This window comes from Cetorhinus maximus, chromosome 10, assembly GCF_964194155.1.
Source record: "Cetorhinus maximus chromosome 10, sCetMax3.hap1.1, whole genome shotgun sequence".
Classification (NCBI taxonomy): domain Eukaryota; kingdom Metazoa; phylum Chordata; class Chondrichthyes; order Lamniformes; family Cetorhinidae; genus Cetorhinus; species Cetorhinus maximus.
Window position 1 is genome coordinate 81,643,021 of NC_135888.1, and position 72,089 is coordinate 81,715,109.

Consider the following 72,089-nt stretch of genomic DNA (forward strand, 5'->3'; position numbering starts at 1 on the left):
GCCATGATCGTAATGAATGGCGGAACAGGCTCGAAGGGCCGAATGGCCTACTCCTGCTCCTAGCTTCTATGTTTCTATGTGTCCTGTTTGCTGATAGGTGAGTATGAGCCTTTAAGAAGCACACTGGCCTAGAAATTGGAATATGTAGCACCCATTTTATGCCTTTCTTGCAGTCAAGGGAAACCTGAGAGATGTCTGACCCAATATCGCTGACCCAACGTCAGGTCTGAAGGCCTTTCAGACATCTCTGCTGGCCTCTTACAACAGGTATTAATCCCTTTACAGGTGTAAATGAGGAACCCAATGTCAATTTTAAGCCTCGTCTGCTAAATTCAATGGGCTGCATCTTACCTATGTCGGGCAGGCTGGGCGGGAGCGGACAGGGATGGACACGGAGCCGATCGCTGCCCACGGTAGCACTCAGCATTACCTGTGCAGGCGGGGGAAGGAGGGAGAGTCGGGGCCTGCGCGAAAGAGCACAGCAATCTCCCTGGGGCATGGAGCTGCCTTAGGGAGATTAAGTTGGAAATGAGAACTCTGAATAAATGATCTAAAAAATTATTTAAATATGTCCCCTCATGTGACAGTGTCACCTGAGCTGGGACATGTTTGTGCATTTTGCAACTTTTATTTAATTATTTTATTAAACCTTCAGGAAATCTCATCCCACCCGAAAGATTGAAATGACGCGTGATGATGTCAGGATGTGCATTTTCCGTGTAAAACGTCAGGCAAGCGTCCTGAAGTCACCACGCACCATCGCGATATTTCGCTGAGCCGGTGCGCGATGAAGTCCGACGCGCGCCCGCCATTAATTAACGGGCCACTTAAGGCCCTAAAGTCTTCAAGCGACGCTGATTTTTTGGCGCCCGTGCGATCTTCAGGTTGGCACACGGGCGCAATGGGCAAGCGGGTAGGAGACATTTCTATTAACCTCATCCACAGGCGGGATAAGAGGGCTCAGTGGGGTCGGGAATCTGCTTTGTGAAGTATTTATTGGAGAAAGTTTTTCAAACTTGCCTGTTGTGATCTTCAGAACGCATTCCAGCAGCTTTTTCTGGACTTTTAACCGTCAGGTCAGCACTCTGCAGTCAGGAATCTTTTCCAGGCCTGTAGCTTTCAGGAAGCCTTCCCTTAGCCTGGGTATGGGATCTGATCTGTCCACTGGAGGCAGCTCCTCTGAGGAGGAAGGGAAGGCTAGAAGGAGGAGGTGGCCAGGAGTGCACATTCAGCCTCCAGGGGAGCGACCTTTGGGAGTACAGGCGCAGGCAAAAGGGGTGCAGGGCCAAGAAGTAATCCAAGGTGGAAGGGGCCACAGAAGATGCCACTATCCTGCTGCCAGGGTATACAGGCAGCGAAGCAGCTACCTCAATATATCTGAGGTGAAGTGCCGAAGGAGGCTCCGACTGTCAAGGGAGACAGTGAACTACATCTGTCAGATGATTGGCCCTGAGATCTCCGCTATCTGTGTGGGTGGACACCCCATGCCAGTGGCTCTGAAGGTCACAACTGCCCTCAACTTCTATGCCTCTGGCTCCTTCCAGGGGTCAGTGGGTGATCTTTGCAGTGTCTCCCAATCAGCTGTGCACACTTGTGTCAAGCAGGTTACAGACGCTCTGTTCAGCCATGCATTGACCTTCACCCACTTCCATTGGGACCAGGCAAGCCAGACACAGTGAGCCAGAGGTTTCGCGGCCATTGCTGGCTTCCCCCGCATCCAGGGCGCAATAGACTGCACACATGTGGCCATCAAGGCGCCGGCAGGTGAACACGGTGCCTTCGTCAACAGGAAGGGCTTCCACTCCATGAACGTGCAGATAGTGTGTGATCACAGGATGCTGATTCTACAAGTCTGTGCAAGATACCCAGGCAGCTCCCACAACGCCTACATCCTCAGACACTCCCAGGTGCTGGGTTTCTTCAGTGCTCTGGCCCGGCTTGATGGATGGCTGCTGGGTGACAAGGGCTAAACCCTCAGAAGGTGCCTCTCTGCCATCCAAGAGCAGAGGCTGAGCAGCACTACAATAGGAGCCACGCCTCCACAAGGGCTGTGGTAGAGAGAGCCATCGGTCTTCTCAAGATGCGCTTCCGATGCCTGGACCTTTCATGGGGTGCATTCCAGTACCCCCCAAATTGTGTCTCGGTGATAGTGGTTGCATGTTGCGCTCTTCACAATCTTGCGCTCGAAAGGGGGGACACTGTGGATGATGAAGACGTCGACACGGTGTCTGCAGCTGCACATGATGAGTCCAGCAGTGAGTCCGAGGATGAGCACGCACAGGGAAATGCTGAGGGGGTAGGAGCTGACCTGGGCATACTCCAGGGAGGCAGGGACACCCCGGATGCTTTAATCCAATGAACCTTCAGCTAGCACAATACAGATGGATCACCAGGACAAGCCTAGGCTGGCACCTTAATACTCGACACCTAAGTGCAAAATCTACCAGGTCATCAGCAGTAACTAAGGGCCTTGTACATAAAGTTGAATGTCCAAAGAAACACTCATGACACTTTTCTTAAACATACACATGCAGAAGAAACGAGCCACCCTCAGCCATGGTCACACATCTGGCATTTAATGTGTGAATCAGAAGTTCTCACAATTATTAAACAATACTGTAAACAATCTAAAAGAAATCATAAGGACCTAATCTAGGGCCAACACAAAAGCACCAGTGAGAAACCCGTGATGTGCCTAATGTGCCTTACGTTTCCGTTTTTGGGTGCTACGTCATGGTGCTGCTCCATTGCTCGGAGTGGCATCTGAGACAGCCTGCTGACTCTGCTGTCCTGTTGGCCTCGATGACCTTAGCGGTCATCCTCTTGCCCGTGAAGCCTGTGCTGGCCCCGCCTGGGAGGGTACTGCCAGTTTCACAGCTGGCATCTCCCCAGTCTTCGCAGCCTCACTGGATGATATGGTCACTGGGAGAGGGGTGGAGGAGCTGGTGCCCTCATCCGGAGCGCCCTGAGAGGAGCCTGCAGAGATGCCAGGCAGCTGCTGCACTGATGTGAGTACGCCTCAGACCTCACTGCTCACCGTGGATGGATGTGCAACGAGCTGGGAAAGTTGTTGCCCACACCATCTCCCACACTGGCACTGACCAGCTGAGGTCATTGCCGATGTGAGGGCTTGCTGGTCAGAGTGCATCCCCAGGAAGGCCTGGTGGGTTTCCTGGAGGATCTTCTCCACGAGAGTCACCAATCTCTCCATGGAGGGCGCAAGGCACTCAAACATGGGGCAATCATCTGCGTAGGCTCATCCACCACAGACACCAAGCCAAGCATAGCCTCGCATATCACACCCAGATGCTCCCGCACACCCGGCCACATTTCCTGCACCTGCTGCGTTGCAGACGACTTCAGAGGCACATCATCAGGCACCAACTGAGCATATGCATAGTCCCCTGCAGTCCTCCGGCTGCTGGCATCATGGGCAATCTGTCTCTGCCAGCTCCTCCAGTGACTGTGAAGTGCCCTTACCACTGTGCCCCGGGACATGAGCCGATGTTCGAATTCCCACTGAGGTGCTAGTATTTGCCCTGGTGCCTGCCTTGCAGAGATGGTGTGACGCTGGTGAGACTTCAGGGCGCTCAGGCATGAGTCGGGGCATCTACTGCTCCTCCTCCCAACCCTGCTCCGATGATGCTGAAAGGAAGAACAAGGACAGTGGATCAGTTAGCATGCAAACACTGACAAACTTCAACCCTGTCCCCCCGGCTCATTATGCACTCAATCTTCCAGAACCAATGGCCCAGCAATGTTGCAACAATAACTAATTTAGCAATCATCAGTGCTTTGGCTGTTGGGAGGACAATGCGGACCTCACTGTTGGCCTTAAATACCTGGCCGTGCCACTCCAGCCTCACCGACACTAGTAGACCTGGGTGCATGGTGCCTTTCCAATTCAAGGGCCTCCTGCTCGAACCGGGTTAATATGCAGAGCTGCGCCTTGCCGCCTCCAGTCCTCACATATGTTACCAGCATTGTTCTCCTGCACATGGACTCTGCTCGCGCACGTCACACCCCGACCAGAGTGGGGCATATCAGGCCTCCAGTGCCGCCTCTCCCTGCTGCTGCTGATTGCTTAGACAAAGATGCTAGGCCTGCTCCCCACCCTGCCCCCCCCACCATCCCATCACCCCCTTGGACACATGCTGCATACATCACATTAGGAACCACACAGTATTTCCTCCCATAGCAAGGAGGCACAACCACGTGCAGCGTTGAGGGCAGCAGATGGTTCTTTGCCACGACACCTTGAGGCTCCCCTTCCACCATCTCATCACCCTGAATAGGACATATCCTGGGGTTCTGAGTATACACTTAGCTGCATCTCCTCCAGGTCCCAAACTAGTCATGTGCGACTAAAAACAACACATGGTGCAGGGGAGAACTCATCTCCGAATGATCCACTCAGGCTGACCTCAGCATGGGCACTACCTGCTTGGCCACCCAGCAAAGGAAAAATGCCCTAAATGATTCAATGCAGTCATGACAGTAAAACATGAGGTGAGGGGGTCCTCAGAGGGAAAGGCTACCTGCTGGGTTAAATGCCCAATGCCAACATGGTACTCACCCTGCCAGAGTGTAACAAATCATTGAAATGCTTACGGCACTGGATCCAGGTGCGCTGCACCACATCGCGAGAGCTCACCACCTCTGCCACCTCCTCCCAGGCACATTTGGTCATGTGGGGGGGCCTCCTCCTCCCATCTGGGGGGACCAACACCTCCTGCCGTGCTGTCAGCTCCTCGAGGAGGGCAGCAAGGCATTCATCAGAAAAACGAGGGGCTCATTGGCCCCCCGCTGGCCTACCCTGCAGCCTTCCTTGCTCCTCTGGCCTTCCCTCCAGCCTGGCCTGCACACCCGAACCCCTCTGATGCACCCTGGAACTGGCCATTGTGAGCAGCCTACAAAAGGCCGCCAGGCCTTCTTTTAAACAGACCGCCGGGTCGCCATTGGACCCGGTGGTCTGTGCGCGCCCGCCGCCGCTCGCACACTCCCGCTATCCTCGGGAGTTGGCAAATATGCTGGGCAGGCCTTAATTGGCCCGCCCACATTAAATGGCGGAGCAGGCCGGATCGCAGACAGCGATGGGTCTGTGTCCGCCTGTGCCGTTCCCCTCCCCCCGCCTCCCCCAAACGGAAAACCCTGGCCATAGTCTCTCTCTCATTTTGCTATGCCTACTGTCAGAAAGAGATAAAGTGAGTAAAAGATAGCATCTTTCCAGTTTATTGACTCATTGAAAAGACAAGAGAAGAAAGGTTAATGTTGTGTAAAAGACTTCAATATTCACTTTAAAAGTTTCTGATTTGCATACCTGCATCAACCTTTTCTTTCATACTTGCCTTACTGATATGTGCCAACATCAACACTTCTCCCGTTACTGGAATTGAGCATGAAAAAGCCAGGGATCGATTTTAACTGTTCCCACCAGAATGGAAACTGATAGCTGTAGCCCATTTAACAACCCAATTTATCTTTCCATTTAAAACAAATTTGCTATTACTAAGCCATTTAATGTTCTTATTTAGGACTACATAAATAGTCACTTGGTAGCACAGAACTTGAGTGTTGCTGAAAAAAAGAAACATGCTGGCAACTTTTCATCTTGGGCTCATCAAGACAGTTGCAAGAATGCCAAATTTCAAAGGAAACAACAATTTATACTGCATGAGAAAACAGGTGCTGATTGGTCAAGTCATTGCCATGGCAAATACACTAGGGAGCTAGTGTCCCCATGCTTTGTTTATTCAAAAAAGGTGCAGTGTCTGGACATATTCTTTTTGGCATTTTGTGTCTGTCATGATGAATGCAAGACAAACACCTGCAAAAGCATGTCTCCCCTTTTTCAACAATATTCAAGGACTGTATGTGAAATGGCTGGGAAGCAACTATTGCCTTGAATCTGACTGCATTTAGCTCTTTCACCATGTTGACCTGTGCTGAAAGGACTTTTTCTGAACATAAAATTTGAATCTCTTTTGTGTAATCCAGCTATCTAAACATTGGGCGTTATGGGATAGGTTTTCCCACCAGGGCAGGTGGTGGGTAGAACAGTAACTTTTATTATATGGATTAAAGGTCCGATGATTTTGATGGTTGCACTTTATCTGCATTCCATTGGTGAGCTGTTCAAGCACTGGTATTGCTGACTGATATTGTAAGGTGGGTTTTTTGCCCAAGGTTTCCAGTATGTAACCAGGTAAATATATCTCTTAAAGAGAGGTTTTAAATCAGTGCACCTTCCTGATTTGTTGCAATTTCTGGGGTATGTGTTGTTTGTTCAGTGCCCCTTAAAAGAGTAAGTTCTGTTCTTTAGTTGTGTCATTTCTAAACATTGACTTTCAGCCAATATCCCAGACTCCTCCATCATCATCCTTCAGTATTTCCTGTCCTCTCAATAGGAGTAACCTATGGTGTGACATGGTGACATACAGTTGGAAGGGAGTGGCTCTGGGAGTCATGGACATTGACTCTGGACCTCATGTAGGCTCATGGCATCAAGTCAAACATGGGCAAGGAATCCTCCTGCTGATTACCACTTACTTCCCTCCCTCAGCTGATGATTCGGTACTCTTCTATGTTGGACACCACTTGAAAAAGTGCTGAAGGTAGAAAGTACACAGAATGTACTCTGAGTTGGGGACTTCAATCTCCATCACCAAGGGTGGCTAGATAGCACCACAGCTGACTGAGCTGGCCAAGTCCAGACTGGGCCTGTGGCAGGTGGTGGGAGAACAAACATGAAGCAGAAATCTACTTGACCTCATGCTCACCAATCTACCCATTGCTGATGCATATATCCATGACAGTATTTGTAGGAGTGACCACAGTAAAGTACTTGTGGAGACAAAGCTCCATCTTCACACCCATTGTGTTATGTGGCACTACTGCTGTGCTAAATAGAATAGACGCAGAACAGAACTAGCAACTCAAAACAGAACACTCATGAGGCGCTGTTGATTAACCACAATCTGTAACCTCATTTTCCATCGTATCCTGTATTCTACCATTACCATAAAGCCAGGGGATCAACCCTGTTCAATGAACTCCAATGCTCTTCTGACTGGCATCCTATCTTTCACGCTACATAAACTTGAGCTCATCCAAACTCTGTTCCCCATATCCTAACTTGCACCAAATCCCATTCAATCATAACCCCAATGCTCACCATCCTATGTTAGTTCCCTGGCCATTAATGCCTCAGTTTTTAAAGTTTTATCCTTGTGTTCAAATCCCTCCATGGTGTGCCTCTGTATTTCTGTAACCCCCTCCAGCCTTACATCCCTTTGAGAAATCTACATTCCTCCAAAGCTGGACTGTGGTATCCCCCCACATGCTTTGTCTTGCCATTGGTGGCTATGCCTTCAGCAATCTGCATGCCAAGTTTTGGAAATAATTCCTTAAACTTCATTTTGTCACCACCTCGCTCCTCCTTTAAGATCTGTTTAAAACCTACCTCCTGGACCAAACATTTGGTCACCTGTCCTAATGTCTCTTTCGTTGGCTAAGTGTTAATTTCTGTCTGATTTACACTCTTATAAAGCACCTTGGGATGTTTTATCTTAAAGTGCTTTAACTGCAAGTTATTGTTGGGCATAATGATGAAAATAAAACCTCTGCTCACACAGATTCCTTACTACCAATCAATTAGAAGGTTTTCAAAATTAAGATTATGCATTATACCACATTGATAAATGAGATGGACATGCCATTGAAAAATAATTGTTTGCTCTCTGTGCAATGCCGGATCAATGTTATTTTAAATTGATGTAATTCTTAGACTACCTTATTCTTAATGATTGACCAGTTCAATTACAGCCCACCCACCATCATTAACACCTAGAAATCTGTCATATGGTTTGGGGTTAAATTTTGTACCAGTGTTCTTAATTTCCATTGTCATCATGGGTTAAAGCAACAGAAGAGAATAAAACACAAACGTTTCCAAAAACAATGGATGCTGTTTTATGTATTCCTCACCTTCCACTTCCAAAGGAACCCGACAAACTGAATTTGCCAGTTTGTTGATCCAATAAAGGATACACACCTAAAAAGCCATAATCTGGGTTTGAGTTTAATTACTTCCACTAATAGAAAACTGGCAGCAGAGGCCAAAAGCTTTAAACCCATCCTGATTTTTTCTTTCATTTCATTTACTGCAATGGAAAGGAAAAGAGAGGGTGGGGGTGGGGGGAGGGGGCATGTATAAAATGGGCACCTGACCCGATGTAACCCATTCTATGCCAGCAGGAACAGTTAAAACCTGGCCCCCTGTTTTTTGTTATTTGCCTTGTGTATCATCTCTTTGTCAGTGATCTCTGGTTACATACCAATGGAAATGTATATGACTCATTTGCAGCACCTTGTACAATACCAATTCTGGAATTACCAAAGCAAGTTATTAATATGATTCTCAGCCACGCTTTTCTCATATTCCCATAAATTTATATCGTTATTGGTCATTTCTGGGTTGCCTTCTGTACTTTGTGCATGGGTATGCTTTCCAACAAACTATAGAGAATCTTAAGGATGTACAAGAAATACCCATAAACCATCAGCCACAACCCCTACTAAGGCCCAAATTTCCTTGGGGCCTGAAATACGTTTGTGTGGGGGTTGTGGGGTGTTGTAAAATGAAGCAAAAGCAGCCCAGAGATGGTAGGAAGTAGAGCAAAATTCAGAACAACTAGGCCAATGCCCTAGAGAATACATGACAATTTCCACCAGGGAATGGTGCTTCTGTCAGGCCCATAGTTGGACTGTGATGTCACAAGGAGGCAAGGCTGCTGGTATTGCCTTCCATTAACTATGACATGGCTCCCACCTGCCTAGGCACAGTGAACATCAGGCAAAGACACCTTGATTCTTCATGGGGAAGAATTTTCCCGTCGGCGAGCTGGGGCGGGACCGACTCGCAGACGCGTAAAATGACGCGCGGTGATGTCAGGCGAGCACCCCAACATCACCGCGCGTCATTTAGATTTTCAGTTCGGCGGACACACAGCTGAGTCAGCTGCACGCCCGCCGAACTGTCAAAGGCCTATTAAGGCCATTTAAAACCTAATTAGTTCAATTTAATGAGCTGCCTGTCCAAACTTAAGGTTGGTGGGCAGGCAAAGAGCCCAGGCAGCCTTCACGTTTTTCATCGGCCCACCATTGCAATTTTCCACCTTAAGCTTGCATTAAATTGCTTTGAGAAGTAACCAGTAAATATTCAAGTCCTGTCTTCATAATATATATTGTAATAAATAGACATTACTCCTGGAACTTGCATTAGTAGACCACATTAGTTTGCCCAAAGGAAACACTTCAAAATGGCAAGAAAAGGTAAGAGAAACAATTGAAACAAGGTTTTTGTGATCCTGTAGTAAACTTGCTAATGAAAAACCTCAGCAGCAAGAAAAATTGTATACTGCTGCTTACCATATACCAGTTCTCAAGGAACGAAATAAGAACATAAGAGATAAGACCAGGAGCAGGCCATTTGGCCCTTACATCCTGCTACGACATTCAGTAAGATCATGGCTCTTCTACCCCAACTCTACTTTCCCAGCTTATTCCTCATACGTCTTCACAGAATCACAGAATTGTCACAGCATAGAAGGAGGCCATTCTCTTTTTTTATTCATTTACAGGATGAGGGCTTCTCTGGCTGGGCCAGCATTTATTGCCCATCCCTATTTTCCCTTGAGAAGGTGGTGGTGAGCTGTCTTCTTGAACCGCTGCAGTCCATGTGGTGTGGGTACACACACAGTGCTGTTTGGAAGCGAGTTCCAGGATTTTTCAGCAACAGTGAAGGAACGACGATATATTTCCAAGTCAGGATGGTGGTGTTCCCATCTATCTGCTGCCCTTGTCCTTCTAGGTGGTAGTAGTCATGGGTTTGGAAGGTGCTGTCTAAGGAGCCTTGGTGAATTCCTGCAGTGCATCTTGTAGATGGTACACACTGCTGCTACTGTGTTGGTGGTGGAGGAGGTGAATGTTTGTGGATGTGGTACCAATCAAGTGGGCTGCTTTGTCCTGGACGGTGTTGAGCTTCTTGAGTGTTGTTGGAGCTACACTCATCCAGGCAAGTGGAGAGTATTCCATCACACTCCTGACTTGTGCCTTGTAGATTTTGGGGAGTCTGGAAGTGAGTTACTTGTCGCACGATTCCTAGCCTCTGACCTGCTCTCGTAGCCACAGTATTTATCCAGCCCGTCATGTCTACGTCAACTCTCTAAATGAGCAATTCACCATGTGCCATCCTTCTCCCCATAGCCCTGCACATTCCTCCTTTTCAGATTATAATCTAATTCCCCATTGAATACTTTGATTGAACCTACCTCCACCATAGTCTCAGGCAGTGTATTCCAGGTCTTAATCATTTGCTGCATGAAGAAGTTTCTCCTCATGTCTCCATTGTTCTTTTGCCAATTATCTTAAATCCGTGTCCTCTCATTCTTCATCCTTCCACCAATAAGAACAGGTTTTCCCTATCAATTCTGTCCAGTGGCTCATGATTTTGAATGACTTTATCGAATCTCCTCTCAACCTTCTCCAAGGAAAACAGACGCAACTTCTCCAATCTATGTTAACAAAGATCCTCATCCCTGGAACCATTCTTACGACCTTTCCTGCACCCTCCCTAACGCCATCACATCTTTCCAAAAAAAATGGCACCCAGAACTGGACATAATAATCCACTTGAGGCCGAAGCAGTGTTTTATAAAAGATTAACATAATCTCCTTGCTCTTGTACTCTATGCCCATATTAATAAAACTCAGGATACTGTATGCTCTATTGACCATGTTCTCAACTTTCCAGCCATGTTCAATGATTTATGCAGATACACACCCTTTGCTCTTGCAGCCCCTTTAGAACTGTACCCTTTCTTTTTTATATTGTCTTTCTGTATTCTCCGACCAAAATCAATCACTTCACACTTCTCTGCATTGAATTTCATCCATTACTTGTTCGCTCATTCCATGAACTTGCCTATGAAGTTTTGAAGTTCTACACAATCTTCCTCACATTTCACAATACTTCCAAGTTTATTATCATCTGCAAATATTGAAATTGGGCCCTTTATACCAAGGTTTAAGATATTAATATATATCAGAAACAACAGGGGTCCTAAGAACAGCCTTTGGGAACTCTCCCACAAACCTTCCTCCAGCCTGAAAAACATTCATTAACAACTATTGTATTTTCTGGCACTCTGCCAATTTCCTATCCCTGTTGCTACTGTTTCTTTTATTCCTTGAGCTGGAACTTTGCTCACAAGTCTGTTGTGCAGCACTGTATCAAATGCCTTTTGGAACTCAACGTATACCACATCAACAACATTTCCCTCATCAACCCTTTCTCTTACCTCTTCAAAAGACTCCAGCAAGTTAATTAAACACTATTTGCCCTTAGCAAATCCATGCTGGCTTTCCTTAATTAATCCATATTTACTCAAGTGACTAATAATTTTGCCCCTAATTATTGTTTCTAGAAGCTTCCCCGCCACCAAAGTTAGACTGACAGGCCTGTAATTGCTGGGCTGACCTTTATACCTTTTTTGAACAAGGGTGTAACCTTTGCAATTCTCCAGTCCTCTGGCACCACTCTGAGTTTAAGGAAGACTGGAAAATTATGGCCAGTGCCTCTGCAATTTCCATTCTCACTTCCCCTAGTATCTTTGTATGCATCTCATCCAGTCCTGGTGTGTTATAAACTTTTAAGTACAGACAGCCTATCCAATACCTCCTCCTTATCAATTATAAACCATTCAAGTGTCTGAATTAGCTCCTTTTTCATCGTGACCTGGGCAGCACCTTCTTCCTTGGTAAAAATAGTTAGCTGAGCTATGCCCTCTGCCTCCATGCATAAATCTCCTAATCAGCTCCAATCCTCCTTTTACCACCCTTTGATTATTTATATGTCTATGTCTTTGGAATCCCTTTAATGTTAGATGCCAGTCTCTCTTCATTTTCTCTGAGCTTCTCTTATTTGCTTTTCACTTCTCATCTGAACCTTTTATCTTCAGCCTGGTTCTCAATTGTATGACATTATCAGAAGCACACGTTCTGTTCTTCATCTTTATCACTTCTGTCATTCAGGGATTTGTTTGCCCTACCTTTCCACTTTGTGAGAATATACCTTGACTGTGTCTGCACTATCTCTTTTTTTAAAGGTTGCCCATTGTTCAGTTACCATTTAGCCTGCCAGCCTTTTGATTCCAATTTATCTGAACTGGATCCATTCTTCCACCACTGAAGTTGGTTTTCCCCCAGTTAATGATTCTTACTCTGCATTGTTCTTTGTCCTTTTCCATAGCCACCCTAAACCTTATGATACAAAGGTCACTGTCCCTCAAATGTTCTCCTATGGACACGATCCACTTTGCCCACCTCATTCCCAAGAACCAGATCCAGCAGTGCCTCATTTCTCATGGGACTGGACACATACTACTGTAAAGAAAGTTCCTGAACACACTGTAGGAACTCTTGCTCATCTTTGCACTTTACACTACTACTATATTCTGTTAAGCAAAATGCCCCATAACTACTCTGTAATTCTCCCACTTCTGTAATTTCCTTATAAATTTGTTCCTCTACATCTTTCCCACTAGTTGATGGCCTATAGACTACACTGAGCAAAGTACTTGGACCTTTTTTGCTCCTTAGCTTTAGCCAAATAGATTCTGTCCTTGACCCCCCGGAACATCCTTGTTCTAACACTGCAGCCTTCTTAATCAATACTGTCACCCCTCCCAGTCTTGATTCCTTTAGTATCCAAAAATCTACCAATTTCTACCATATATATCCACAGTGACTGAGCATCCACAACTCTCTGCATTAGAGAATTCTAAAGATTCACAGCCCTCAGGGTGAACGGGTTTCTCCTCATCTCAGTTCAAATTGACTGATGTCCTGTTCTGAGACTGTGACTCCTAGTTCTAGACTCCTCAACCAGGAGAAACATCCTCCCAGTATCTGCCCACTCAAACCACTTAAGCATTTTATATGCTTCAAGGGAGATCACCTCTCAAGCCTCTAAACGCTTGGGAGTGTAGACCAAGGGCAGAATCATCCGTGCCCTCTGGCATTGGATGTGTTCGGTGGTGTGAATGAACAATATGGCAAGAAGGCCAAAAATTGGTCTCACGATGTCGTGAAACCAATCTGCAATTGTCCGCTCAGCCTGTTGATGGCGGGCTGCATTCCCTGCCATTGGATATCGGGAACTTCATTGTATTACATCAGCATAATCATTATAAGGCCAGCCTGCCAGACTCATCCTCCCTGCTAGATCGTCCACCCACATCGGCGAGAAAACACGCTGGTGCAGAACACATCTTGACAACTATGACATGCAGAAGTCGGGACTTACCACCAGGAACTTCCTCACATCATGAACATCCAAGGAGCAAAAGATGCTGGAGCCCGACAGCAACGGGATCCTTTAGGAACATCCATGGCATGCTGGGTGGATCCTCATGGGCATGGCTTTGTTGCAAAGCAGCTCACGGAAGTTGGAAAGTTGATGCTCATAATGGATGATGGTCGAAGCGGTGGGAGAGAAAGGTCTAGGATCGACTGGGAGAGGAATAGTTGTCGAGGGGGTTGAAGTTGGGAGACGGGAATGAAGATGTCGGGTTTGGTGAGGTTGGGAGGGGGGAATGAAATTAGGTTGTGGGGGGAGGGGGTAACGGGGGAAAAGATGGCAACTGGGGAGGTAGATGTAAGGGATTAGAAGGTATAAGGGAAGGAGTTCAGAGGGGGGAAGGAGTGCGGAGAGGGGAGGGGGTCCGGGTGGAGGAAGGAGTGCAGAGAGGGGAGGGGGACCGGGTGGAGGAAGGAGTGCAGAGAGGGGAGGGGGTCAGGGTGAAGGAAGGAGAACAGGGAGAGGAGGGGAGGGAAGGAGGTCCGGACAGTGGAAGGAGTGCACAGAATTGAGAGAATCTGGGGGGTGGAAGGAGTCGGAATGGAGGAAGGACTAAGGGTGGGGTGGAAGTAAGGGTGTCTGAGGGAGTCAGGGAGGGGGAGGGACTAAGCAAGGGAGGAGTCCGGGGGGGATGGGAGGACTAAGGAGGGGAAGATGTTCTGGGGAGGAAGGGTTTCCGCAGAGGAAGGGCTCCAGAGGGGGGACAGGGTTCTGGGGGGGACGGGTGGGGAAGGGGACCGGAGGGGTAGGGGTCTGGGGGGAGTGGGGGGGGGGAGGGGTTCCAGGGGAGCGGTGCGGGGTGATGTTCAGGTGAACGTGCAAGAGAGGGGTCTGATGAGTTCATGACTGCCTCCTGGGGAGCAAATTGAGGGTCAGTGTGGTATGGGGGAATGGTGAGAATGACCGAGGGCAGAGTGAGGTGGTAGGGTGGGAGGGCGAGGGTTCGATAGGGACGGCAAGGGTAGTTGGTGGACACTCAGAGGCAGACACGGACCATGGGGGTGGGATATAGGAGGCCGGGGTGGTTAATGTGGATGGTGGTGGGATTTTTGGGAAGGAAGGGAATGTGTTCATTCACCTGGACAGCTCTGAAGGAAAAGGGTTGTTGCTGCTAGGTCACGGAGGGGAGGTGAAAGGTGATGCCAGGGGGTCAACTGGAATGGGGGAAAGGAAATCAGTGACTGGGGGAGGGTAAGGATGGAGGAGCGAAAATAAAACTGAGTTAGCACCATATTGTCCAAATCAAAAGTTGTGCTGGCTGAGATCAGGTGCAGCATGGGAGTGTGATCAATGGATGGGCGGAGATGCAGGTCAGCTCAGATGGACAACTGAAAGTGAACCCCAGCAGGCAGCACTGAAAATGCTCAGGACATTGAGATGAGTGTGACTCAGGAAGGATTCATGTGCATGGGAGAGATCTTACACGAGGCTCCGAAAGGCCCTGCCACACATATACTTAACCTCCAGAATCACTCCTTGGCCAGCTGCTCCCTCTGCTGTGACAGAGGATGATGTTAAAGGGGGTCACAAGCAAAGGGGACTCAGAGGGAGAGGACAGCCTCTGTGTTCCTGAGTGGATGACCCAGGGGTGTCCAGCTGCTGCTCCTCCTCCCTTCAGGTGCCCAAGGGCCCCAACCTGACTTGGTGAGGGGAAGGAGCACCTGGAGGGACATGGAGGTGTCCTTTTTCCCTCTCATGTTGCCACTGCAGGAACTCAACCTCGGCTCCCACGATGGAGTGCAGGTCTGCGTGCATCTCTGAGTTTTCCATGGCGTCCACCATCTACCCCATGAGACATCCATACGCGCACTTTATCAGAGAACAGACAAACGCACTCTTCTGACTCGCCTGCCACTTTCAACAGATCTGTGTGGTGTTCCTCCATCCTTCTGCTCACTCACAAGACTGAGTTAGAAGCCTAACTCACAGGTTCATCATTTGACTCAGACCTCACAGATGCCTCTCTCCCAGCAGTCCTCTGAGTGCCGGGGAGCTTGATTGAAGCTGACTCCTCCTGCTGCAGATGTGTGTCCATGCAGTGACCACCAGATTGTGAACCCATGCCTGTTCTAGGTCTAGGCCCCACCAAGTTGTGTCTCTCTGTGCTGGTGGAAGGTGTGGGTAAATACTGAGACAGTTCTTCCAGGTTGCTAATTTCCAGCTCTTCAATGGAGGAAGAGGAGGTGAGGACCTGGATGGAGCTGAGGGACTGACTGGCTGAGGGTATCGGTCGCTTGGCAGAGCTCCCTGTGAACCAAAGTAGAGATAATTAGTGCATGGCAGCAGAGTCAGAAGCAGGAGAGAGAGCACTCACAGTTGCATTGAAGGAAGGATAATGTGGTGCAGGACCCCCACATGGGTTTTTTCTGCCAACCTCACCAATCGCCACAAACAGGCTCCACGTCCTCACCAGCGTAATGGCACACTCCTCAAGCTGAGTGGGGGGCCTAATGTGGGCCACTCCACCCCAGGTCTGGGACCTCTCCCTGCTGATGTGAGCAGGCTTCTCTTGCATGGAAACAGATGGAGAGAGTGAGAGAAGGACGCATGGCGCTGCATGGAATGTTTGTGTGGTGAGCGAAGCCATGGACGGGATGAGGACATGATCTTGAGAGGATATGAGCCTGATGGAGATATGAGGGTGTGTGAGAATTAGTGATGTTGTTCCTTGAGGTGTGTGATCCCTGTGGGTGTGTGATGGGTTTGTGAGTGTGTGAGTTGAGAGTGAAGAGAAGAGTGACTTATCCTGGTGGAACGGATGAGTCCATTCATCCTGTAGTAGCACTGGGTGGCTGTCCTCTTTTGCAGGGCATTGGCGCTGACCACCGCTGCCACCACCTTCCTTGCTGGACTGGTGATGCAGCTGCCCATCCTGAGGCCAGAGCGGGGCTGGAGGACATCACGGGCCTCCACGGCATTCAAAAGGCACTTGAGGGATGTGTCACTAAATCTGGGGGCCGCAGTCTTCTTGACTTTCAGAGCTATGTCTTCCACGCAGCAGACGTGGGCTGGGAGCACTGAGAGGTGTGCGCACCGCTGGACTTTAAATATGGCACCCGGAATGATGAAGTGGTGAGGTGATGGCGTGGCGGGTGAATGAGAGCCTGCCCGCCATGGAAACGGCATGTTTCCCGGAAATGCATAATCAATATAGCGGGTTTGAGACAAATGGCCATTGCGGCCAGCGGATAAAATGCCCACTACCGCACTTGGTGCAAATCTGGGATAATACCGCCTCTAGTCTACTCAATCTCTCCTCATAGGATGGTTTGCCACCACCTCAAGGGCAATTTTGGATGGTCAATAAATGGCCATACTTGTAACCCATGAACGAAGAATAAAAAACACATCCCAGGAAGAAGTCTAGTGAATCTATGTTGTACACCCTCTAAGGCAACTATTATGTAGTAGAGCAGTCCTCCAAGTGTTGGTCTCAGAAGAATACATTTCTAGTTACACTTCTTTACTCAACTTTTATTGCAAAGTGATTAGAGTTTAACATACCATTTACTTTCCAAACTGCTTGCCATATGTACGTTAACTTTAGTTCTCCGCACTATAATCCATCTGCCACATTCTTGCCCACTCATTTACCCCTTGCAGCCTGCCAACCCAAAACCCACAAATAACCCTTTTATTCCTACTTTTTGTTTTCTGCGATAACCAATCCCCAAGCCAAGTTAATATATGTATACATTTCCCCAATCACATGAGCTATAATTTTGTGTTATACAAGTTACAACCTCAAAGATCTTGATAAGATTTGACAAACGCAATTTTCCTTTCATAAATTTGAGCTGACTTTGCCAAATCATATTATGATTTTCTAAGTGCCTTGTTACCACATCTCTAATAGCAGATTTTAGCATTTTCCCTATTGTTGATGTTAAGCTAACTGGTCTATAGTTCCCTGTTTTGCATCATAAAGTTTTAAAAGAGGCAGCTGCAGAAATAGTAGGTAGATGGGTTTTGATCTTTCAGAATTGTTAGATGTTAGAACACTTCCTGAGGAATACAAGGTAATAAACATAGTAAAGGTAATAAACAATTTATGGCAGAGGAAGGTGTAATTAACTTGGAATGCAGGACTAGTTTCTTGTAAGAAACAGTAAGCTTTATATACAGGCTCCAGATGAGGCTGCATGCTTGTTCCAAGATCAAGGCTAAAAAACTCCACCCCTAAGGTTCCCCGCGCTTTGGGCTGATTTGTCTGTGCAGTCACATGATCCCCATAACAGTAAGCAATGGTTTAACTTACAATTATTACAGATGGATTCCCAAGAAATGTAGATATTTTCCATTGATACGCCATGGAATATAGCACTGTACATAGTGGATACTAGGTGAGTGAGTGACTATGGAGAATACATGGGGGTGCATGGAGTGGGGAGAGCATTGGGGTGGCAAGGAGGTGTGAGAGAGTGGAGGGGGATTGAGGGTTTGAGGGTGAGATTTAGGGACCTTTCAGCAATGTTAGCAGCCCTGATACTGTCGCTAAGAACCAAGACAGGCCTTCTCACCAGCCTGCCTCCGCACCTGCACTCCTCCCATACTGGTTTGCAGCTCACAACCTGCACTATGAACCCAAATCCTGCGGGCAAAGACAAAATTCCAGGCAAAGTTACATATCATTTGGGGATACAGTTTGCAAGCCACAAAGTGGCCCGAATCGCAAAACACACTCCCAAGAGGAAAATCTAGTCCAATGTCTCTATTTAAAAAAACAGATACAAATGCATTGTGTGTTTTGTACAATAACATCACTCATGGTAATGCATAATTTTAAAATTGGTTAGAATTCAGTAGGCGGAGATCAAACAAATTAAACAGAAAGGCAGATGATATTACAGATCTCAGCTACACTAGTGGTAATTAGACAGATGAGGTTTAATTTAAATAATTCTGAGCATCTGCACCCATTTTAATGAATCCTGTAATTAGTGCAAGGCTATATCCATTATGCGAACCAATTGGTTAAAACATTTCAAAAACGCCCACTTCTTGCATTGCAAAGATAAAAATAAACATTTCAGGAGGCACCCCACCACCACCTCTCTCGACCATTCCAATGACTCTAAACTGTCAGGCGACTGGAGAAAGGGCAAATTAAAATTCTTATCCAGTGCTATGTAGGTAATAATTTCCTCTAATTATGGGAAGACCAAAGCCATTTTCTTCAGTCTCCTCTACAAACTTGGTTCCCTAGCCACTCACTCCATCTCTCTCCCTGGCAACTGCCCTTGAGGACAAACAGGCCATTTGCAACGTTGTTATCAGATCTGACCCTGAGATGAGCTTCCGAACATTTTTTTTCTTTATTCCTCATGGGATGTGGGCGTCGCTGACAAAGTCAGCATTTGTTGCCCATCCCTAATAGTCCTTGAGCTGACCTTGCTAGGTCATTTCAGAGGACAGTTAAGAGTCAATCACATTGCTGTGGACCTGGCGTCACATGTAGGCCAGACCAGAAAAGGATGACAGAGTTCCTTCCCTAAAAGACATTAGTGAACCAGATAGGTTTTTACAACAATCGAGGACAGTTTCATGATCACCAATACTGAGACGAGCTTTATGTTCCAGGTTTATTAACTGAATTCAAATTCTAACAGCTGCAGTGCTGGGATTTGAAGCCATGTCTCCAGAGCATTGGCCTGGGTCTCTAGATTACTAGACCAGCGATATTACCACGACACCACCATCTCCCCCTGTATTTGTATATATATTACATATATTAGTGCAATTACTATTATTACCCGACTCTACCTTTGCTTCAGTTCATCTGCTGTTGAAACCCACATTCATGTTTTTTTACTTCTAGAACTAACTATTTTAAATGCACTCCTGGGTGGCCACCCACGTTCATCCTTCATAAACTTGAGTTCATCCACAACCCTGCTATCTATGTCCTAACTCATACCAAATCCTGTTCTTCCATCATCCCTGTGCTTGTTAACCTACTTTGGCTCCCAGTTAAGCAACATCTTGATTTTAAAATACTCATCCTGGTTTTGAAATCCCTCATTAGCCTCAAACCTGCCCTTTCCTATAATCTCCTCCAACCCATAAACATCCAAGACATCTACACTCTACACTTCTCTAATTCTGGTCTTTTAAGGATCACCAATTTTAATTGCTCCACCAATGGTAAACATGCCTTCAGTTGCCTAGGCTCTAGGTTTTGGAATACCCCCCCTACACCTCTCTATCTTGTTCTCCTTCTTTAAGACACTCCTTAAAACCTATTTCTCGGACAAAGCTTTTGATCAGCTGCTGTAATATTACCTTATATAGCTAGGTGTCATTTTATTTAATAATGTCCTTGTAAGGCATCTTAGGACTTTTTAATAGGCTAAATGCAGTGTACTATAGGTTCTTCAGATATCTCGATAATAAAATCTTGAAACTTGTATATTTAAACATGAACCGTTTATTGTTAACCTTTAACTACTTACAGATCCCAGGTTGCTGCCTTGCATGTGCTGTTACCTCCATGCAGGTTGGTTCCAGAGTGTTCTTTCTAGACTGTTCTCTCAGTCTACTACCATGTGACTCCAAACTATACATCATACCATGGGTGGCGCTATTCTTCAGTCCCACATTAACCCTTGCTCTGCTGAGCACCTTTACATTACATTGGTATGCAGGCACATCATACAACATCCCCCTTTCTTCACCAAAGAAAAATTTCCCTTCCAATGGAGTACAACTATTTGTAATGCAGTCTTTACTAGCTATCCCTTTTCCCCCAAATCAAGTCTCTGACTTTATAAATTCAGACTGTCTTAAGGCTTGACAGTTCTTCTCTCACATTTGAAGGAATGGTAGTAGGACTCCATGTTTCTGATACTTGGCAAACTCCTTTTGATTCGCTTTTGCACTCCTTCGAGTTGCGTTTCTCTTTATTAACAACTCATCTGTGTTTTTTTGAACACTATGGCCAGAATTTTTCTGTCGGTGATTTGGGGGCGAAAATGACACGGGATGACGATGGGAGGAACCCCCGACGTCATCTCGCCCCATTTAAATATTCAGGAAGGCAGGCGGACAGCGAAATCAGCTGTCCGCCCGCCGACCTGTCACTGGCCAATTGAAGCCACTGACAGGATAATCAAACCAATTAAAGACCCTGCCTGTCCAACCTTAAGGCTGGCGGAAAGCCAAGAGCTCCAGCGGGCTTCTAATAGTACATAAAACCTCATCCACTGGCGGGATGAGGTTTCATGTCTGTTCTAAAAAACTTTAATAAACTTTATGTGATATTTATTAACATGTCCCATCTCGTGTGACATTGTCACATAAGGGAGACATGTTAATAATTTTTTATTTTTCTATTTTTTAAGTTTATAAAACTTTCAGCGCTTTCCCTGAGACAGCACTTAGTCTCAGGGAGCTGCTCGCTCTTTTGCGCACATGCGCAAAAGAGCGGACTTTGACAGTTGGGGAATCCCTCCCCCCCGCTATGCGCTTCCTGTCGAGCAGGGTGCTGGATGGGCCTTACTTGGCCCGCCCATTTAAAATGGCGGCGGGGCCCATTTCGGCAGCGGCAATCGGCTGCCCACCCGCTGCCGAGCCGGTGGGGCCCGCCAGCCCATGAAGGGCAAAATTCTGCCCTATGGGTTTGTCCCATTCCTTCCGAGGGAAATGTGCACTCCGTTCATTCCTAGAGTGGATTCGAATTTTCTTTTTCCATGGTGTCCGCCATGTTCTTGATGGATGTATATGTTTCACAAATGGAACCTTCGTTTCCACTTGTTTCACAATTTCAGCCAACCACTTGTTTTCTGTTTTATTTTCAAATCCTTTTGCAAGCTTCTGAATCTTTTCATTCAGCTCCATGGTTCTCAGTACGTCTGAGACATCCTGTGCTTCCTCTTCTCATTCCTTACATTTCAGTGTCAGATTTACATTTTCTGATATTATTGCTGCCTTTTTTATCTCTGTCTGCAACAGAATATTGTCCTTGTCCTTCATGTTGGTTTCACTGTTGGCCAAGTCTGTCTCCAGTAAAGTCTTAGCCTATTTCAGTTCTGTAATTGTGCAATCCATGGCTTTATTACCTGCTCGCAGCTTGGAAAGTTCGACAGCTATTCCCTCCAATGCCTCCTCTTTTCTATTCAACTGCTTCTTCAGCTCTTCAGTCTGTTTCTTGTAGCTTTCGACTTCCTCCTGGAATTTTGAACATTACTGAGTCTTCTGTGTCTACTGGCTCTTCAACTTGTTCAGAGTGATGTTACATTCATTCTGCTTCTCTTTGTAATTTTCCAGAAGAATAAACTTTGTCCTGAGGGATTCTTGTAACATGTGAAGGTCTTTCAACAAGCTTTCCTTTTCTTTGCGAAGCTTGCTTGTTTCATCTTGAGCTTTCCTGTAATTTAAGAGACCCTTTTCAAGTTTCTTCTGCTGTGCTTCCATTCTGCTGTTTAAGACAGTCTTCATTGTTTCATGTTGCTGAATGGTTACACTTTTCATTTGCATGTGATCTTGAAGGACAAACAACTGTTCTTTCAACTGCTAATTTTCTTGTTGACCTTTTCCAAAATTAGTCTGGGCTTCAGTGCATCATTTCATTGGTACTAATACTTCCAATGCAGCTTTTCCTGAAGTAATATTCAACACCCTCTGTAGTTCCTCATGTCTTTCCATGGCTACATACTGATTCATCAGAGTCTTTCAGGGTCACAACTCCTTTGCGTCACTTTTCTGCCAGCTGTTTTGTTTTAAGTCTTTCAGTTCAGCTCTGATGCGAACATTTTCCTCTAGAACAGCTTAATTTACTTTTTGCACATTTTGTTTCTTTTGAGTTACCTCATGCTCTGGGGTCTTCTGTTGCCCACCCTCTGGGGTTTTTTTGTTGCCTTCACCCTGGGGTTTTTTGTTGCCCTTGACACTTCATTGGGAGTTGCCCTCTCTCTCTGGGGTCTCGTTACCCTCGGCAGAGTTGCTCTCTCTCTGGGGTCTCTTGTTGCCCCCAGTGCAGTTGCCATATCTCTGGGGCCTCTTCCAATTTTCAGTCCATAGCTGTTTTCCTTTCCTGTAGTTTAAATTGCATTGCCTCTTTAAGATTGTGAGTGCAGTAACCATTTTTCTAAACCCAGACTGCAGTTGCTAGGATACAGTTGACTTCTTTCTGCGTTTTTTTGAGTCTTGTTGCTGGGGAGGTTTTCAACTCCAATTTTTTAAAACACTTTGCAGGTGTTGTATTTTGCAACAAATGTATCAAACCAGGTACAGAGTGTTCCAGCTGTTTGTATTGCACTGACCGACTGCAAAACTTTACTTTTCCCACCTGAAAATGCTTCCTTTTCTCTTAATCACTACAGGTTTTGTTTTCTTTTTTTAATCTGCAGTGCTGTTTGTTTTAAACTCTGCAGGTTTTCTATTTTTTAAAAACGCTACAGGTTCCGCTTAAACTTTTGACTCTGCCAGCCAACTTTTACATGTTTGTTTTTTTTTTAAACTTTTGTTTTTTTTACTTGCAGCTCTCTTTCAGCTGCCTTCTGGATGCTGAGCCCTTGGGACCACCACCTATTCTAAAATGTAAGTACAGCTACCTTTTTTGTATTTTTGCTCACCATCACTCAGGTTCTTGCAACTTTTGTAATGGACTTCCACTCACACTGGTGGATTCCTTAATTCCAAGTCTGGAGTGAAGCTTCTTCAACTTTTTCTTCAAGTTTTCTTCTTGGGTTGTGCATCTCTCTAGTTAAGCTTCAGTGGCTTGCAGTTTTCATACCTTGGAATGCTGTTCTGGGTTCATGCATTTAGATGCCACCTTTCATATCGCTGTGGATCACCATGTCGGATTATTGGACTATCTCTGATGTGTTTTATTGTGATATCCTGTAGAAGCTCCCATCGCTGCCAGCCATGTTGTACTATGGGTTCTTTAGATATCTCAATGATGAGATCTTGAGACCTGTATATTTAAGCATGAACCATTTATTGGGAGTCTTTAACTGGTTACTGTCCTGCATGGCGCTCTTACCTCCATGCAGGCTGGTTCCAGTGTGTTCTCTCTAGATTGTTCTCTCAGTCTACTACCATGTAACTACACATCATTCCGTGGGTGGTGCTATTCTCCAGTCCCACATTAACCCTCGCTCTGCCAAGCACTTTTACATTACAGTTGAATGCAGGCACATCATACAACCAAAAGTATTGTGTCAACTGTGACTCAGTTGGAAGCATTCTCATCTCTGAGTCAGAAAGTTGTGAATTCAGGATCTCCTCAAGAGACTTGAACATAAAAATCCAGGATAACATCCAGGCAGAAAATATCATACTCAAGCTCGTCCTAAGTTAAAATATTTGAAAGTGTTCTATCTTTATTAGTTGTCACTTGCCTCAGGCTGGAAATAAGTGCCTGAGGATACATAATGACCATAATTTTCCTCAAAACTGGTGCACAAATAAAACAATTATACATGGGCAAGTTATTTAGTCCTAAAAGTGATGCATAATTTCAGTGATGATAATGGCTATTCAGTTAATTAAGCTCCTGGTTTGGAAAAGATTGTTCAACTAATCACATAACATAATTGTGCATCTATCGAGGTCACCAGTAATTCCTTATGTTTTTGATGTCAGTGACAGGTATTTATCTGCCTTGTCCAGAGGCTTCAGTTCTATTATAATTATGGCCATTTTCCACCATGTATTACTAAATTATAATGATGCTTCATAGAATCTTGTTATGAAACAGTGACTCTGTAACTCTCGGTAGAAAGTCAAATGTCCAAATAATTGCAGCTATCACATTCTCCTATAGGTGCAAACCCTTCCTCACACTTGCACGCACACACAGGTGGCCATGGAAATGCTATGGCTCAGATAACCTGCAACATAACGATGATAAATTTGATATATTTCAAAAGATTGTGGGTTCAAAGTTGTTAAGGAACTTCAGAATGAGTTGTTAAATTCTATCTGATGTAATTATTAAGTGGGGAAAAGGTCCAAATCCTCATTTATCTGGACACCACGCATGTCCTGGAAATGATTTGCTTCTCCTCCTGTGAGTAACCATAGTGATGAGCCTTCACCAAGTTAGCAATGCCAGAAGTGCAAACTATTGCTCTTGCTTACTCTAGGAAAAAGGTAGTAAACTAAGTGAGAATTTCAAAACATGTTTGATAAAGTGCCACGTAATAAACTTGTTAGAAAAATTGAAAGCCATGGGATTAAAGGGGCAGTGGCAGTATGCGACATAAAATTGGCAAAGAGACAGAAATCTGAGAGTAATAGTGAACTGATGTTTTCATGTTGGAGGGAAATATACTTCCCTGGTAGGTTGTTATTCAGTCTATTGCTCTTTTTGATGCATATTAATAATTTGGACTTGAGTATAATGGACACAATTTCAAAAGTTACAGATGATACAAAATTCAGAAATGTAGCAAGTTGTCCAAAACACATTAGCTATTTCCTTCATATTGGATTTCATCTTGCCAAGTGTTTGCTCAGTCTATCTTTTGGGAAAGTAAAGAAATGAAAGACACAAATATCAAAGACATTCATGAAAGTTCCTTGCTCCCATTGCAAATAGGTAAGTTAAAAAATGCAAATAAGCCTCATACAAATAAAATAGAACTGCGCAGGATTTAAGGTTAATCTAAGGCATTTTTGCATGAAATCTAGAGCTTTTATGAGGCCGATTTTAAAAAAAGGGGTAGGAGTACTTCAACTCAATAAACGTTCAAGATCACAAAATTGTCAGCCAGTATGAAATTGGTGCAAAACCCAACTCTGTTGTTTCTCTCCACTGGTGGTATACTTGAAGTACAGCACTGCTGAAACTGCCCTCTTGATTGTGTGCTTATTCTTTGCAGTAGCTTTATTTTCCATCAAAACTATTCAGTACTATGGAAACAAGAATGTTTCTTCACATGTACAGAGAAAAGTAATTTCTGAACCAGATGCATCCTTCCCTTGAAGAACAATTTCCATTACTTTGTCAATTCTTATTCTTCTTCGTTTTTATTAGCGCAGGATCCTTGAACCATAAACAAAAATGGTTGCTGTTAAAAAAAAGCTCTGCCTGAATATTTTTTTCTGTAGAGCTAGTATTTTTGTTTATTTCCAGAGTACCATCTAATGTTTGATCTTTCTGCTACCCTTATTTAGCTGACATTACCAAGCTGTTTTCTTTCCACTGATTCTTTTCAAGCGTTGTTGAAAGTAGACACTGCTCAGAGTTGGGATTAAATATTTATTAAAATAGAGAATTTGTGAATGTAATTTTTATTTGCATAATGTTATTGTCTGATTGCAAGCAAAAGTTACCAGCTGTAGTCTGAGAAAGGAGAATCCTTGTGAAAACGAGTTGAAAGTTAAAATTGTTCATGCAAAAATGAGATGGAAGCTAAACAGAATATCAATGTTGTACCTCATACATTCTGTTCTTCATGGTTATGAGAAAGCCCCCATGATTAACTTTTACCACGTTAAATGTTTTTGTATAAAAGTGCAGCTTCTATACTGTTTAATAGCTGATTATAAATGGGCGGAAGAATGTTGGTTATTTCTGTTGCGTGATTGTAAGAAATTGGGGTCTTTAATAAGCGGGTATTTTCTGCATTTGATGGGATTAGCTAAACAGCCTTGAATTTCTAAACACTTTGGCCTTTAAACAGTCTTAGTTCAGGCAGCCATGTTGACATTCCTAAGCTGGTAGAATGGCATCTTGTGCACCCTCTTGTCTATGCAAGTGTTTAGAAAGGGCCAGGATATGACCCTCAGCAAGATGTAAACTAAAAAGCTGACTTCAATCAGGGTGACACACAGGTTGGTAACCACCCTGATGTTTTGAGTACCTGACCTGTACCTATTAGTCAGAATAGTTAGGTAGATGATCGACACTGGGTAAGCTACCAGCACCCCCAAGAAAGGGGTATACATATATATATTTTGGTGTATACTGGTGGTAGGGGCTGAGGTGCTGGTGAAGTGGCAGTGCTCACTGGGCAGCTGCCTCCTTCAGTTGGGAGATGGACCAAAGGAGGAGGAGGAAGATCAAGAGATTGAGGGAAGAATTTCCTACCACTAGAGAGCGGAATGCGGTTTTCACAAGCTGTTATGGGTCGTATACTTTTTCTGTCTAATTAGTTCATGTATCATATCTAAACTGTTGTTTCTTAATAAATCATCTTAAAATTTCTTATGACTAGTTAACTGCCAATTTAGGTTTTTGTGGCCCCCGAACCTGGGAAATCTTACGTGGGCCAGGATTTTCCCATCGGCGAGGGGGGGTGGGGCCCGCTCACCGATGTGTAAAATGACATACGGTGACGTTGGGCCATTTGAGGCCATTGACAGAGTCATTGAAGTAATTATTGGACCTGCCTGTCCAACCTTAAGGTTGGCAGTCAGGCCAGGAGCCCTGGCGTGCATTAGAAAAAGCATGAAACCTCATCCACGGGCGGGATGAGGTTTCATGTAGGTTTTAAAGCATTTAATTAAATTGTTTTTAAAAGTTATGGACATGTCCCAACTCATGTGACAGTGTCAGTTGAGAGGACATGTTAGGGAATTTTTTTTTCTCTATTTTTAATATTTTTTAATGTACAGCCGATCTCCCTGAGGCAGCACTTTGCCTCAGGGAGATGAGTGCACTCTTTCATGCGCATGCACGAAAGAGCACACTCTCAGGTTTAGGGATTCTCCCCCGCCCGCACAAGGAGCACATAGTGCTTCCGTGCAGACGTCACACTGGGCGAGCCTTAATTGGCCCGCCCACGTAAAATGGCGGAGCGCCCTGATCAGGGGTGCTGATCGGTGGCGCGTCTCCATGCACCCGCTCTTCAACTTCCCCCCCAACGGGGGGAAAATTCTGCCCATGATTTTCCTTGTATAACCTGTTTCTAACAATCTGGCTTTGTGCATTATTATTGAAACATGCCATTTCTCCATGTCAATTTTAATGAGGTACCAACCAGCTGCTGAGCTCATTAGCTTCAGAGTAGACTTGCTCCTGCATAGACACTGTAACAGAGCAAAAAGGATTGATTGCTGGAGAGTGTAATAAAGCTGGAATAAAGTGTAAACTGTTAGGCAATTACTTTTCCAAGAATTCAGCCTAAGCCTTATCATAAGTAAATATATATACTCCTTTCCATTGAATATTAACTTACTCCGAATGTTATTGTGTATTACTGCTACTGAGAATATTTCCAGCTGAGACTTCTCTGATGAATACTTTATTTTCATACTTTGTTACTGGTCATTCTGTTTGTTTTTTCTTCAGTTTAGGAATATGTTTTTATAATCAAATGTCTTCTGAAGTTTGTCTGGCGTAATTTGGAGGAATTTAATGTCCTCGGAGGCAAGGGAGGGGGTGGTTTGATCGGGGAGGAGGGTGCAGGACTGGCAGCCCTGCTGCCTACCCACCTCCCCCCAATCGGGCTCAGGGCTGGAAAGATGGAGAGTCACCTTCCCACCCAGAGGTCAATTGAGGCCCTTACGTAACCACTTAAGGGCTTCATTCCACCACCACTGGTTTTCAACCAGCAGTGGGGGATGCACCATGTAGGAAAACTACCCAGCAAAACCTGTCAGGTTTGCCTGCAACCTATTAGGGTGGGGTTCTCCCCCCTCCCCGCTCCCCCCCTCCCCCCCTTCACCCCCCGCTTTGTCCTATGCTGGCCAATCCTTCCCTATGAACCCCATCCCTCCCACACTCAACTCTATCTTCGGATCCAGCGGCAATCCTCAAGGTGGGCCCAAGTGTTGTGCCAGCAGCGGTCACCACTCCCAGTGGCACTGTCAGTACTAGGGAGCTACCAGCAGCTCTCAGGGATGGGATTTCTGCCCTACTGGGGACTTGATTATGTGGGAAACCCGACGCTGTCCAGATAAGTTCATGGTTGCCTGGTAATTGTGTTCAGCCTCCTGGAGCGAAGCGACATGGGATTCCCACCGGTTCTTCAAACAGTGAGGGGGGACACACATTAAATTCTGCCTTTTGTTGAGCTCCCACATCGTCTTTGGATGTCTAATTTATTAGCTTTGTCATATCTTCTTCACCAGTTCTTGATAATTGGCCAGCTTCATCTTTATAACATCTTGCATGTTGAGATTTTGGGTGTGCCACTGCGAACAAAAGGGTTTTTTTTTGTTTCGTGCACATCAGCCAGGCTTGAAACAAGACCTGGTTAGCAAACAGAAGACAAAAATGTACTAAACGCTTTGTTGCATTTGAAATTTCCAGAAAAGGAAATACGTATTTTTTTAATGGTGCTGAGGAAAATGAGACATGGTAACATTGGGGAATTAAACATTTCCCAGGCACATTAAACATTTCCCAGGCACCCAGGGCGGGAGTATCTGTTTTGGGTCAGGACCCGAAGTCAGGGTCAAATGCAAGTCCCAGCCCTGCAGCACATCGGGAGCAGTCCCAAAACATTGATTTTGGTCTGGATTTGCCCATTAGTGGCCATTTGGTCTGCATGCCATCCAATTAAGGGCAACAGACGGCTCCCGAATCTGGAGGGCCCGTAGGAGGCCAGCATGAAAAGAGCTGCAGCCTGCCATTGCAGATAAGGGAGAGTGAGGACAGTTCTATCTGGAGACATCGCTCAGTAATTTAAAAATATTTGAAGTAATAAAAATGGCTGCAGCTTCTGGACCACCATTGTAGAAGGGTGTCCCTCCACAAAGCAGCTTGCAGGAACTATATGTTTCTGCGTAAGTATACCTAAGTATCCAGAGTGCCGCATTACTCACTATGCGCTACAGTCAGAGTACCAAGCAACAACGAATCAGCCTACAACACATGGTGTGATCTGAGAAATGCACTCTAAGAAAGCTCCAGTAATTGAATATACAAGTTTGATTATTTTGAACTTCTGCGAACCACAAGACACAATATGGCTGCAGCAGGTATCTGTGAGTAAAAGCCAAACGTTTTAAATGGATTTACTGATGAATCAGATTGAGAAAAATCAACCCACATTAGTGCCAGAGAGAAAAAGCTGAGTGAATCATGTGAAAATGAAATGGCCACCATCACAGCAATGAGCACACCTGTCCAGACCAGGATGAATTGGGAGGCTAATGATGTCAGAGGCATTTGAGAAGCTTAAACAAAAGTGCAGATTGAAAATCAGTACTTTTCTAAAAGGTGCCGATGAAGAGGAAAGGGTCAGCTCCAGTTTGTGGGCAGGAGAGAAAGATTAGATTTGTTTAATAGCCGGGAGATGAGCAAAGACAACAACAAAAACACAGGCAAAATTTTGAGAAATTGAGGACACATCTCCAGACAAAATCAAATCATCAGGTCCACCAATGAGTTTCAAAGCTTGAAGCAGGAACCAGGTGAACCTGTTGACACTTTCTTAATGCGATTGAATAATATAGCCACCAAGTGTAAATTCAAGGAAATGGATGAAAGGCTGTTAGATCAGCTCATTTGGTTCTCTGCACACCCATATGTACAAAAACCTCTAATGGAAAAAGACAAGTTCAAAATATTTCAGACTGTAGACACTGCCAGAGCACACAGAGCTACCTGTGGAGAGATGAAGACTCTGATTACCTAAACAGCTAGATATCAGTTGGTAATTAACCATAGTCCATAAGGGACCATTGGCATCTCTCTCAAAAGAGAGAAACAAGTGGTTATATAGCTTAAGGGGTATCACTGTGCACCAAGTGCAGGATAAGTCAAGGAGGAAGGCCTCCATGAACTAGCACAGACAGTTGGAGGTTTGAACCCATGCCATTTGCATCATTCTGCACCACACTCTAGTCATCTACCCAACTAACAGACTGAGCTAAAACAAAAACAGAATTACCTGGAAAAACTCAGCAGGTCTGGCAGCATTGATGGAGAAGAAAAGAGTCGACATTTCGGGTCCACACGACCCTTCAACAGAACAGGTAATTCTGTTTTTGTTTTGGATTTCCAGCATCCGCAGTAGTTTTTTGTTTTTAACAGACTGAGCTAACTGACTCGCTACAGTTAGGTCAAGGGAAAGGCAGCAGGGCTGATGCAGTGAAACAGCAACAAAAGAATACAAACAAGACAGAGGGAAAGATCTGCAAGAGCTGTGAACGACCACTTGAGTTCACAAATAGAAGGAAATGTCCAGCATATGGATCAAACTACAGAACTTGTGAAAAGCCAAATCACTGGGAAAAGATGTGCAGGACAAAGGAGTTACTAGAGGCAGAGCAACAGGAGTGAGAAGGGACAAAAAACATCCATACCCTGGAAGATAATAAACAAAAACAGAATTACCTGGAAAAACTCAGCAGGTCTGGCAGCATCGGTGGAGAAGAAAACAGTTGACGTTTCGAGTCCTCATGACCCTTCGGCAGAACTGAAGTATAGTTAGGAGAGATGCTGCCAGACCTGCTGAGTTTTTCCAGGTAATTCTGTTTTTGTTTTGGATTTCCAGCATCCGCAGTAGCTTTTAGCTTTTTGTTTTTATCCCTGGAAGATAATGATCAGTTTGAAGTTACAATGTAAATAGGAATCATATACAACTGATTGAAATGTCTGTATTCAACAATTCCCAGAGAAAAAAAATTCACACAGCAATTCAGATCAGGAATAAGGTGGGAAATTAGCCCACAAAATTAAATCTAAAGCTGAAGCTTGATACTGGAGCACAAAGTAACATCACCCACTCAAAAGATCGTTCCTGAAAATCTGAAGGAAAGTGGTTACCCAAAAAAGATTTTTGAAACCAAGCAATGTCATGCTGATGGCAAATGGTGAAACTGAGATTTGACAGCTAGGATCAACCAAAATCAGAGGAATAGACAATGTAAAGGATGTTAACACGTTGTTCTATATCACTGAAACAGATGCCCCTGCTCTCCTGGGGTTGAATGGATGTGAAGAGCTGCAGATTACCTCAGTAAACCATGAGCTGAAGGTCACTGAGGGTAGAAGATAGTACTCCCATTGAAAAGTGTCCTTTGATCAGAAACACGCATGTGATTGCCAGAGTCACAGAAACAACAGATTGGGTAAATTCTATCGTCATGGGAGATAACATGCAAAGCCAAATGAATTCTCAAGGTCAAGATTGAAAGACATGAAGAGCTCTTGACAGAGAAGGAAAAAGAGCTAATTTGGAAAGTTCAGGCAGCTAAAGAAGAAGATTTCCAGAAACGTACAGCAAAGGTAGAACTAGAGAAGTCACTGATCTGGAAAGGCTGAAAGCTGAGCAGGGCATAATGTATCAAGCTGAAGAGGAACATATGGAAGAGAAACTGCATGCTGTAAAGTTAGCAGAGGAGACACCCAAGAGGGAGATCCTGGACCTCAGGTAAAAACTTCAGCAAGTGCTTCAAATTGAAGAACTGGGAGGAAAAAAGAATGACAGTGCTGAGTTTGGACAGCAAATTAGTGAACTGCAGCTGCAGCTTAACACAATGGGCAGAATTTTCCCAGATTTGCACTAAGTGCGGTAGTGGGCGGGTAAAATGGAGTCCTACCCGCCGACGCAAATGGTGAGTTTTCACGCTGAATCCTTCCCAGCCCACCTCATTATTTACTCACTCATTTCCATGGTGGGCGGGTTCTCGTTCGGCCGCCTGCCATTATCCCGCTGTTGCATCACGCCAGCCGCCATGTTTAAAAGGCAGCCGCCAGCAAAGCGCTCATCACCACCAGATCACCACTGCTGGCTGGGAGACATGGCCAGCAAAGGCAAAAAGACTGCAGCCCTCAGTTTCAACAGCGGGTCACTCGAGCGACTGCTGGATGCTGTGGAGGGCTGCCAGGATGTGCTCTACCTCTGCTCTGGCCGCAGGATGGGTAGCAAAGCCACTAGCCCAGATTTGCACTGACCACCGGTGGCAGCGGTGGTCAGTGCAAACGCCCCACACAGAAAGACAGCCCACCCAGTGCTGCAAAAGGATGAATGATCTCCTCCGTTCCACCAGGGTAAGTGATTCTTTTCATCACTCCCAGCTCACACACTCACAAAGCCATCACACATCCACAGGGCAGTCACTCACTGCCAGTGCAAGGGACATCACCATTCATTCTTTCACACACACCGTCATTGTCCTCATCCCATCCATGGGACCACTCACCACCCACACAGGCCAGACATACTTATCATCTGGTCCAGCAGGTGTCCTGATACACACTCCCCATCTCTATCCATGCAGGACAAACTGGCTCACAACAGGAGGAAAAGGTCGCAGACATGTGGAGGGACGCCTGAGATCAAAGTTCTGACAAGATTCGGTGAGATCGGCGCTGCTTTACCAAGTGAGGATCCGGCAGTGCAACACCAATCAGACAACCATGCTGTGAGTGATGTGCCCTCTTTCACAGGCCACTGCCATGCACTAATTATCTCCCCTTGCTTCCGCAGGCACATCTGCCAAACGGCCGACAGAGTCCATGACCCAGAGCCTCCGATCATGCCCCAAAGAAACCTCTGAAGAGGAATCTGAGGGCACCCTCCCTGAAGTCCCGTCACAGCGTTCACCCTCTCCCTTCACCAGCTCAGAGACACAAACCTCGGTGGGACCTAGTTTTAGAGTAGCCTCATAACCACAACCTGATAAGCACATCACACTTTCTGATCCACAGCAGGCAGAGGCAGGGACTTCCTAGGTCCCCGGCACTTGGAGGACTACTGGAGGCCAGAACGTTGCCAAGTCCGAGTCAGATGACGAGCCTCTGGACTCAGTCATGTCACAGTTGCTGGAGCTGCAAAGGCTGGAGCTGCACTCCTCAGATTGCAAGGCATGATGGAGGAGTCCATCCATCTTTCAGGCTGAGGTGATAGCGTCACCATTGCAATGCACCAAGGCCAACACTGGCAGAATGGCAGCCACCATGGAGACCTTGGTCCAGGACATCACTCCTACACTGCAGCGCAGGCTGAATGTCATCGCTGATGGCAGAATTGGCCTCCAGTGTGTACACGAAAGGGGTGCTGGGCAGCTCAATCTCACTCCAGCTACCCCTTCCGCTCACGGAGTCAGCCAGGGGCCCTCGGACACCCATAGGGAGGAGGATTAGCAGGTGCACACTCCGGGGCCATCCACCCATCCACCCAGGTGAATCTGGGATTGATCAGCCCATCCGAATCCCCTCTTCCTGTGACCTCCGCAGCTCCAGCTTTACAGGCCGAGGAGGGTGCCACTGCCACACAGCAGGACCCCGAAAGCAGGCCAGGGCCCACCAAGACTCAGCCCTCCAGAGGACGCCTGCCAAAGTCATCACAGGCAGGGCGTCACAGTCAGCAGGCTGCTTCCACCTCCGCTGTGGATGTCCAGGGAGCACCAAGATGTAGTGGCAGATTTAGGAAAGTTAGGTAAAAGTAGTTGCACAGCCTGGCTATGGGTGTTGATCACTTGTACATACTGTTCACTATTGTGAATAAACTCCTAAGAATATCACCCTGCCTATGGCTCCTTGTTCTGATGAGCAATGTTCTTGTCACTCAGGTGTGAAACCTTTCTGCACAAGATAAAGAGCAGGTGTCTCAGTCCAGGGCCTCTTCCCTGTGCTCTGTGCAGCCTTCAGACCAAAGTGATGGTCCAGCCTCACACTCCCTGGAAACATTACTGATGCCTGCACCTCGGCGGTGCTGGTCATTGCTGCCAGAATGTAGTGGGCAGGTGCCACAGAGTTCTCTCACACTGTGTGTGTGCTCTCAGCACCTTTTAAGGTGGGGCTGGCCCCCATCACACCGGCATCTGCGACCAGTGATGCTGTGCGCCAGCTCCTGAATGTCTGAGGTGCTGAAGGCGGACACAGCAATCGATGTGTCTAAAGTTTCATGGCTGCGTCTCTGAGATGGCCCTGATCATGGAGTGCAAGCGAACTGCCCTCGGCCAGACAGGAGTCAGACACTATTTGAAGATCAATGGAGTGTCCTCACTGCATGTTGGCATCATCCTCCTGTGATCAAGTGACTATTAGAGCCACCACTGCATCTCCATGACAGGAGCATTCTCACAGAGGCCATTGGCGCTGCCATAAGCCAGACTGGAGTCAAACATTCACAATTGCGGTGAGGATCGCACCTCACTGCATGTCGTCAACATCTTCCACGAATCTGGCAGCTATGAGGGCCTCCCGAGCACGCCTGCCTCATCTAGCCAGTACGAGAGTCTCATCCCCGTCATCGTCGCCACCGGAGGACCCCCTCACCCTCATCCCTGTTGGCGTCCTCCTCATCCAAGAAGACTTCCAGCTCCTCCATCTCCTCTTCAGCCAGCTCGTCTCCCCGTTGCAGCACCAGGTTATAACGGGCGCAGCAGATGGCGACGATGCTTGACACCCTCTGTGGACTATATTGCAGGGCTCCACCAGACCGGTCCAGGCACTGGAACTGCATCTTCAGCATCCCGATGGTCAGCTCCACCAAGTTGCGAGCTGTAGCATGAGCCTCATTATAGCGTCACTCTGCTGCAGTCTGAGGCCGCCACATGGGTGTCATCAGCCACGGCCTCTGTGGGTAGCCTTTGTCCCCGAGGAGCCAACCCTACAGCCTCTGTGGACTCGGGAAGACTGCAGGGATCTGCAAGTGACTCAGGATGTAGGCATCATGCACACTCCTTGGAAACCATGCGCATACCTATTTGCTGAGAGCCCAAACATGCAGTAGAGTACTAAACCCCCTCTCCCTATACTATTCAGCCCCCTCCCTCGCCCTCGCGACCGCACTCACCCCCCTCCCTCGCCCTCGTGACAACGCTCACCCCTCACCCTCGCGACAACGCTCACCCCCCTCCCTCGCCCTCGTGACAACACTCACCCCTTCCCTCACCCTCGCGACAACGCTAACCCCCCTCCCTCACCCTCGCTACAACACTCACCCCCCCCGCCCTCGCGACAACGCTCACCCCCCCACCCTCGCACTCATCCTCGCGACAACGCTCACCCCCCTCCCTCGCCCTCGTGACAATGCTCACCCCCACTCCCTCACATCCGACAATGTTCACACCTCCCTCCCTCCGCAATAATGTTTACCCCCTCCCTTAGCAAACCCCACAGAGAATGTTCACCTCCTCCCTCACCCTGACATTGCTCACCCTCCCTCACCCCACCCCCGGCTCATCCACCCCAAAAATTGCTCAATTCCCCCTCCCTGCACACCCCCTGACTCTTTCGACATCAGCTGCAAATAATTCCTGATTTACTTAAAACTGCGGTCCTGAGCAAGCTTTACATGTCCTTGGAAAAGCTGTAAGTAAATCCGTATGGAAACAGCATAAACATGGTGCAAACAGCCCAAGACTCCGTGGTTCCGGCCATCTGATCCCACGCCACAGGGAATCATGCAGCAATCTGGGCAGAGCAAAATTGACAATCGGAAGTTTAAACTCACCGCATAGGTTCCATTTGTGTGCGCACATCAGAATCCTCAGGGTCCCGACACACATCAGCGACCTAACTTGAATCATTCATATCAGAAGATTTTGGCTTATACGTTCATGCATTTGTTTACATAAGTATCCAGAGTGCCACATCACTCACTGCTGCTTTTCAGTCAGAGTACCAAGCAATAATATATCAGTAAACAGCACATTGTGAATTTTGAGAAATGCACTCAAAGAAAGCTCCAGCATTTGAGTTTAAAAGTGATTATTTTGAACTCTGGGAACCACAAGACATAACAGCTCCCAATGCCATGGAGGCCCTCCAGGCCTCTGATCAATGGCCTAAATTGGTCTTTTAATTATCTTAAAAAGCTACCAGCTCCATGCAATCGGGTAGTCATTCTACCCCTGATCCAGCCTCCAGGAAAATAGTTCAGGGGCAGATAGTGCTGGCAGACCAGCAGCTGGCTAGCAAGCAGCTCGAAATTAAGCAGCCTTAGGTCCTGCCCCCACATTGGAGCCAAAATCCTGCCCTCAGTGTCAGCACCAAGCACTCCCAAATCTAGAATAACAAAGCCAGATGTAGTGTAAAACTTATTCCATTCTGTTGTAACAATGTGATTCAGTTCTGATGTTATGTCTACACCAGTGTAACACTTTTCTTGCACCAGACATCCTCTGGCCTCCATAAGTAAAATTGTCAATTAGGATCAGTTTTGAATTGCCAGATTTAGTCTTTTACCTTCAATAAGCTTATTTTTCTCATCCTACATGGTGGCTTCTGGAGACACACAAAATAAATCCTTGAGGATGCTTTATCCTCACATATAAACTGCCCCTAAGAGTCATTGTCTTAAAGGTATGGGACCTTTTTTCACACCAGTAAGCATGAAACCATTATTTGTTTAGCTGAAACTTTTCTGTCTGGTCTCCCAGCCCATTAAATTTCTACGTGCATAGTTGTTTTAACCACATGCAGTGACTCCAGTGAATTTTTTTTGAGATTTTTCTTTTTTTTTAAAACTTTGAAATAGCTGCAGGAACATAGAACAGATTGTCCACGTCTATCTGGCTGATTTTATACAGAAAGTAGAAGTGCCTTCTTGTCTTGTTATTTGCTGCAAGTATTGGCTATAAAAGCTTAATTAGGCCCCAATATTGCATGCCACAGGGTATATTTAAAACTACTATATTCATGGTTTTACATTGAATCAATACTAGCAGAGCACTGAGATTAAATGTGATCATTTCTGCTAATGCCAGACCTTAGCCCACTGTTATCAACCATTTCAGGTCCCCAGTCATTTCTTCTATCACATTTGATTTGATGATCTCTGGAGGGTAATTACTTTTAATGTGATTAATCATTTGGTTTCAGCTTATGTATTCATCCTAGCAGCACAGTAAATTTAGTTCATTCATAACCATGGAGATGGGCTTCCTCTCATTTGGCCATTGTATTTTCCAGTAGTCAAAACTCACAATGACTGTGTGTTTCAATGTTAAAGCCAATATAAATAGCTTCCATATACCCTTACATTAAGTTCCAGAAGTTCTGATAGTCTTAGTGCGGCAAGTCAGGTGGCAATGTTCAATCCACTGTTGATATGTACACTCAATACATGCTATGTTGGGTTGCCCTTAAAAGCTTTCAAGTTCATTAATGTGGCAGTCTTGACAAAGCTGACTGTTCTCCTCAGTGTGCTTCTAGGGTGCAGCACCTCTTATTTCCCTTACCAATCAATCGGTGGATAAGTATTTAGTCCTTCTGTCACCAATATGACATGCTGAGCTTGTTTGTGTTGAAGGCATATGGTTTGACTTTGATCTTCATCTTAAAGACAGAGTGATAATCCGTTTTGGACCATTTCTAGCTGAATCGTCAAATATCAAGAAAAGAAACCACCTCTGTGATGAAATGGTACAGGTATAATACTTCAGCTGATTCCATAGGTTTGATTTTCAATTGCCTATGGTACAATTGTCAGGTTCAGGTGCACATTGAAAGTAGCGCCCTCAGATGGTGTGTCAGTCATCTAGCGCCTCAGAAACTCGCTGCTATTTTCAAAGTGAGAGGAGGGCAGGGCAGGGCTGGGGTGGCGGGAGGGAAGGGGGGGATGGTGGTCAGCAACCCACTCACCGCCAATCAATTAACAGGCTGGGGAGGATCAGAAGGCAATTTCAGATCACATATTGGCAAAACCAAACAGTGTGGTGCACGTTGTGCATAGCTGTCAGGTGCAATGCATGGAGCCATCAAGTAATTTTTCTGCTGAACAAAAATTTGGGGTAAAAAAGGGTTATTCTCATAGAGTAGGTACCTTAACCAACTGGCCACTTGTCCGTGTTGTATGGTTGCCGACCCTCTTATATCCTGCCTCCTCTACTCTGCAAGGCAGCAGCTACCGTCTTGCCTTTGAAGATTGTACTCCGGAGTCCATTCCCACTTTCTGGCAATGCTCAGCGCCACTAATTGAGCAGTGAGTTTGCCTCCAGTCCAATTAGGGGATTTGCATTTTAGAATAGCGTTGCGTGAGCAATGCAGACCAGGACCCTAAAATGATCTCAGTGTCAGTTTCCTGATACCAGATTGAAAATCAAGTCCCATATTATGTTGCAAGGGGGTCTTGATGTATCATGTTTTATTTCATAAGTTACAACGCGAACAGCTATAAAAATGCCTTCAAGATCTAGGTTTACAAAAATATTTGTGCACTATGTGCAACTGGATTTCAGAAGCGATTTTATCAAGCTGCATGATGCATTTTGCCTGCAAAATGCCATAGAAGTGGCTTTAACGTTATTAATTTGCTCTGGGAGTTGTGCGGGAATAATAAAGACTATCCAAGATCTTATATGAAATGCATTAACAAATTTTCCCAAACTGCATCTTTCGACACAAGTGACATGCTTTTTAAATCAAACAGACAGAACAAATTGGGGAAAACTAACTTTTCCGTGTACAGTAGAATTCCGCGATGGATACACGTTTAATCAGAGGGAAAAAAAACACATTTCAAGACCAGATGCATCCCACTTTTCATGATACAATCCAGGTACTGTAGTAGTTTATCTTTGTCCCAGAGTTCTGAACTTCCACTTTTCACTGTTAGTGCGTGGAGGATAAACACAGAATGTTATCAGAAGTGCACTTCACACCCAGTGCATATGTTTCAGTGTTTAGAATTCGCAAAGTCTTCCAATAAATAATAACCAGCTATGTAAACAGAACATTTTCAATTTCTTTACTCTCCAATGCTTTGGAAGAGAAAATGACTTCCTTTTCAAGAGTTTCATACACGACAATTTTTTTGGAGAGAATGCAAGTATGAGATAACAGATTTGCAATTAAAGTACAAGTTAGCATTGGTTAAGCTTCCTCAAACTCAACTCCTGCCAACTAAAGCTCCAGGGAGAGTCGTGCGAGTTCCTTTATCATGATCAAACAGGAAACCCAAAATGGCAACTTCTTTTGAACCTACGACTGCTACTATTCTGGATTAATTTCTCTTAATAGCATTGTGCAAAACCCCACACTGTTTTAAAAATTTGTTCATTATATCTGTCATTTTATTGCAGTATGTTGGAAATACACGCTCCAAGTCTGTGATACAACATTATTTTTTTCAGCAGCATTTTTCAAATGTCAAAGTTTTTTTTCCTCAGATTAGATCTTCCCAGTTATAATGCGGCACCAGTGATGGTGAATTATGAATGTTGATTATGTATGAAAAACTAAGTTTTCTGGTATAACTTATATTTCATCATACAATTGTAGGCTAAGTGGTGAAGCATTAATATCCTTGAATGTATAAAATTAAATAGAACGTACAGCACAACGACAGGCGCTTCTGCCCAACCAGTTCGTTTATGTTCCACTTGAGCTTCCTGCCATCTGTTCTCATCTCTTTCCCACATGCACACTCACTTTGTCTCTCACACACACTCAAATTCTCGCACCCCCTCTCATGCTCACTTTCTCATTCTTTCACTGTCTCATGTACTCGCACATACATGTGTTCATACACATGAATTAGGAGCAGGACTAGGCCACTTGGCCCCTCGAGCCTGCTTCACCATTCAATAAGATCATGGTTAATCTGATTGTCATCTCAGCTCCACATTCCCGCCTACCCCCAATAGCCTTTCACCCCCTTGCTCATCAGGAACCTATCTACCTCTGCCTTAAAGATATTCAAAGAATCTGCTTCCACTACCTTTTGAGGAAAAGAGTTCCAAAGACTCATGACGCTCTGAGGGAAAAAATTTCTCCTCATCTCTGTCTTATATGGGCAACCCTTTATTTTTAAACAGTGACCCCCTTGTTCTAGGTTCTCCCACAAGAGGAAACATCCTTTTCACATCCACATTGCCAAGACCACTCCCTTATATGCTTCACTCAAGTTGCCTCTCACTCTTCTAAATTCCAATGGATACAAGCCTAGCTTATCCAAACTTTCCTCATAAGACAACCTGCCCATTTCAGATATTAGTCTAGTAAACCTTTTCTGAACTGCTTTCAATGCATTTACAACCTTCCTTAAATAAGGGGAGCAATATTGTACACAGAACTCCAGATGAGGTCTCACCAATGCCCTATATAACTGAAGCATAACCTCTCTACTTTTGTATTCAATTCCTTCCGCAATAAATGACAACATTCTATTAGCTTTCCTAATTACTTGCTGAACCTTTTTATGATTCATGCACCAGGACACCCAGATTGTTCTGCATCTCAGAACCCTGCAATCTCTCACCATTTAGATAATATGCTTTCTTTTATTCTTCCTGCCAAAATGGACAATTTCACATTTTCCCACATTATACTCCATTTGCCAGGTCTTGGCCCATTCACTTTACTATGTCACTCTATCATCATAATCCTCTTTTCTCTACTCCCTCGTATGCTTATCCAGTTTCCTCTTAAATGCATTTATGTATTTGCGAATACAACTTTAATGACCTGCATGTGAACCTGTAGAATTCTGACAGAAGAGAAGCAGATCTTTCTGGTACTGCCCTAAAAGCTACAATTTTTTAAAAAACTGACAAGGAATTGTTCTCTAAAATGTGATGTTGTTGAATTTCTGGATCATCTCATTTGTGACTACAAGTATCAAAGCAATCATTGAGAGCTTAATCAAAAGTTGTGGATAAATGTTAGAATGCCGCATTCAAATTCATAAGGCATCTAGGAATATCAAACACACTAAGCGCTTCATTATTTTTGCATTATCACTTTTCCCGTCACTGTTGAAAATTCTCACTCTCACTTTCTCTCTCCCCCTCTCTTTCTATCCCACACTCTCTCACCCTCTAATTTTCACTCTCACTTGCTCTCTAGTGCACTTTCATTCTCCCTGGCGTTCTCACTGTAGTTTACTATGCCTGGCAAGTTTGCAAATGTTATTCCAAAATGCAGCGGTGTAATTTTAATTACAATCAAATCCTTATCCTGCAAATCTAGATTTGGAATAGTAACATGATGGTAAAAGTTAAAAATAAACTTGAGAACGCAAAAAGAAGAAAGTTCTTAAATTGTACGATTTGCAACCAGGAGCACTTTACCAAATACAGTACAATAATTATATGCTATTTCCCAGCAGTATTTAAGCACATGGTGATGGATTATGTGGAAAATAGAAGTAAATGTATTTGTAACTTATTTTCCTTTGTTAATACTTTCATTAGCTAGGATTTTGCGGTAAACAGTGATTGAACAGCACTCATAGTTCATTGCATTTACACTTGCCCACAAACTTTCTGTGTGCTTTTACACTGTGACTTACAGTAATTATAGAGCTGAGATAGTACAGCACCCTCTACAGGGGACCTGGGACCAGAGGCTTCCTTCCTCAACCAATCAGATTGAAGAATTCTTCTAATACTTGCAGAATCTAATCCAGGAAATGAAAATTAGAATATTTAATTAATTGTAGTATCCTATCATGCCTTCAAGAGCAACTCACCTAGTCCCTTACCTCTGCCTTTTCTCCATTCCCCTACAATTTTTTTCTCTTCAGATAATTATCCAACTTGCTTTTGACAGCCACAATTGATTTTGTCTCTAAAACACTCTCAGGCAGTGTATTCCAGATGCTAACCATTCACGTTATTAAAAAAAGGTTTTCTCATGTCACTGTTGTTTCTATTGTCAATCATCTTAAATTGGTGTCCTCTGGTTCTCAATCTTCCCACCAATGGGAACAGTTTGTCCCTATCTATTCTGTCCAGGCATCTTATGATTTTGAAACAAAAACAGGAAGTGCTGGAAAATCTCGGCAGGTCTAACAGCATCTGTGGAGAGAAAAACAGAGTTAACGTTTTGAGTCAGTATGACTCTTCTTCAGAGTTAAAGAGAAGTAAAAATGTGATGAAATTTATACTGTTTAAGGGGAGTGGAGCAGGTGAAGCTGGATAGAAGGCTAGCGATAGATGGGGACAAAGGAGAGATTGACAAAAATGTCATGAACAAAAGGACAAAGAGGATGCTAATGGTAGTGGTAAAGGCTAAAGGAGGTGCTGATAGTGGCAATAAGGTAAGAAAGCAGAATGTGATAATAGCAGGACAAGGGTAAGTACTCAGAAAAGAACAGCATGAACAAGTGACAGGTGGCCTTTGTGGGGGTGGGCTGAGGGGAGGGGACGGTGGTGAGGAAGAAAGATCGAAAATTGGATAAAAGGTAGGGATAAAACAATGGGCAGGATTTTCCCATTGGCGAGCGGGGGGGTGGACGCTGACGCGTAAAATGACACGCGGTGACATTGGGCGGAACTCCCGATGTCACCGCGCCCCATTTAAATTTTCAGGTAGGCGGGGGCGCAGCAAAATCAGCTGTACACCCGCCGACCTGTCAATGACCAATTGAGGCCATTCACAGAGTCATTTAACTAATTAATGGACCTGCCCATCCAACCTTAAGGTTGGCGGGCAGGCCAGGAGCCCTGGTGGGAATTAGAAAAAGCATGAAACCTCATCCACGGGCGGGATGAGGTTTCATGTAGGTTTTTTAAAATTTTATTAAAGTTTTTTTTTAAATTATGGACACGTCCCAACTCAGTGATACGAGGGGACATGTCAGGATTTTTTTTCCCCCTATTTTTAATATTTTTGACAGAACAGCCGACCTCCATGAGGCAGCACTTAGCCTCAGGGAGATGAGTGCGCTCATTCGTGCTCTCAGGTTTACGGATTCCCCCCCCTCCCCCCCCCCACAACCTGCACAGGGAGCACATAGCGCTTCCGTGCAGACGTCATGCTGGGCGGGCCTTAATTGACCCGCCCACATAAAATGGCGCCGTGCGCCTGTGCACTCCTACAATTCAACTTCACCCCCAACGGGGGGATAATCCTGCCCAATGAATAAATGAATAAAAATGAAAATAAATAAAAATAAAAATAAGTGGATAGAAAATAAAAATAAGAAATAAAAATGCATATTGAAAAAAGGGGGTAAAAATGATTTTGAATGCCTCTATTAATACTTCTCTCAATGTTTTCTTCTCCAAGGAGAACAGCCGCAACTTCTCCAATCTATCTCCATAACTAAAGTTCCTCATCCCTGGAACCATTCTCATGAACCTTTTCTGCACCCTCTCTAATGCCATCACATCCATCCTAAGGTGTGGTGCCCAGAACTGGACGCAATGGTTCAGTTGAGACAGAACCAGTTTCATACAGGATTTTTATAACTTCATTGCTTTTGTACTCTATGCCCCTAATTAAAAGCCCATATGCTTTATTAACATACACTCTCAACCTGTCCTGCCACCTTTGATGATTTGTGCACATACCCCCAGGTCCCTCTCCTCCAGCACCCCTTTTTAGAATTGTACCCTTTATTTTATATTGCCTTTCCTTATTCTTTCTACCAAAGTAAATCATTTTGCACTTCACTGCATTAAATTTCATATGCTACTTGTCTGCCCATTCTACCAAGCTGTCTATGTCCTTCTGAAGTTTGACACTGTCCTCCTCACTTTCCAAATTTTGTATAATTTGCAAATTTTGAAATTGTGCTCTGCACACCCAAGTCTAGGTCATTAGTATATATATATCAAGAAAAGCAGGGGTCTGAACCCCAGAACCGTAGGAACCCCACCATGTATCTTCCTCCAGTCTGAAAAACCACCATTTGTGATTACTCTGTTTCCTGTCACTCATCCAGGCTGCTACAATCCCTTTTATTCCATGAACTCACAAGCCTGTTATGTGCCATTTATCAAATACCTTTTGGAAGTTCATGTACACCACATAAGCAGCATTACCCTAATCAACCCTCTCTGTTACCTCATCAAAAAAAACTCAAGCAAGTTAATTAAGCATGATTTGCCCTGAACAAATCTGTGCTACCTTTCTTTCATTAATCCGTATTTGGCAGATGTAGTAATTGTAAGTTAAACCTACCATACTGTTATGAGGATCATGTGACTGTACAGATGAATCAGCCCTAAGTGCGGGTAATCTTAGGGGGTGGAGCTTTCTAGCCTTGGTTACAGTACAAGCATGCAGCTTCATCAAGAGCTCTGTAAATAAAGCTTACTGTTTCTTACAAGGAACCTGCCCGGTAATCTGAGTTTATTCCAATTGGCAATAAGGATAAATAGCTCCAACACCACACATCGCCTCTTGGATGTAAGTATTTTGATTTTTAAGAGAAGATGAAAAAATCATATACTTACCAGCAATGCCTCTCTGCGGCAGAATTGACCCAAACGACTCATCCATCAAGGACTGGAATCAGTACATAGAGCGCCTAGGTTTCTACTTTGTAGCTAATGAAATAATGGCTGAGGCCAAACAAAATGAAATTCTCCTAAGTGTCTGCAGGATCAAAATGTATAACCTAATCCATAGTCTGATGGCTCCAAATGTGCCAAATTCCAGATCCTTCACTGAGCTAGTGGCCTTGTGAAGGGACATTTTCAGCCTAAACCTTTGGTGATCATAAAGATTCAATTCTCGAGCAAGGGCCCCGTTGAGTCGATTGCAACATACATCGTGAAGCTAAAACAGTTAACAGAGCCACTATGACTTTGGTGATACTTTAAACGGCATGTTGCGAAATTGTTTGGTTTGCAGCATAAGCGATGACACCATTCAGCACCGTTTGCATGCAGAAGTTGATATAGACCTGAAGAGCGCCACAGAAATAGTGCTAGCAATGGAGAGTGCTGAAAGGGACTCACAGGCTTTGCAGGTTGTGAAACATGGCACCGTTCTGCAGTTAGGATGGGAAATTGCGTCGGGTGTGGTGCAAAGACCAGGGAGGCCATCATGAAGCGGGACATGGTCCCTTCTGTGAGAAAAACATCAAGAAATACTGGAAAGAGCTCACCAATAATTCTGAAATTAAAGTGTTACCGGGGCGGGGGGTAAACCTGCAGATTTAAAGAAGCAGATTGTCACAAAAAGGGGAATGAGATCAAGATAGCCCTTCAGACAGCAGGCCAAGTTAAATGAAGTGCACTGTATAGATAAACCAGAAGGTGCTGATACTGACATCTATGCTCTATGCAATCTTAAGGTCAGGAAAACTGAATCAATCACTCTTACCTTTTCAAGTGAATGGAAAGCCTCTGGTCATGGATGTTGACACAGGAGCATCGACCACAGTGGTGGGAGAACACATCTTTAAATACCTCAGAGAAGATACCCAACTATTGAGTTTGGAGAAAACAACAGCTCAGCTAAAATGTATACTGGAGAGGCAATACAGGTGAAAGGCATCGCCTCTGAACCTGTATCCTACAGGCAACAGACAGCCCAGCTACCAATAATTGTTATAACAGGAGAAGGTCCCAGCCTCCTGGGCCATGATTGGTTGAAAGAAATTAAACTCAACTGGTCAGAAATTTTTCAAGTCAGAATAGGAGGAATTTCTGAGTTGTTAAAAAGTATGACAGAACATTCCGAGATGAGTTGGGGAAAATCAAAGGCCTACAAACTAAAATATACATGGACTCTGAAGCAACACCCCAGTTTTTTAAGGCAAGGCATGTGCTTTATGTTCTAAGGGAGGAGGTAGATGTGGAATTGTGCCATTAGGAGAAATTAGGAATAATCCAGCCAGTCCAATTCTCCGAATGGGCAGCACCCATAGTCTCTGTGATGAAACCAGACTAAACCATTCCTATCTGTGGACATTACAAATTAAGTTTGAACAAGACTGCTAAATTAGACAAATAACCAACCCCAAGGACTGAAGATCTGTACGCTAAACTTGCAGGAGGAATATCTTACACTAAACTGGACGTGAGACAGGTGCTAGAGCTGCACAGCACATTAAGAGGTTATGTCACCATAAACACATACAAGGGCCTGTACCAATATATACGCTCACCCTTCAGTGTCTCATCTGCCTGTGTCATTTTCCAAAGAACCATAGAAAGCTTACTACAAGAACTTCCCCGAGTTATAGTGTACCTGGATGACATCCTGATCACAGGATCCACAGAAGCAGAATATTTGGCCGACCTAGAAGAGATTCTGAAGAAATTTTTGAAGGCTGGTGTTCATTTGAAAAAAGAAAAGTGTACTTTCCAAGCAACTGAAGTTATTTATTTGGGTCATCAATTGGATGCCCAAGAGTTGCACCCATTAGGGGAGAAAGCCAGGGCAATCAAGGAAGCACCCCCACCTACCAAAGTCACTAAGCTCAAGTCTTTTTTGGGCATGGTCAATTAATACGGTCAATTCTTGCTTAATCTATCTACAGTGTTAGACCATAAGACCATAAGACATAGGAGCAGAAATTAGGCCATTCGGCCCATCGAGTCTGCTCCGCCATTCAATCATGGCTGATAAGTTTCTCAACCCCATTCTCCCGCCATCTCCCCATAACCTTAGCCCCTTTACACTTATTATTGAAGAAGAACCACAGATGGTCCTGGAAGTGTGCCTTCTTAAAAGACAAGATGTTTTTACACTTGTCACGTCTGCTAGCGCACTATGACCCGTCTAAGGAATTGATACTCATTTGAGATGCATCTCCCTACGGAGTGGGAGCGGTATTGTCATACAAGATGGAGGATGGATCTGGACAGCCAATAGGATATGTATCCCGAACCCTTTCTGCAGCTGAGAAAGGTTACTTAGAAATTGAAAATGCAGGTTTATTTAACGTATTTGGAGTAAAGAAACTCCATCAATATTTATATGGTTGACACTTCACCATAGTGTGAGACCACAAACCACTGTTGGGTTTGTTTAGTGAAGATAAGGCAATCCCACCGATAGCCTCTGCTAGAATTCAAAGGTGAGCTTTAATTTTGTCAGCATACGAGTACACCTTTATGCACCATCCGGGTGCGCATAGAGCAAATGCAGGCACCCTAAATCATCTTCCTTTGCCACATAGCATTACACATGTTCCAGTACCTCAAGAGGTAGTATACGTGTTGAATTTCCTGGACTTCTCACCAGTCTGTGCGAAACAGTTAAAGCATTGGACAAGCCAGGATCCTATTTTAGCAAGCGCCTGAGAACAGGTATTGCAAGCATGGTCAAATGCACAAGTCTCTGAAGAATTAAAAACATTCTATGCCCATAAATCTGAACTGAGTTGTCAAGATTGTATCTTGTTATGGGAAGCAAGAGTCGTTATCCCTTTGCAAGGAAGAGAACCATTATTCACAACGCTTCATGGCACGCATCCTGTTTTTCGAAAATGAAGGTGGTCACACGAAGTTATATCTGGTGACCAGGTATGGACAGTGATATAGAAAACATGGTTAAACGCTGTCTCCAGTGTCAGCAACAGCAGAAGTTGCCCGTTTCAGCCCTACCGCATCTGTGGAAGTGGCCTGGTCGACCCTGGGTTAGACTACATATCGACCATGTAGGTCCATTTCTAGGTATCATGTTTCTTGTGATCATCGACGCACATTCAAAGTGGATGGGCGTGTTTGAAGTGAGATCTCCTACATGTGTGCAACTTTTGAAAAGCTGTGTCAATGTTTTAGTGTACATGGTCTACCAGAAGCTATTGTGCCAGATAATGGTACTGTTTTCACTAATACTGGATTCCAGAGATTCATGAACCTAAATGGGATTAAACATGTCAGAACAGCTCCATATCACTCTTCATCCAATGGATTAGCAGAAAGGGCAGTACAAAGCTTTAAAACAGGCATGAAGAAACTATCCGAGGGAACATTAGAAACACAAATTTCAAGATTTCTGTTCAACTATCGCACAGCTCCTCATGCAACTACAGGTTCAACACCTTCTGAATTGCTGGTGAAGCACCAGCTTTGTACAAGATTGTGTTTGATATTCCTGAATTTAGAGGTGAAGATGGAGAAAAACCAGGAGTAGTCAGAAAGCGAATCATGATGTTCACAGTAAAGGTTGAGAGTTTACTGTGGGAGAGACAGTTTTTGTACAAAATTTTGCAACTGGACCAAGATGGGTTCCTGGTACAATCTTCCCTGAAACAGGACCTTTGTCATATCAAGTAGAATTGGAAAACAGGGTTGTTAGGAATCATGGGGATCATCATGGACATCGTGAAACCAGCTCATGATTGTCCGCTCAGCCCACCGATGGCGGGCCACATTTCCCGCCATCGGACATTGGGAACATCATTGTAATACATCTGCATATCATTATTAGGCTAGCCCACCAGAATCGTCCCCTGCCCCCTCCATGGATCATCCGCCCACGTCGGCAGGAAAGCACGCCAATGTGTTTCACAACAGCACATAAAAAGTGTGCACTTGGCGGGCTGTACTTTGGGGGGAACTAGGAGGTGGAGGCAACCTGCTGACTGCGACACCCTGTCTGTGATGACCTTGGTGGGTGTTCTCTGGCGGGCCGAGACTTGGATGTCCCCAGACAGCTTTTGGGGTCCTGCTGTGTGGCAGCCTCCTTGGCCTGTGGAGCTGGAGCTGCCGAGGTCACAGGAGGAGGGGATTCAGATGGGCTAGACACTCCTGGAGTCACCTAGATGGATGACCCCGGGCTGTGCATCTGCTGATCCTCCTCCCTATGGATGCCCCAGGGCCCCAGGCTGACTCCTTGAGGAGAAGGCATAGCTGGAGTGAGATCGAGCTGCCCAGCACCCCTCTCACGTACACATTGTTGGAGGCCAACTATGGCATCAGCGAAAGAGTTGAGCCCGCACGGCAGTACAGGAGTGATTTTTTTTTTGAAAACTATACTTTATTCATAAAATATCTGGAAGAACATTCCAAAACATTTCAAAATCATAATCACAAAAGTACAATCAGATTCAACTTTTACACATAGATCACAAGGTGCATCAATACAATCAATGAATATTACATTCATTTCAATATGGTCAATGCAGACAATCAGACAATGGTATTGGAGTTATCAACATACATCATGTTGCACTCTGAGGTGCTTCAATACAATTATAATACAATTAGTATTCAATGCAGACATTCATTTTGAGCTGTGCAGCCCGAGGGGCTCTCAACAGTTCCCAGCCCCTCGCTGCACTGTGGCAGAAAGGTCTTAGGCAGCAGTACAGGAGTGATGTCCTGGACCAACGTCTCCATGACAGTCATCAACCTACCAGTGTTGACCTCGGTGTGTTGGCATGCTGGCGCTATCACCTCAGGGTGAAGGTGGATGGACTCCTCCATCGTGCCTTGCAATCAGGATTACAGCCGACATCCCTTCCTGATGTTCCTGAGCTTGCCTTTGCAACCCCAGCATCTGTGACATGACTGAGTCCAGAGGTACATCATCTCACTCAGACTCAGCAAATCTCTGGCCTCCTGCAGTCCTCCGAGTTTCGGACACAAGGGAAGTCCCTGCCGCTGCCTGATATGGATCAGGCAGTGTGATGTGCTCACCAGGTTGTGCTCACGAAGCTATTCTAAAGCTAGGTCCCACCGAGGGGTGTGTCTCTGTGCTGGTGGAGGGTGTGGGTGAGCGCTGTGACGGGACTTCAGGGAGGGTGCCTCCAGATTCCTCTTCAGAGGTTTCTTCGGGGCTTGATTGGAGGCCCTAGGTCATGGACTCTGTCGAATGCATCCCAGTTGTGCCTGAGGAAACAAAGGGAGATAATTGGCACATTACAATGGCCAGTAAAACTGAACATATCACTCACAAACAGTGTGGTTGTCTGATGGATGTTGCACTGCTGGACCCTCATTTGGTAGAGCACCGCCGACCCCACCATAAGCACAGGACTGGTCCAGACTGTCGTCAGCCAGCTGAATGACTCTGTTTTCAAAGTCTGTGAGGGCTTTGATTTCAAGTATTCCTCCACCAGTCTGCAACCCCTTCCTGCTGTTGTGTGCCAGCTTGTCCTGCATGAATAGAGATGGAGAAAGTATAAGCAGGACACCTGCCAGGCCAGGTGATAAGTATGCCTGGCATGTGTGGGTGGTGGATGGTCCCATTGATGGGATGAGGACAATGACAGTGAGTGTGAGAGAATGAATGGTGATGTCCCTTGAACCGGCAGTGAGTGAGGGCCCTATGGATGTGTGATGGGTTTGAGTGTGTGAGTTGAGAGTGATGAGAAGAGTGACTTACCCTGGCGAAAAGGAGGAGATCATTCACCCTCTTGCGGCACTGGGTGGCTGTCCTCTTTTGAAGGGCATTGACGCTGACCACCGCTGTCACTGCCTCCTAAGCCTGGTTGGTTACGTCACTGCCCATCCTGCGGCCAGAGCGGGGGTAGAGGACATCCCGGCAGGCCACCATGGCATCCAAAAGGTGTTCCAGTGATGCTGGGGGTTGCAATCCTTTTGCCTTTCATGGACATCTTCCCTGCAGCAGTCGTGGGCTGGAAACACTGAGATGTGTGCATGCAGTTGGACTTTAAATATGGCGCCCAGCATGATGAAGCAATGGGGTGATGGCAGCCGGGTGAATGAGAACCCGCCCGCCATAGAAATGACATGTTTCCCAGGAATGCATAAATTATGTGGCAGGTTCAGGACGATACAGCATGAAAACCCGCCGCCACGGCCAGCGGACAATACATCATTTTATCCCAAATTATTGTTTCTAAAAGCCTCCCCACCACCAAGGTTAAACTGAATGCCTGTAGTTGCTTGGTTTATCTGTATGCCCTTTTTAACAGCCAGCAGGTTCAGGAGATAAAGAGATATCCCTTGAATTAAAAATTGCCACAAGCTGCTGTTATTTTTACAGCTGGATCCTGCCAATTATCTATCTATCAATTTATGTTTTATCCTTATAAAATCATAGAATCATAGAATACTTGCAGTGCAGAAGGAGGCCAGCTGTATCTGTGCTAGCTCTCTGCAAGAGCAACTGAGTTCATTCCACTGCCCCACCCTCTCCCTATAGCCCTGCAATTTTCTCTTCAGATAATTACCTCTTTTGAAAGCCACGCTTTTATCTACCTCCACTACACTATTTGTGCTTTTCAGATCCTAACTACTCACTGCGTAAAATAATTGTTCCTTATGCCATTGGCTCTTCTGCCGCTCACCTCTTCTTCTTATATTCATTGCCGAGATGCTGCTGCTGCTCTCAAGCCTCAGGTCACTGCTCTTTATATCCCATTTCTGCTCCCGCATCTGTTTTCTGCCCTTGGTCACCCCTCTTTATATCTATATTTCTGCTCCCCCTCCCATTGCTGCTCTCAGGCCTCAGGTTGCCATTCTTTATAACCCTGTCTCAGCTCCCCTTCTCAGCACTGCTGCAGTCATCCATCTTTATATCCCCATCTATGTTCCTGCTCTCACTGCTGTCATTATATAAATTCCAATATTGCTGACTACAAGACTTAAGACAATGAATTTGTTTGTACACCATTAATTTCAGCAAACTCTAAGACATTATGTATTCCAGTTTTCTGATCAATGGATAGAGTGTGAATTAGTTTCACTGATGTTGGAGTTCACAATGTCATTAACAATGATGTTATTGAGTTAGTTAAATAAAGTAATTCTTGCTATGTTGAGTTTTATGTTCTTGAGATCTTCCAAGTGTGCCAAGAATTAGTAGGAAGTCTTTGCATTATTCCATTATACTTCAGTTAACCATGTGGCTATAACTTTCTCTAGTTTATACAGCATGATTCCTAAGAACTATCTATAAAATCCTAAACTTAGAGTGTAAGTCCCTCATCCAGTTTTATCCAAAAATTTTTTAACTGATTGCAATGGGAAGAATACATTGAAAGGATAATAAGATGCCTTGTAACTGCAATGTTTTATCTCATTACTGTTACCTGACTACCTGTAATTATGAATTGAATAACAGGTCAGAGCTTTTGTTAACTTGACATCTGTTGCTGCTATTCTAGCAGCTTGCTTTTGCTGCAGTATAATAGTTTATCATCAAAATTTTATTCTACACTCTAAGGACACTGCCTGGAACAATAGTCAGATGTTAAGTTTTATCTTTTCATCTAATCCTTTAACCTATTTTTCTTTTATTATTTTCCCTTTCTTCTCAAATAATATTATAGCCAAATGCACGTAATCTTAATTTCTATTACACTTGTCAAAAGCATTTAATTTCAAAGGCTGAAATTGAAGATGAAGGCTAAGAGCAGGGGGTGAGGCCACAGTTGGTGCTGTGGTGGAGTTTCACACGTGATGTTATCGGCGTCAGCCTATTAGGGGTCGGCTAGCGGGGGAGGCGTCCAGTGGGACGGGGTGGATGGGTGGGGGGTGTTCCAGAACATCAATAGTTGGTGCCATCTTTAAAAGCCAGGCAGCAGAATGGATAATGCAGCTGCCCTGAATGGAGCATTAAGAGAGACCTGGCAGCAGTGCAACTGGAAGAAATGGCTGAAGCTTGACCAAGGAGAGACCCAAGATTCAGTTACTCCTCCACACAGTAGTGAAACAAAGGGAAGCCCTGCTCCCCCAGGATGGCAGGAAGAGACCAGAGTGGAGGACTAAGCAGGGCTGGTGGAGGTTCCAGAGGTGGGCAGCAGCCATGGGACTGCCCCTCACACCTGACTGCAGTGCTGAAAGAGAGTCAATAACCTGACGCGGTCTGGCAAGATGAATGCAGTGCCTAAAATTAAGCTGGCGTCATTAAATGGGACTGAATAAGAAAGAGGAGAAAGGGTTGCCCACCCAGTAGTGGAGATGCCCAGGCATCAGGATCTGTCAGCTGCGTGTCAGTCTCTCTTAGAAAGGAAACCAGTCAGGCAGTGTTGACTCTTCACAGCCAGTACTGAATGGCCACATGCAAAAGTCTTGCTGTAGCATCATTTTGGACAATCAGGCTGCCACCTGTCTCTCATGACATGACATAGGAGTCATGTCTCTCTTTGATGGGTGACTAACACTTCAGAGGTAGAGGCTGTCTCTTAGGCTTAATGGCTGGCCACCCTTGTCTATAAACTGCAAGAGAGAGAAGAGTGATGAGACGACTGTGTGCTATCCAACAACTCCAACAATCATCATCTGGAACTCTATGTAAGTAACGGTGTACACATGGTACAATATTTTATGCTTGCCGGATGATCTCATGTGCTCATCTATTAGGCCACTCACTCTCTTGGTGAGAACATCTGGCAAAACTTCCAGAAGCTATACGCACCCATGTGCGGTTAATGCAATAGTCCATCAAGGCCTTGGAAGCCCTCGTGACACTGGCATGTCTGTACTTGGCATCCTCCGTCAAGAGATTGACAACCCTCATGGAGAGTCAGATCCAACAGAACACCCCACAGATGCTGGAGATGCACACAGACCTGCATGCCACCACCACCTCCATGATCCCTGAGGAGCAATTGCTAGGCAAGAGGGGGGATTAGACGCCTGGAGCCATCGCCAGGTCCTTGCACTCCTTAGGTGAGTAAGGAGGAGCAAGTGTGCCATGAAGAATAGAGGAACACCTGCCTGCTGCATCGCTGGCGCCTCTTAGAGAGCCCCTGGTGCGGACAGTGGCTCCTCAGCCCCTCTGGCAGTGACGCCAGTGCCTCACAAAGCCATGGCGACAGAGGGGCACCTGAATGTGTGGTTACTAAAAGCCATGGAGCAGAAATGTCAGCAGCCTGCTTACACATCCAGCAGAGGGGTGGAACCACATAGCAGACCCCACAAGCATGTGAGAAGTTCCATCTATCTCCACTTAGGTTGCAAAGGGTTAGATCTTGATGTTAGATTTTGCCTTGATATGTAATTGTCTGAAATGAACTGTGAGATGTACACCTCTGAAAGAATCCTTTATTTCTTCAAACAGTCCTGGCCATTAATAATTCACTGGTTCTCACAAAGGGTATGATGGTAAGGAACATACCAAGTGGGTCATGGCATTTCCCATTCTGTCGCCACATGTGATGAGAGCTTCTGAGAAATAGTAAGAATCAAGGACACAACAACTGCAGATGGTGGAAGATTTATTGGACTGACTGGGTGTGTAAGTAAGGACCATGTGAAACATGAGCAAGTACTAGCAAGTCATGAATCTCACATACACGTCTCTGATCATCCCTTCCCTGCTATTTTTCAGGATTTTGTCCTGTTGCATTCCTCAGCATCCCACTCCAGATCCTGATCGTCGGAGGAGGCATCACATTCCAGGATGTCCTCATTGTTCAAAACTTCTCCTCTCTGCAACGCAAGTTTGTGCAGACCACAGCACACCACCACAATACACAAAACCCTTGCTGGGATACATTGAAGGATAGATTTATCCTGGCATGAGAACCATATCTTCAGAAGTCCTATGGCCTGCTCGATGGTCACTTAAGTTGTGCTGTGGCAAATATTGTATTTCCCCTCTGCATTTGTGCCTCCACACAGGTGTCAGCAGCCATCTCTTCAGTCATTGTCATCCAGTACCCATCCTTGAAGTGGCACAGGGGACCTGAAAAGATCGGGCACCAGGGATTACCTTAGTCTGTAGGTGAAATGGCAACTTCCCAGGAACCTTGCACAGACCTGAAAGGGCTATATATGATGATTGCTGATCAGTTGTACACTGAGCAAGTGGTAACCCTTCCTGTTGAAGAAGGCTGCTGCCTGGTCTGTGAGAGCCTTGATGGCCACATGCATGCAATCAATGACACCCTGGGAGAATCCAGTGATGGCCCTGAATCCTACTGCTTACTCAACCTGACTGTTCAGATCAGTGCAGAAGCTTTTGTATTAACCAGCCCTTTTCAACATTGGCATTGGTGACTATCTTGATGCAGAGATGAGCGCAGACTGGGAAATTCCTTAGATATGCCCAGAAGATGACATTGAGACATAGAAATTCAGTGCCACAGTGACCTTTAGCACCAAAGGCATTGGGTGCTCTCCTCTCCCCAGAGGGCTCAGTTCACCTGCCATGATGACATACTTGGTAATGGCCTCCCTGGAGAGGCACAGTCTTTGGCGATACTGTTGCTGTAACATTTGTGGAAAGTTGAACTCCAACAGTAGACCTTCTCTTGGGTGCATTGACATCTGCATGTAAGAGGCTGGTTGCATGCTCCTCAGCACTCTCCTCCTCCCTACCCCCTTCCAGTCTCCTGATCCTGGTGCCCCTGTGGTTGCTGCTAACCTGCTGCCTGTGGCTGTAGCTCTCTCCCTCTCTGGTGCTCCTCCTTATTGGAAGTCATGAAGCCCAAGTGAATGAGGCATATAGTAAATAGCTACACTCAGATCTCAGGGCATTCCACCCACCCTTGCTCCATAGATACAAGTGCCAATTCCGAGAGGGCACTCAAGCAGAATACTGCACTATGCTAGGCACGTTAGCCCCTGCTCTCGATTGCTACTTTTGCTGTCCAACCAGCTCCACCCTGCCTCCCAAGCCACGTTACTGATCACATTGGCTGCCACCTGCAGTTAATACTAACAACCCACTGAACGTCCACCTTGTTACAGTTGGTAAAGCTCTGAAGTGTTATATTCCTGTACACCCATGGAAAGAATAGAAAACCCTGGTAAAATCACTGATAATTGTCTCTTCAACAGGCTTAATTACCTTCCCTACCTTCACGCCTCACTTCTATGCAACTCCCTCCCACCAGCCTAGCTGCCTTTCATTCTATGTGGTCATGATGTGAAAGTGCAGGTTTCCCTCCAAATGCCTTCAGCCTCAAAGCGATCACTCCTCCTGCCTCCCAACCCATCTCCAATGGGTTGGTAAAATCCAGCCCAATTTGTTGGTCCCAGTGTTCTATTCTTGAACGTGGTTATAGCTTAAAGGCAACATTCCCAGTTATTTATTAAATGTTGAATCATGCTTTTTAAATTTTGAAATGTTTTACTCAATACTGGGCAAATGTTCAATGTAATTTTACTTTCTTACAGAAGTATATAAAATTTTCTAATGGTATTACTCACGGCTCATTTGATGCTTTAGAAATCTATCTGTTTTCTAATCCATGTTATTTTTATCTCTCTATTCAGAAATCAGACGCTACCCACTTACAGCATAAAATTTCTTACAATGTGATCATTACCTTGTCAAAAATAATTGGAGCTGTCTTCTTAATGATGCCATTAGTGTAAGGTTAGGACTAATCCAGACAGCTCTTCTCTTGCAGTGGTACCTAAATTGATAGTTAGGCTCATTCTAGCAGCAATCAAGAATACAGCATTGATTCTGGTGGACTTTGTCCTAAACTCAAATACCAATATATTTGCTGGGTGCAAGTTGAACATCATAACAGTCACACCATGTCACCAACCATCAACACCGGGAGATGAGCAAGAGAGGTGAAACCATGGATTCTAATGTTTATTATTATGGTGTACCTGCTTTTAAAAAAAATTTTGGTGTTTAAGATATGAATAAAGATTACACATAAAGGTAAATTCATGGACCTTGTGCTTCCAGACACGAGCTATACTGCAAGAAGTGTGGTATGGGACTGAAGCTGTAACATCGTCATGAAAATTCTTCAGCCACTGCATGCTTGGAGCACAGCAACCTTGTTGGCCCTTACCATTATATTTTTTGAATACATGTCCATACTGGTCCTGAAATGCTGCATGATTCTAACAGTTTCCACCATAACTTTATGGGAGACTGATGAGTCTTTGGGCTAATGATATAAATAGCTATTTCTGCTATACCTATGGGGTTTTGTGACTTCACTGGAATTATGGTGAGCAGATTCCTGTAGATTGTCAGTCCAACTGTGTTTTTTTATATTCTTTCATGGGAAGTAAGTGTCATTGGCAAGACCAGCATTTGTTGCCCATCTCTAGTTGCCCTTGAGAAGGTGGCAGTGAGCTGCCTTCTTGAGCCACTGCAGTCCATCTAGTGAAGCTATACACACAGTCCTGTTAGGAAGAGAGTTTCATTATTTTGACCCAGCAACACTGAAGGAATGGCGATAGATATAGTTCCAAGTCAGAATGGTGTGTGGCTTGGAGAGCAACTTGTAGGTGGTGGTGTTCCCATGCATCTACTGCCATTGTCCTTCTAGGTGTTAAAGGTCATGGCTTTGGAAGGTGCTGTTGAAGAAGTCTTGGTGAGTTGCCACTGTGCATCTTGTATTTAGTGCACACAACTGCTATTGTGCGCGGGTGGTGGAGGGAATGAATGTTTAATTTGGTGGATGAAGTACCAATCAATTGGACTGCTTTTTCCTGGATGTTGTTGAACTTCTTAAGTGTTGTTGGAGCCACAATCATCCAGGAAAGTGGACAGTATTCCCTCACACTCCTGACTTGTGCCTTGTAGATGGTGGACAGGCTTTGTGGAGTCAGGAGGTGAGTTACTCGCTGCAGAATTCCCAGTCTCTGACCTGCTCCTGTAACTACAGTATTTGTATGACTGGTCCAGTTCAGCTTCTAATCAATGATAACTCCCCAAGATGTTGATAATGGAGGGATTTAGCGACAGTAATAACAATGTCAAGGGAAGATAATTAGAATCTCTTTTAATGGAGATGGTCATTGCCTGGCATTTGTGTGGCATGAATGTCATTTGCTACTTATCAGTCTAGGCCTGAATGTTGTCCAGGCCTTGCTGTATATGGACACAGACTGCTTCTGTATCTGAGGAGTTACAAATGGTACTGAGCATTGTGCAATCATCAGTGAACATTCCTACTTCTGACCTTATGATGGAAGGGAGATCATTGATGAAGCAGTTGAAGGTGGTTGGGTTTAGGACACTACCCTGAGGAACTCCTGCAGTGATGTCCTGGGACTGAGATGATTGGCCTCCAACAACTAAAACCACCTTCATTTGTGCTAGGCATGACACACCTTGATTACCTTTGACTTCAATTTTGCCAGGACTCCTTGATGCCACAGTCAGTCAAATGCAGCCTGATGTCAAGCCCCTCTCAGCCCTCCTCTTGAGTTCAGCTCTTTTGTCCATGTTTGGACCAAGGTTGTAATGAGGTCTGGAGCCAAGTGGCCCTGGTGGAATCCAAACTGACCATCAGCGAGCAAAATATTGATTTCTAAGTGGTGCTTGATAGCATTGTCAATGACACCTTCTATCACTTTGCTGAATCCACATTTGCACCTCATAAATCTTTCTATATTTTATGTGTTAATTCACTTCCTACACATTTCCCATTACAATCTTTAACTATGCATTACTCTCATTCAGATGTATTTCATAAATTTTTATTTGCTTTAATCAACTTAATTAATAGTGTAAGCTAAAAATAAATCCCAGTTCTGCTACTGAATTGATTTTTCTTCATCTATTGCTCAAGACCACCACCTGATTAATGATTTGGTTACATAGCATCTTTGGAAAACAAGGCGTTCATTATTTCACCCCTTTAATTAAATGAAGCTATATGGCATTGCTTATTGATCCACTTTTAACTTTGATTAAGCTCCATTGAACATTTGTTTTGTCGTATTACATTATTGAATTGAGGTTTACAGTTTTGAAGTTGCTTATTAATGAGGGGTTAAGAAAAGTTATGATAGAGATACATTTCTTATTACCCATTGTTTGCCCAGGTGTCATGATTTGTGTTGAACGTGACGCTAAAGTTTCTACATGCAAGCCACAATTCAATGTTGGTGGAGGGCCTTGAAATCAGAAGTAGGTGTAAACATTACAGCAGGCATTTAATATAGTTTTTTTTATTGACACAGGGTATTGAGGTGCAGCTGCACCAGTATTTGTATTCCTGGCATAAATCAAGAGACCTGTCATAAACACAGCAAATTTTCTGACATCCCAGTCAAATAATGGGTTGAAAGCCATTTATGTATCCAAAGGTTTGGAGATTTTGACTGCCGCAAGGACTTTGAAAGACTTTCTCAATGCAATCATAACATTTTTTGCAAGATTTTCGTACGCAAGATATTGATGCAACTTGAAAAATCTACCTAGGTAAAATGCCGCCACACGTTCTCAAATTTCAGCGTTCAGTCATTTTCCCTAGATATGATTTTATTTAGAGTAATATTTTAGAGTCAATATTCATTTAAATTAGCCTCAGCATCTATTCGGCCTTTCAATAGTATCATTTTTTCAAAGACAATAGGATTACAGATCAATGCTGTTGGCATAAATATCTGCTTCACATGCTCTTTTAAGATGCCCATTGCTTTCCCCTTCACCCTCCAGCAGCAGAAATGTAGTTATCCCTTCAACAAGCTGTACCTTTAATATAGAAAACATCCCAAGGCACCTCGGATGGCAGAGTGAGGAGGGGATGTTGACAAATGAAATTTAAAAATGAACAATGAGCCATGGTGTGAATGTTAACCAAACCTTTTGCCAAAAAAGTTTAGGGACAACTTATAGGGAGTGAAACAAAAAAGAAGGGTTTAAGGAAGAGTGAGAAGAGCAGCAGAGCAGTTTACTGAGGGATCCTGAAAGCTGGGCTTTGGTGGTTGAAGGCTCTCTTGCTAATGATGGAATAAAGCAAAGATGCACCAAAGGCCGAAGTTAGAGGCAGATACCTAAAAAATTTAAAAATAATTGTGGGTCGGGACTATTCCCAAGACCAAATTTGATCTTGCAGGCAGCATGAAGTTTCGGTAGGCGGCCTTCTAATTGGCTTCCTCCATGTTGAGCTCCCAACTAAGCTACTGGAGGCCGGTTAGCTCAATTGGCTGGACAGATGCAGAGTAATGCCAACAGCATGTTCAATTCCTGCACTAGCTGAGGTCATCCATGAAGGCCCTGCCTTCTCAGCCTCACCCCTTGCCTGAGGTGTGGTGACCCTCAGGTTAAACTCACCACCAGTTATCTCTCTCTGATGAGAGAGCAGCCCATGGTCCTCTGGGACTGCAGCTACTTCAAAACCACATATGTAAATCCAATAATATAATCATTGACCTGCAGCCTTGGAAGGACAGCAGCCCCACTGGTAGAAGAAATTGCTACTGTAGGAGGGGGACTGTAAGTGTGCCTCTATCTTGAGGCATTCTCCGAACATATCTCAATTTTGTTAAAGAACTGCGGCCACAGCTACCAGGCCACCATTGTAGAGGGGAAACCCCTCCACAGGATGGTCTGCAGCTGTAGCTGTGGCTATTGATCCCTGTGGCTCTGGTGAAGATAAGAGGCCTCGCAGCCACTGGCAGGCCACCTCCAGGCACCTGCCAAGCTTTCGCCTCAGCAGAGCGCCCACTGAGAAGATCCTGACATCATTCCCAATCTGGTCACAATTGGGCATTTATTGAGCAAGATTAGCCAGAGGCAGGAACTCATCAGCCTACTAACCCAACTTGTTCCCGTCCTACCTTCCCCCTAGTATAGCCATCAATGCTGCCTCGGCAGGGCTGGCAATGTTCTACCCAGGACGGACAAGATCATATGTTACATAGGAAATAGTGTAGTGTAAGGACATGGTGATATTTGAACATAAGTATTTTAAATTCAATGTGATAGGCTAGACACCACATGCTGTGTTGATGAGCAGGGGTGGGGGAAGGGGGCAGTGGCGTGAATTGTGTATCGCCAATTTTAAATAAATTGGAATTTATGCAGTGTGGAGGATGGGAGGCTTTGAAACACTGGATGTACCTACAACACATGCATTGCAGCGGTTCAAGAAAGCAGCTCACCACCACCTTCTCAAGGCCAGTTAGGAATGGGCAATAAATGCTTGCCTTGCCTGCAACACTCACATCCCAAGAATGAATAAAAAGATGATTGGAGAAATGGGTAGGAGGGCCAATCACCTTGTCCAAATGATGGGCCTCTTGCCAACGCCTATAAATTTTCGAGGTTAGGTTTCATTGAAATAAATCACCAGTGAACCAGAATTAGTCACATTGTTTGTAGGCAACTTGCTGTTTTGGACGGCACATGGGTCTGCAGAAGTACCTATTTTCAAAGGGATGGCCTAGGACAGATGTCAATAGAGCAGCAGATTTAAGCAGCAAGGAATGTAAAGAGCACATGAGACAGCAAAATGTTAAATTTAAGAAATATTTTAGTTTAATAGACCCCAAGAAGTATATGATAAAGAGTCATTTGGACTCGAAACGTTAACTGTGTTCCTCTCCGCAGATGCTGTCAGACCTGCTGAGTTTCTCCAGGTATTTTTGTTTTTGTCCCAAAAATATTTGTCAGATTTGCTTGCAACTTCACCTGACTGTAGCCTATGAATACTCTAAGACAAGTAGCTGCTTTCATCACCGTACAAGCATTCCCACTCTCTTCCGATTAACTACCCATTAATTTCCTTGAGGATCTTGTTTGTAAATTGGAGAGGACCAGAAAGTGATTTTCAAATCACGGACCAGCAAACCTGAAAAGTCTGGTGTACATTAGTGCACAGCTCTGGGGTGCAACGTGGGGAGCCATCAAGAAATGTTTATTCTGAAGCAAAACTTTGTGGAACAAGGGTTATTGGGTGCAGTACCTTTCCGTTGGCTGTTTGGTCACTCTGTGCAATGTGAGGTTGTTGTCCCTCTGATCACCTGCTTCTGCTATTTTGCAAGGCAGCAGCAAGCCCAGTCATGGCTGCCATCTGCCTTTGAGGATTGTGCGCAACAATCAGTTCCCACCTCCTAGCAGCACTCTGTGCCACTAATTGGGTGTCGAGCTCACTGCCATCCCAAGTAGGGCATCTGCATTTGAAGATAGTATTGCTCAGACATGGGATGGAGTCAGGACCCGGAAAAGACATGGACACTGGATTGAAAATCAAGCCCGGAAATAAACATTTCAGGCCATTATATAATATGAGGTTTAACAGGATGCCAAGAGTTTTCACTGTCAACATCAGCAGATGGCTAGGAAGCAGAGTTTGTAGCTGGGCAAAAATGGTGCAAGAAATGATCTTTCCATGCATATGGAGAAAATGCAAGCTCTTGTCAGACAGGTAAACTGACAGCACAATGGTGACCACTGAGTTTGAGGGAAATGATAAATTAGAAAACATGTGTATCTATTATCACATGCCTGCAAGAGTGTAAATATGACTTTCAATGGGGCAAAGGATTTGTGGCTGAGGTAAACTCAAAAACCAGTGTTTCTGGTGGAATCTAGTATTTATAGCAAAAAATGGGAGTGTGAGAATCTAGTAGACTCTGTCATCAGAAAGAGAAATGCTACTGAAGCAAACTGTCAATAATTCTGTAAAAACAGTTTGTGTTTTTCAATAACACAAGATATTGACGCAATGGACAAATTGTGGAAGGATTTTCTATTTCAGACAGCCTGTAGTCTATAACACCATAAGCTAATGACTGAAAACAATTCATCTGCACCTTTAGGGACACTTTATATGTTACAGTGCGTAGAATAATCGGTACAACTTGTGAAGTAAAGGGTGTGAGAATTTTGTAGCTCATTCTATAATCATGTATAATCGCCATTATAAGAATGCTAATACTGGAAAGTGTATGCAAGAAAGGACTACACACTAAACTATACCTTTCAAGTAGATTCACATTGGCCCCAATATTAGCTCAGAGTTGGAGAGTGTGTAATGGAATTGGAAGGGGGCAGCATGGCTTGGTGGGTGATTGTCAGTAAACCCAGAAGAACAGGTTTTCCTCAGCTCCTGCTGCTTTTAGTGTCAGGACATGATAATCATTTTTGGGGGTAGAAATTTGATTTGGATTGTGGCACAAAATAGGCAATATTAGATTGGCCTCCCATTATACTCAGCACTTTACATTCAAATCCATTGGAGTCAATGGAATGTCAGGTCCTGTGTAGAACAGGCCACAATCTGATACTGCCCATCTTAATTGCGCCACCACCCAAGATAATTTTTTTACCCCCTTGTTTCCATTTCCCAGCTGTAACCAGCCTAGTTGGCTGTCAGGCAAGTAAGCCTTTGACACCAGGCCTGAGCCAGGGAGTGATGGGAGGAGGGAGAGGGGGATATCAAAGCCCAGAAGCTCCTCTTGAAGGACAGATCAGAAAGAATCGGGGGAGAGATGGGAGGTTGTGGCTCAGAGGGAGGTGGGGATTTGGGCACGATGGTGATGGTGGGGAAGCTGGATTCAGATTCAGTGGAAAGTCATTTACCTGTTGAATGCAGCAGATTTATCCTCCATTAAACTGCCAGGATAAACTGAAAATTAAAATTAAATCTGAAGCAGACAGCTTAATTATAATATTTAAACGGCTAACCTACCAGCTGGAATTGGTTGGTTGCCCTGCCTCCATTAAAACCGGAAGTGACAAGGTACTTTCATTCAAGACAGAGTTGGGGTCAGGTTTGAGATTTTTAACATTTTAATATCCTAAATCTAAACCCACCCATTTTGGAAGGATTAAAGTTCCACTTAATGTTTCCAGCATAAATCTAGACTATAAATTAGACTAAGATAAATGAACTGCTCAGTTAAGGTTTTACAACTATAAATGTTAGCCCAAACGTGCATGATTGTTACAACAACAATGCACCTTGCTGGGCTTCTCCAATTCTATTATCCTTTAGTGACTGAATGAATTATAATCCATTTATTTAAACATTAACTTACAATGAGACGTGTCCGGTTAGCTCAGTTGGCTAGTGTGTGGATCAGACTAGTGCCAACAGCATGGGCTTCAATCCCCGTTCCGGCTGAGGTAGATTTAGGACCCACCTCCTCACCCTACCCATAGTATTTTGTACTGTGGTTCAGTGAATACTCGCCAAGGACTTGTCTTCAGGCAAAGGACTCAGGAAGAAGAAGAGCTTAGAATGAGGTATGGTGATGTAAACAACATTGTTTGTTTCTTTTGTTGGAAACTAGTAAAACAAGTAAATAATGCAACAACATCACTCAGTTAGGACTTTGGATGGCTTGGTGAGGGGTGAAATAGATGAAGTGGAGGGAGTGAGCCTGGGTTGACAGCAGCCCACAGTATTTTTGCAGAGCAGGAATGCTCAAGATCTGGTGCTACCTGATGGAGCTTACACGGTGCAACCTCCACCCATCTTAGCTGAATTTTTGCAAGGAGGTCTACAGTTGGTGTTACAGCCCCACTTAATGTGCTAAATGCCTGATTCAGGCTGGCACCTGGATACTTAAAAGGTACCCACTTCCAGTGGCACAACTGGCTTACTTGCAGGATAGAACAGAAATGGGGGTTTGCCAACTGAAACTTGCAGGCCCAGCGATAATTTAATGTTGAAAATACAGACAAAGGTAAATTGAATTTCTTCCCCTTTATAGAGATATATTGACAAGAATCTCCAACCAGAAGACATGATATGTTTTTCCTTGATCATTCCTTTTTAACAAAGAAGGCAAGACCTTTCGTAAAAGCTATTCACAGACCTGCACAAAGCTCTAAAGATGTTCCTGTCTTTTTGTCTCTCTACCATCCATATTTTTCTCACAATCTCTGTAATTCTGACTTTCTTATGTGTATAAATAAGCCACACTTGAAGCTTGACATATAGTTTACGTAAGTAATGTATTTTCACAGTAGCATGCCCGACTAAAGAAACTCTTGTTACAGATACAAGTCCAACTGGGAAAATTACTCTCACTTCTCTTTTATGTAAGCTGTCTGGTGCAGGCTGTGAATTTTTCTGCCTCAGTATGCTTGAGGAGGATCAGTTAATCATATTAATAACACGAAGGACAATGTTGAATCCAATATATCACGACAACCACCCTTAAAGATCATGTCATTATGGGCGGAGATAATAGTTATGGGTGAGGATAATAGTATACGCTATTTAATAGAACCATCATGGAAAATGAAACCAAAGAGAATCTTTTTGGATTCAACCTTCAATGCTGGAAATAAAATGGTTGGTTTTTAAGTTGAAATATCTGAAAGTAAACTCACCAATGTAGATTCTGTAAGCAAGGACATTCTCCACATAAAACACATAACAATTACCACCAATTTGCTGGTGTAATATTTTTAAACAAATATGTTTGTTCAGTTTGTTCTAAGTTTGTCAATGAAAATGTAAAATCAGGAATTTCCCAGAAAATGCTTGGTGCAAATTTATTTAGTATTTTCTATAACGGAGATAGCCCCTATGAAATGGAAGGGGTCAGTGTTGGGACCACAGCTTTTCACTTTATACATTAATGATCTAGATGAAGGAACTGAGGGCACCCTGGCTAAGTTTGCAGATGATTCAAAGATAGGTGGAGGGACAGGTAGTATTGAGGAGGCAGGGAGGCTGCAGAAGGATTTGGACAGGTTAGGAGAATGGGCAAAGAAGTGGCAGATGGAATACAACGTGGGGAAGTGTGAGTTCATGCACTTTGGTAGGAAGAATAGAGGCATAGACTATTTTCTAAATGGGGAGAGAATTCAGAAACCTGGAGTGCAAAGTGACTTGGGAGTCCTAGTCCAGAATTCTCTTAAGGTTAACTTGCAGGTTGAGTCGGTAGTTAAGAAGGCAAATGCAATGTTGGCATTTATTTCAAGAGGAATAGAATATAAAAACAGGGATGTGCTGCTGAGGCTTTATAAGGCTCTGGTCAGACCACATTTAGAATATTGTGAGCAATTTTGGGCCCCGTATCTCAGGAAGGATGTGCTGGCCCTGGAGAGGGTCAAGAGGAGGTTCACGAGAATGATCCCAGGAATGAAAGGTTTAACATATGAGGAACGTTTGAGGACTCTGGGTCTATACTCGATGGAGTTTAGAAGGATGAGGGGGGATCTGATTGAAACTTACAGAATACTGAAAGGCCTGGATAGAGTGGACGTGGGGAAGATGTTTCTATTAGTAGGAGAGACTAGGACCCAAGGGCACAGCCTCAGAGTAAAGGGAAGACCTTTTAGAACAGAGATGAATCTATGGAATTCCTTGCCACAGAAGGCTGTGGAGGCCAGGTCATTGAGTGTATTTAAGACCGAGATAGATAGGTTCTTGATTGGTAAGGGGATCAAAGGTTACAGGGAGAAGGTGGGAGAATGGGGTTGAGAAACTTATCAGCCATGATTGAATGGCGGAGCAGACTCGATGGGCCGAATGGCCTAATTTCTGCTCCTATGTCTTATGGTCTTATGGTCTTATGGAGCATTAATGAACTCCCCTTCCTTGACATACTAGTTGAGAAATCTGCCAGGGGGGTTCTCTACCACAGTCTACTGCAAGCCTACCTTCACTAGTTAATACACGCATTGGGATTCTTGCAGTTCCACACACTATAAGATTGGCCTTATTGGCAACTTCATAAATAGGGCCCAAGCCATTTGCTCATCATGCAAGCTTGATGCTGAAACAGGGCGCATTAAAGACATCGGGATAATGGCTATCCCGATCAGATTATTTCACGCTGTATATCACGCAAACTCATGAACAGGCCTAAGGCTGTCACTTTCAGCCCTGAAAAGTGCCCAGTCTACCTCAGGTTACCCTGGAAGGGCAAGATATCTCAAAAATTTGAGCAACAGGTGAAGCTGGCTGTTTCACGCTCCTACTATGCAGTAGCAACATGAACGGTATTCATCACTAATAAGATGCTGCAGTCAAACCAAAAAGACGTTCTGCCTATCACACAAATGCGTAATGTGGTATATGAATTTCAGTGCCAATGTGATGTTAGGTATGTAGGCCGTATGTCACAAAGACTGGCGGATCGTATCAAATCGCATGTCCTTCTGCTGTTTGCAATGGGAAAGATACAGACCGTACCCAACCAACCCATGCTCGCAAAACTCAAAACACAGTGTCCAATATTAGATGTGATTCCACGATTGGACAACATTTGTTAATTAACCCTCATTGTGCTAAAAATTATGCTGACAACTAATTTAAGAATGTTAGTTGGGCTTGCAGTGTTGGCACATTTGTGTGTTCTGGAAGCTACATATATTAATACACAGGGCCCTGTTCTTCGCAAACAGAAAGAACATGTACACACATTGTGCCTGTTTCATATAAACAAAATAAGTGATAGCCATTCACTGGTTCATTCCTCAGGGCAATGCATTGACCAATCAGAGTGAAGCTGCCTGGTTTAAATTTCGAACAATACTTTGCAGTTATCTGTCAGTTACCATTAAGTGGTGCATTGCCCATGGCAACAGCTCTACCAATCAGAGTCAACTTGTCAACCAATCAGCACCTCTTCTCATACAACATAAAGTTGTTGCTTCCCCTGACATTGGTATTCTTACAATTGTCCAGGTGAGTGCAAGACAAAAAGCTTTGACAAAATGTCTTTTTTCAACAATAAACTAAGGACTAATTGATGGTGTTTTTTAACTACAACAACATTGGCATTTATGTAGCATCTTTAACATAGTAAAATGTTGGAAGACATTCCATAGGACTGTTTTCAAACAAAATGTGACATCCTGTGAAATAAGGAGATTTAGGGTAGATGGCCAAAAGCTTGGCCAATGAAGTAAATTTTAAGGAGCATCTTAAAAGAGGAAAGACCAGTAGGGAGGCGAAGAGGTTTAGGGAGGGAATTCCAGAGTTAAGCGTGTTAATGTATATATTACTTTTTTCCTTTGTACTTAAAAAGCACTTGAAAAATATAACATAAGACCTGTAGCATTACAGACCACCTGTATCATAACACTAAATACATGTAAGATAATGGTCTCTGAACCATACTACTAAATTTTGGGAAAAATTGAAGGGTTGAACGTTGGAATTCTGAGAGATCCTGATCTCAGAAAGCAAAAAGTCACAGAAACATCCAACAAAGACTGGCTTGGAAAACACTGGGAACAATGTATCATAGAATTATCCCATGACCAGTCAAAGAAGCTAAAGGCAAAATAGTGCGGATGCTGGAAATCTGAAACAAAAACAAAAAATGCTGGAAAATCTCAGCAGGTCTGACAGCATCTGTGGAGGGAAAGACAGAGATAACGTTTCGAGTCCGTATGGCTCTTCTTCAGAAAAATATAAACATGAACAAATGGCCCGACTTCTTCAAAACAAGTAGAATTTGTTAACCATCATTCCTGACACTGGCTTGTTGGAAGGAACTCACATTACACAGTTAGTCCTGTTTGCCTGAGATTTTAAAAAATGAGAAGCAAGCTTTACCCTTCCTGAAGGCAATCAGATGAACTATTCTGTGAGTCAAGTTCTCCATCTGGCTCTTCAGTTTAGTCAATAAGCAGATCTCAGCCCAGATTAGCAGAAACAACCAAGTTCAGTCAGACAGATTCAATTCCACTTAGAAATGCGAAGAATAGAAGCTGATTTAAGAGCTGAAATTGTAAGGCTAAACAAAGCCTTGTGATCAAAAAGTGAACTTGTAAAGTGTACTGCCACATTATTTAATTTCATGTTTCATACACAGTGCAAGATTTGTGTATAATACCAGTTGAAATGCGTATTTGTCAGTTAGCTGAGCTGGTGTGAGAAGACAATGAATGAACAAGAATGATATACTACAGGCTTCCAGAAGGAACTCAACCAACAAGATCATGAGCAGAATTTTTCACATGACGGGTGGGCTCGGCGGGAGCAGGCGGAGGGGGGGTGGGGGGGTCACCGAGCTGCCTCAGGGAGACTGAATGGATATGGAAATAATTAAATAAATGGGTCAAAAATTTATTTAAACATGTCCCCTCATGTTACTGTATCACATGAGATGGGACATGTTTTCATTTTAGGGAAATGTATTTATTTATTAAAAGCTTTAGGAAACCTCATCCCGCTCGTGGATGAGGTTTCCTAAAAAACGCGAAGGCTGCTTGACCATTTCACCTGCCCATCAACCTTAAGGTTGGACAGGCAGCATTTATAATAATCTTAATTAGATTCTTATTGGCCTTAATATTCCATTTACATATCGGTGGGTGCACAGCCGACTCCGGTGCGTGCCCACCAAACAAATTATCGCTACTGAGCGCGATGACGTCGGGACGCACACCTGACATCATCACGCGTCATTTTACACGTCAATGAGTTGGACCCGCCCCCAAACGCTGACTGAAAAATTCTGCCCCATGAAATCATTCTACCAACAAAGCCAGATGATAAATATACACTCAGCTCCTTTGACTTTGAACAATTTGATATAATTTAAATTATCACTACAAAAACTGACTTATAGCAGTACGCATAAATTACACTTGTGCCTGCAACAATTAATGCTCTGTCAAATTTTATCTTCTGGGAAAAGCTGAAACTAAAACAATGCTTATCTAAGACTGTGCTATCATATCTATTCTCTTCTTTGTTAATATTAATTGTGTTAACTTAGATGTCACCAGATGGAACAAGCTACAAAGGCTTAAAATGGTGCTGCTTGCAATTCCAGCTACACTGGGTGTTCTCCATGCACTGGAAGCACCAAGAGTAATCTTACTATGGTGTTAAACAGCTGTTCTGAGTGATTTGATGCATATAGCAGGAACTTTGGCTACACAGGTCCAGTGAACGCCAGTGCAAATCACTCACAGCTGAATATGTGCCCTTGTGCAGCTTCCTATATGCATGTGCCTCTGTGGGAGGTAATGGGGACAGGTAGAGGAATCTCAAGGTCTATCATTCCATCAATGTACAGTCGGTGTATGTCATGCTGATGAATGTCCTCTATCCTAATGGCATCCACAATGCCTTCTTTCTGAGGTAGTCTGCCATTCCTGCCATCTTTGAGCTTCCAAGAAGAACCAGAGGGTCACTTCTCAGAGACAAGAGATAGCCTTTCTACATAATATGCATCGATCATTCCCACCTTACCATTCAAATGGATGTCCCATCACCATGTCCCCATGGCCAAGATCCTGCAGGCAAAGCCACCAGTGGTAACCCTTTCATTTATCCAAAAACACACCCACATACAAAATATTCACCCTTGTATGTTCTCTAAATGTTGTCTTGTGGGTGCCTTTGCCTGTCCCAGTGCCCCTATGCTGTCTTTCCCAGTGACTGCAGCAGGGCTGTTGGAAGGCTGCTGACTTGCACTGGGGGGAGTGCATACATGTAGCTGATGGTTCCCTGCACCACCTGTTACCCTGGCAAGGTCACACATCCCTTCTACCTGCTTCTCTCAGAAGATGACCTTGCAGGACACTCTTGAGCATCTCTGGCCCTTGAAGCCCGGCTTCGACAGCAGTCTTGCCTGGCTGGCCCCCGCCACTCTAGCTTTGGGCTCCCCCTAGTGTGAGAAATCTTGTACCGCAGGTATGTCAGTGATTGTGCTGCACTATGTTAAGGAGATGTGACATCCAGCTGAATAGCTGCACGTACGTGGAGACAACGCGAAGTGAGTGAGAGGCTGACATCATAGGAAAGCGTTTGAGGATGTGGTGGATAATCTGGATTTAGGTGTGAGTCTTGAGTGCGATGGACTGCTGATAGGTGAGTGATGGAGGTGTGGTACATTGAGCAGCACGGAGGTTAGTATAATGGTGGGTAGGAGATGTCATGAGAAGATGTATTCACAGACTGCGAGCACCCACATGAGGTCATTACATGTATCCAGCACTGCTGCCAGACTCCTTCGGGCCAGACTCAGGGTTTGGACCTCCTTGGCCATTTGCTCCAATCCAATCCATTGGTGATCCTTATGCACCTCCTGATAGCTCGTGGAAACATGGAGCCAGATTTTCAATAGCAGGTAGGTTCAGGAACGAGTGTGGTGGGCTTTTAAAAAATCACCGTCCCTGAGGTCACCCGAGCCTGATTCTTCAGGACAGTTTTGGATATTCAAAGGGACAATGGGAGGGATGAAGCAATGCCAATTAGCAACCCCTTAAGCAAATTTTGGAGCTCAACATCACTTCCACCTACCTTTGCCAGAGACATCAAGCTTGCCTCCTGGCTAATTAGGCTATTTAGCTCAGTCACGGGGACTGTCCCAGAATTTAACTAGATATCAGGTTCCCAACACTGCGTTGATAATCCAGCCCATGATCTTTCTCCTCCTGTTGGCCTCCAACACTGAGGACTCCAGCAACATATTTGTCAACCTGGAGTCTTCTCTCTCCCCTTTTCTCCATTTGCAGAGCTCCTACTTGCAACCAGTGTTATATATTGGCAGTCAGCAGCAGATTCCTTCTAATCTGTGTAGCTTCCCTTTAAAAGAGGCAGGCTGCCTTTAAGAGGAGTAGGCCAATAGCACCACATACTATCAATGGATGCTTCTGGGCAATTGCTGAGCACTCAGCCAGCCAGCAGCATGTGTCTCATTTGGCCCAATGCTACAATCAGGTGACAGGGACCAGTATAACTGCCTGGAGGCAGCCTCCCAGTGGCAGAGCCGGGGTGGGGGTTGGGGGGGGGGAGGGGGGGGGGGGGGGGGGTGGCGGGGTGTGGCAGGAAAGGAGAGGGAGGAGGCAGTGCGCCAGCTCTGGCTTAGAGGCACCCCTGCCTGCGCCATTACACCACCCGTTCTGACCATCATTGGTGGTTTGGCTGCAAAACCCATTTTTTTAGTATAAAATGTTTAATGTTTTAAAGCTAGAGGAGGGGTGCCTCCATTTTGAAGTGCCTTGTCCCTCACCTACAAAGAGCGAGTATGAGAAAAATTTGAGGGTAACATAAAAGGGACCCCAAAAATATTTAATAAACATGTAATAATGAAGAGGTAGTTAAAGGAGTGGTAGGGTTTATTTAGGAGACATAGGAAATCTTCTTGTGGAGGCAGAGGGCATGACCAAAGTATTGAATAAATATTTTGCAGCCATCTTCAAAAGAAGAAGATGAATGGCAAGGTGGTGGGGTGCGGGGGGTGGGGAGGGAGGTTGGTTGCGGGGGGTGGTGTGGGGTTGGTAGGGGGAGGTTGGAGGGGGCGGTGGGGGAAGAAGTTCCGAAAGGTGTCTGCAACAACAATTGCAGCCTGCTACTCCTTTTAAGTTTGAAGGCCTCTGATTAGCCCGTCAGCTTTGAGAACCCCACCTGTCATCCTTAATTGCCCGGCGAGCCTGCCCTCGGGTCGTTAGTTGGCTGCCCCTGGAAAATCACAAAGAGTGACTGTTTCCCCACAATGTGGGGTCTCCTGACCCCTTCATTTTTCTCCACATCTGGACCCTACCCACTCTCTCCCCATGCCATTTCTTCTCTTGCAAGTATGACTTCCAGGGTTGCCCTTCAATGCATTGGCAACTGCTGAAACATAGGTGCACCAATTCTATGCCAGCCAATTCTGACTGACCTGGCCTTTATTCTGCTATTAACAC

The 72,089-nt window shown here is 44.7% G+C and overlaps 1 long non-coding RNA gene across 1 annotated transcript; it reads left to right on the forward strand.

Annotated features, from left to right (window-relative positions):
- Window positions 1-22,903: 22,903 nt before the first annotated feature.
- On the forward strand, window positions 22,904-56,443 carry LOC144685260 (uncharacterized). Its single transcript, XR_013577685.1, has 2 exons — window positions 22,904-22,957; window positions 56,042-56,443. It is a non-coding gene; the product is annotated as an uncharacterized LOC144685260 (long non-coding RNA).
- Window positions 56,444-72,089: the final 15,646 nt, after the last annotated feature.